This window comes from Carassius carassius, chromosome 37 (assembly GCF_963082965.1).
Source record: "Carassius carassius chromosome 37, fCarCar2.1, whole genome shotgun sequence".
Classification (NCBI taxonomy): domain Eukaryota; kingdom Metazoa; phylum Chordata; class Actinopteri; order Cypriniformes; family Cyprinidae; genus Carassius; species Carassius carassius.
Window position 1 is genome coordinate 476,645 of NC_081791.1, and position 59,264 is coordinate 535,908.

Consider the following 59,264-nt stretch of genomic DNA (forward strand, 5'->3'; position numbering starts at 1 on the left):
GCCGAACGAGATGCAGGTCTCAGATTGGCTCGTCGCTCTGATGAAATTTTCGGGTATTTGGGATTTGTTCGAAAACCTTCTTTTGCAAACTAGCGGCAGGTATTTGGCCCAGTCCCACCCAGATCAGCACAGAATGCTTCTCTGGAGTCTGACTGTCAATAATCATCCAAAAAAAGTGGAAATTTCCATTCACCTTGGCGAGGGGACCTCAAAACTTGCCAAGGTGGTGTGGCCGAGGTGGCTCAAATGGCTATAACTCCAGGAAGGAGTGAGATCCCTTCACCCAAATCGGCACACCTGTGCAGGGGCTCAGTCAGCGGTCAGGTGTAAAAGGGCGCTGCGACAGGCCACTAGGTGGCGCTGTAAGCGGAAAAATAAGAAAATTGAAATGTAAAAGGACCATCAAACAAAGATGGAAACACCTGAAACGCTGTGTGATGGTAGTACCCTCCCCCGTCTGCAACGTCACCGGGCCTCGCCCCGATCGGCCTGACGCTGGCTCTGCGGCGACAGAGAGTACGGCATCGCTCGTAACTCCCAAACGGTTCGTCGCAGAGCCACGTGCCTTATGTCATCGGAATCCTTGGCTCGAGCCGAACGAGATGCAGGTCTCAGATTGGCTCGTCGCTCTGACGAAATTTTCGGGTATTTGGGATTTTGTCGAAAACCTTCTTTTGCAAACTAGCGGCAGGTATTTGGCCCAGTCCCACCCAGATCAGCACAGAATGCTTCTCTGGAGTCTGACTGTCAATAATCATCCAAAAAAAGTGGAAATTTCCATTCACCTTGGCGAGGGGACCTCAAAACGTGCCAAGGTGGTGTGGCCGAGGTGGCTCAAATGGCTATAACTCCAGGAAGGAGTGAGATCCCTTCACCCAAATCGGCACACCTGTGCAGGGGCTCAGTCAGCGGTCAGGTGTAAAAGGGCGCTGCGACAGGCCACTAGGTGGCGCTGTAAGCGGAAAAATAAGAAAATTGAAATGTAAAAGGACCATCAAACAAAGATGGAAACACCTGAAACGCTGTGTGATGGTAGTACCCTCCCCCGTCTGCAACGTCACCGGGCCTCGCCCCGATCGGCCTGACGCTGGCTCTGCGGCGACAGAGAGTACGGCATCGCTCGTAACTCCCAAACGGTTCGTCGCAGAGCCACGTGCCTTATGTCATCGGAATCCTTGGCTCGAGCCGAACGAGATGCAGGTCTCAGATTGGCTCGTCGCTCTGACGAAATTTTCGGGTATTTGGGATTTTGTCGAAAACCTTCTTTTGCAAACTAGCGGCAGGTATTTGGCCCAGTCCCACCCAGATCAGCACAGAATGCTTCTCTGGAGTCTGACTGTCAATAATCATCCAAAAAAAGTGGAAATTTCCATTCACCTTGGCGAGGGGACCTCAAAACGTGCCAAGGTGGTGTGGCCGAGGTGGCTCAAATGGCTATAACTCCAGGAAGGAGTGAGATCCCTTCACCCAAATCGGCACACCTGTGCAGGGGCTCAGTCAGCGGTCAGGTGTAAAAGGGCGCTGCGACAGGCCACTAGGTGGCGCTGTAAGCGGAAAAATAAGAAAATTGAAATGTAAAAGGACCATCAAACAAAGATGGAAACACCTGAAACGCTGTGTGATGGTAGTACCCTCCCCCGTCTGCAACGTCACCGGGCCTCGCCCCGATCGGCCTGACGCTGGCTCTGCGGCGACAGAGAGTACGGCATCGCTCGTAACTCCCAAACGGTTCGTCGCAGAGCCACGTGCCTTATGTCATCGGAATCCTTGGGTCGAGCCGAACGAGATGCAGGTCTCAGATTGGCTCGTCGCTCTGACGAAATTTTCGGGTATTTGGGATTTGTTCGAAAACCTTCTTTTGCAAACTAGCGGCAGGTATTTGGCCCAGTCCCACCCAGATCAGCACAGAATGCTTCTCTGGAGTCTGACTGTCAATAATCATCCAAAAAAAGTGGAAATTTCCATTCACCTTGGCGAGGGGACCTCAAAACGTGCCAAGGTGGTGTGGCCGAGGTGGCTCAAATGGCTATAACTCCAGGAAGGAGTGAGATCCCTTCACCCAAATCGGCACACCTGTGCAGGGGCTCAGTCAGCGGTCAGGTGTAAAAGGGCGCTGCGACAGGCCACTAGGTGGCGCTGTAAGCGGAAAAATAAGAAAATTGAAATGTAAAAGGACCATCAAACAAAGATGGAAACACCTGAAACGCTGTGTGATGGTAGTACCCTCCCCCGTCTGCAACGTCACCGGGCCTCGCCCCGATCGGCCTGACGCTGGCTCTGCGGCGACAGAGAGTACGGCATCGCTCGTAACTCCCAAACGGTTCGTCGCAGAGCCACGTGCCTTATGTCATCGGAATCCTTGGGTCGAGCCGAACGAGATGCAGGTCTCAGATTGCCTCGTCGCTCTGACGAAATTTTCGGGTATTTGGGATTTGTTCGAAAACCTTCTTTTGCAAACTAGCGGCAGGTATTTGGCCCAGTCCCACCCAGATCAGCACAGAATGCTTCTCTGGAGTCTGACTGTCAATAATCATCCAAAAAAAGTGGAAATTTCCATTCACCTTGGCGAGGGGACCTCAAAACGTGCCAAGGTGGTGTGGCCGAGGTGGCTCAAATGGCTATAACTCCAGGAAGGAGTGAGATCCCTTCACCCAAATCGGCACACCTGTGCAGGGGCTCAGTCAGCGGTCAGGTGTAAAAGGGCGCTGCGACAGGCCACTAGGTGGCGCTGTAAGCGGAAAAATAAGAAAATTGAAATGTAAAAGGACCATCAAACAAAGATGGAAACACCTGAAACGCTGTGTGATGGTAGTACCCTCCCCCGTCTGCAACGTCACCGGGCCTCGCCCCGATCGGCCTGACGCTGGCTCTGCGGCGACAGAGAGTACGGCATCGCTCGTAACTCCCAAACGGTTCGTCGCAGAGCCACGTGCCTTATGTCATCGGAATCCTTGGCTCGAGCCGAACGAGATGCAGGTCTCAGATTGGCTCGTCGCTCTGACGAAATTTTCGGGTATTTGGGATTTGTTCGAAAACCTTCTTTTGCAAACTAGCGGCAGGTATTTGGCCCAGTCCCACCCAGATCAGCACAGAATGCTTCTCTGGAGTCTGACTGTCAATAATCATCCAAAAAAAGTGGAAATTTCCATTCACCTTGGCGAGGGGACCTCAAAACGTGCCAAGGTGGTGTGGCCGAGGTGGCTCAAATGGCTATAACTCCAGGAAGGAGTGAGATCCCTTCACCCAAAACGGCACACCTGTGCAGGGGCTCAGTCAGCGGTCAGGTGTAAAAGGGCGCTGCGACAGGCCACTAGGTGGCGCTGTAAGCGGAAAAATAAGAAAATTGAAATGTAAAAGGACCATCAAACAAAGATGGAAACACCTGAAACGCTGTGTGATGGTAGTACCCTCCCCCGTCTGCAACGTCACCGGGCCTCGCCCCGATCGGCCTGACGCTGGCTCTGCGGCGACAGAGAGTACGGCATCGCTCGTAACTCCCAAACGGTTCGTCGCAGAGCCACGTGCCTTATGTCATCGGAATCCTTGGGTCGAGCCGAACGAGATGCAGGTCTCAGATTGGCTCGTCGCTCTGACGAAATTTTCGGGTATTTGGGATTTGTTCGAAAACCTTCTTTTGCAAACTAGCGGCAGGTATTTGGCCCAGTCCCACCCAGATCAGCACAGAATGCTTCTCTGGAGTCTGACTGTCAATAATCATCCAAAAAAAGTGGAAATTTCCATTCACCTTGGCGAGGGGACCTCAAAACGTGCCAAGGTGGTGTGGCCGAGGTGGCTCAAATGGCTATAACTCCAGGAAGGAGTGAGATCCCTTCACCCAAATCGGCACACCTGTGCAGGGGCTCAGTCAGCGGTCAGGTGTAAAAGGGCGCTGCGACAGGCCACTAGGTGGCGCTGTAAGCGGAAAAATAAGAAAATTGAAATGTAAAAGGACCATCAAACAAAGATGGAAACACCTGAAACGCTGTGTGATGGTAGTACCCTCCCCCGTCTGCAACGTCACCGGGCCTCGCCCCGATCGGCCTGACGCTGGCTCTGCGGCGACAGAGAGTACGGCATCGCTCGTAACTCCCAAACGGTTCGTCGCAGAGCCACGTGCCTTATGTCATCGGAATCCTTGGCTCGAGCCGAACGAGATGCAGGTCTCAGATTGGCTCGTCGCTCTGACGAAATTTTCGGGTATTTGGGATTTTGTCGAAAACCTTCTTTTGCAAACTAGCGGCAGGTATTTGGCCCAGTCCCACCCAGATCAGCACAGAATGCTTCTCTGGAGTCTGACTGTCAATAATCATCCAAAAAAAGTGGAAATTTCCATTCACCTTGGCGAGGGGACCTCAAAACGTGCCAAGGTGGTGTGGCCGAGGTGGCTCAAATGGCTATAACTCCAGGAAGGAGTGAGATCCCTTCACCCAAATCGGCACACCTGTGCAGGGGCTCAGTCAGCGGTCAGGTGTAAAAGGGCGCTGCGACAGGCCACTAGGTGGCGCTGTAAGCGGAAAAATAAGAAAATTGAAATGTAAAAGGACCATCAAACAAAGATGGAAACACCTGAAACGCTGTGTGATGGTAGTACCCTCCCCCGTCTGCAACGTCACCGGGCCTCGCCCCGATCGGCCTGACGCTGGCTCTGCGGCGACAGAGAGTACGGCATCGCTCGTAACTCCCAAACGGTTCGTCGCAGAGCCACGTGCCTTATGTCATCGGAATCCTTGGCTCGAGCCGAACGAGATGCAGGTCTCAGATTGGCTCGTCGCTCTGACGAAATTTTCGGGTATTTGGGATTTTGTCGAAAACCTTCTTTTGCAAACTAGCGGCAGGTATTTGGCCCAGTCCCACCCAGATCAGCACAGAATGCTTCTCTGGAGTCTGACTGTCAATAATCATCCAAAAAAAGTGGAAATTTCCATTCACCTTGGCGAGGGGACCTCAAAACGTGCCAAGGTGGTGTGGCCGAGGTGGCTCAAATGGCTATAACTCCAGGAAGGAGTGAGATCCCTTCACCCAAATCGGCACACCTGTGCAGGGGCTCAGTCAGCGGTCAGGTGTAAAAGGGCGCTGCGACAGGCCACTAGGTGGCGCTGTAAGCGGAAAAATAAGAAAATTGAAATGTAAAAGGACCATCAAACAAAGATGGAAACACCTGAAACGCTGTGTGATGGTAGTACCCTCCCCCGTCTGCAACGTCACCGGGCCTCGCCCCGATCGGCCTGACGCTGGCTCTGCGGCGACAGAGAGTACGGCATCGCTCGTAACTCCCAAACGGTTCGTCGCAGAGCCACGTGCCTTATGTCATCGGAATCCTTGGCTCGAGCCGAACGAGATGCAGGTCTCAGATTGGCTCGTCGCTCTGACGAAATTTTCGGGTATTTGGGATTTTGTCGAAAACCTTCTTTTGCAAACTAGCGGCAGGTATTTGGCCCAGTCCCACCCAGATCAGCACAGAATGCTTCTCTGGAGTCTGACTGTCAATAATCATCCAAAAAAAGTGGAAATTTCCATTCACCTTGGCGAGGGGACCTCAAAACGTGCCAAGGTGGTGTGGCCGAGGTGGCTCAAATGGCTATAACTCCAGGAAGGAGTGAGATCCCTTCACCCAAATCGGCACACCTGTGCAGGGGCTCAGTCAGCGGTCAGGTGTAAAAGGGCGCTGCGACAGGCCACTAGGTGGCGCTGTAAGCGGAAAAATAAGAAAATTGAAATGTAAAAGGACCATCAAACAAAGATGGAAACACCTGAAACGCTGTGTGATGGTAGTACCCTCCCCCGTCTGCAACGTCACCGGGCCTCGCCCCGATCGGCCTGACGCTGGCTCTGCGGCGACAGAGAGTACGGCATCGCTCGTAACTCCCAAACGGTTCGTCGCAGAGCCACGTGCCTTATGTCATCGGAATCCTTGGGTCGAGCCGAACGAGATGCAGGTCTCAGATTGGCTCGTCGCTCTGACGAAATTTTCGGGTATTTGGGATTTGTTCGAAAACCTTCTTTTGCAAACTAGCGGCAGGTATTTGGCCCAGTCCCACCCAGATCAGCACAGAATGCTTCTCTGGAGTCTGACTGTCAATAATCATCCAAAAAAAGTGGAAATTTCCATTCACCTTGGCGAGGGGACCTCAAAACGTGCCAAGGTGGTGTGGCCGAGGTGGCTCAAATGGCTATAACTCCAGGAAGGAGTGAGATCCCTTCACCCAAATCGGCACACCTGTGCAGGGGCTCAGTCAGCGGTCAGGTGTAAAAGGGCGCTGCGACAGGCCACTAGGTGGCGCTGTAAGCGGAAAAATAAGAAAATTGAAATGTAAAAGGACCATCAAACAAAGATGGAAACACCTGAAACGCTGTGTGATGGTAGTACCCTCCCCCGTCTGCAACGTCACCGGGCCTCGCCCCGATCGGCCTGACGCTGGCTCTGCGGCGACAGAGAGTACGGCATCGCTCGTAACTCCCAAACGGTTCGTCGCAGAGCCACGTGCCTTATGTCATCGGAATCCTTGGCTCGAGCCGAACGAGATGCAGGTCTCAGATTGGCTCGTCGCTCTGACGAAATTTTCGGGTATTTGGGATTTTGTCGAAAACCTTCTTTTGCAAACTAGCGGCAGGTATTTGGCCCAGTCCCACCCAGATCAGCACAGAATGCTTCTCTGGAGTCTGACTGTCAATAATCATCCAAAAAAAGTGGAAATTTCCATTCACCTTGGCGAGGGGACCTCAAAACGTGCCAAGGTGGTGTGGCCGAGGTGGCTCAAATGGCTATAACTCCAGGAAGGAGTGAGATCCCTTCACCCAAATCGGCACACCTGTGCAGGGGCTCAGTCAGCGGTCAGGTGTAAAAGGGCGCTGCGACAGGCCACTAGGTGGCGCTGTAAGCGGAAAAATAAGAAAATTGAAATGTAAAAGGACCATCAAACAAAGATGGAAACACCTGAAACGCTGTGTGATGGTAGTACCCTCCCCCGTCTGCAACGTCACCGGGCCTCGCCCCGATCGGCCTGACGCTGGCTCTGCGGCGACAGAGAGTACGGCATCGCTCGTAACTCCCAAACGGTTCGTCGCAGAGCCACGTGCCTTATGTCATCGGAATCCTTGGCTCGAGCCGAACGAGATGCAGGTCTCAGATTGGCTCGTCGCTCTGACGAAATTTTCGGGTATTTGGGATTTTGTCGAAAACCTTCTTTTGCAAACTAGCGGCAGGTATTTGGCCCAGTCCCACCCAGATCAGCACAGAATGCTTCTCTGGAGTCTGACTGTCAATAATCATCCAAAAAAAGTGGAAATTTCCATTCACCTTGGCGAGGGGACCTCAAAACGTGCCAAGGTGGTGTGGCCGAGGTGGCTCAAATGGCTATAACTCCAGGAAGGAGTGAGATCCCTTCACCCAAATCGGCACACCTGTGCAGGGGCTCAGTCAGCGGTCAGGTGTAAAAGGGCGCTGCGACAGGCCACTAGGTGGCGCTGTAAGCGGAAAAATAAGAAAATTGAAATGTAAAAGGACCATCAAACAAAGATGGAAACACCTGAAACGCTGTGTGATGGTAGTACCCTCCCCCGTCTGCAACGTCACCGGGCCTCGCCCCGATCGGCCTGACGCTGGCTCTGCGGCGACAGAGAGTACGGCATCGCTCGTAACTCCCAAACGGTTCGTCGCAGAGCCACGTGCCTTATGTCATCGGAATCCTTGGCTCGAGCCGAACGAGATGCAGGTCTCAGATTGGCTCGTCGCTCTGACGAAATTTTCGGGTATTTGGGATTTTGTCGAAAACCTTCTTTTGCAAACTAGCGGCAGGTATTTGGCCCAGTCCCACCCAGATCAGCACAGAATGCTTCTCTGGAGTCTGACTGTCAATAATCATCCAAAAAAAGTGGAAATTTCCATTCACCTTGGCGAGGGGACCTCAAAACGTGCCAAGGTGGTGTGGCCGAGGTGGCTCAAATGGCTATAACTCCAGGAAGGAGTGAGATCCCTTCACCCAAATCGGCACACCTGTGCAGGGGCTCAGTCAGCGGTCAGGTGTAAAAGGGCGCTGCGACAGGCCACTAGGTGGCGCTGTAAGCGGAAAAATAAGAAAATTGAAATGTAAAAGGACCATCAAACAAAGATGGAAACACCTGAAACGCTGTGTGATGGTAGTACCCTCCCCCGTCTGCAACGTCACCGGGCCTCGCCCCGATCGGCTTGACGCTGGCTCTGCGGCGACAGAGAGTACGGCATCGCTCGTAACTCCCAAACGGTTCGTCGCAGAGCCACGTGCCTTATGTCATCGGAATCCTTGGCTCGAGCCGAACGAGATGCAGGTCTCAGATTGGCTCGTCGCTATGACGAAATTTTCGGGTATTTGGGATTTGTTCGAAAACCTTCTTTTGCAAACTAGCGGCAGGTATTTGGCCCAGTCCCACCCAGATCAGCACAGAATGCTTCTCTGGAGTCTGACTGTCAATAATCATCCAAAAAAAGTGGAAATTTCCATTCACCTTGGCGAGGGGACCTCAAAACGTGCCAAGGTGGTGTGGCCGAGGTGGCTCAAATGGCTATAACTCCAGGAAGGAGTGAGATCCCTTCACCCAAATCGGCACACCTGTGCAGGGGCTCAGTCAGCGGTCAGGTGTAAAAGGGCGCTGCGACAGGCCACTAGGTGGCGCTGTAAGCGGAAAAATAAGAAAATTGAAATGTAAAAGGACCATCAAACAAAGATGGAAACACCTGAAACGCTGTGTGATGGTAGTACCCTCCCCCGTCTGCAACGTCACCGGGCCTCGCCCCGATCGGCCTGACGCTGGCTCTGCGGCGACAGAGAGTACGGCATCGCTCGTAACTCCCAAACGGTTCGTCGCAGAGCCACGTGCCTTATGTCATCGGAATCCTTGGCTCGAGCCGAACGAGATGCAGGTCTCAGATTGGCTCGTCGCTCTGACGAAATTTTCGGGTATTTGGGATTTTGTCGAAAACCTTCTTTTGCAAACTAGCGGCAGGTATTTGGCCCAGTCCCACCCAGATCAGCACAGAATGCTTCTCTGGAGTCTGACTGTCAATAATCATCCAAAAAAAGTGGAAATTTCCATTCACCTTGGCGAGGGGACCTCAAAACGTGCCAAGGTGGTGTGGCCGAGGTGGCTCAAATGGCTATAACTCCAGGAAGGAGTGAGATCCCTTCACCCAAATCGGCACACCTGTGCAGGGGCTCAGTCAGCGGTCAGGTGTAAAAGGGCGCTGCGACAGGCCACTAGGTGGCGCTGTAAGCGGAAAAATAAGAAAATTGAAATGTAAAAGGACCATCAAACAAAGATGGAAACACCTGAAACGCTGTGTGATGGTAGTACCCTCCCCCGTCTGCAACGTCACCGGGCCTCGCCCCGATCGGCCTGACGCTGGCTCTGCGGCGACAGAGAGTACGGCATCGCTCGTAACTCCCAAACGGTTCGTCGCAGAGCCACGTGCCTTATGTCATCGGAATCCTTGGCTCGAGCCAAACGAGATGCAGGTCTCAGATTGGCTCGTCGCTCTGACGAAATTTTCGGGTATTTGGGATTTTGTCGAAAACCTTCTTTTGCAAACTAGCGGCAGGTATTTGGCCCAGTCCCACCCAGATCAGCACAGAATGCTTCTCTGGAGTCTGACTGTCAATAATCATCCAAAAAAAGTGGAAATTTCCATTCACCTTGGCGAGGGGACCTCAAAACGTGCCAAGGTGGTGTGGCCGAGGTGGCTCAAATGGCTATAACTCCAGGAAGGAGTGAGATCCCTTCACCCAAATCGGCACACCTGTGCAGGGGCTCAGTCAGCGGTCAGGTGTAAAAGGGCGCTGCGACAGGCCACTAGGTGGCGCTGTAAGCGGAAAAGAACTAATATGATTTGAAAAAGCACAACGAAAAACATAGATACATCTTTCTGCTTTGTTTCACCAGTTAATTCAGGGGAGAGCGCGAACGCAGTCCCCCACTACCATAAATTATGCAGTCGAGATTCCCACATTTGGGGAATTCGCAGGGGTCAGCATGGCCGTAGTGCAATGGACAAGCCTCGCCCTGGGTGAACCGCGTTCTTGATCATGGTGTCTCCCCTGCCAGGTAAGTATGAAGACCCAGGCGGCCAGCCAGAGGTACAATTTGCGTCTCTACCATCCTCACCAACGGTTAGCCCTCCGTAAACCCCAACAAAGGAAGGATGGGCGACTTCCATTACTGGCCTGGAAACTGCTTCCCAACGCTGGTTTTAGTTGACTCCCTTTAACCAAACACACCGAATTCGATACATCACCTCGTCAGTGAAAGACTCCGAGACCTCAGGTGGGAGCATCGTTAGTGGAAGAGTCCAACACCTCAGGGGGGTGCCTCAGAAGAGAGTCCGCAATAAACCACAGGACCTGCAAAGGCAGACCTCATTACTTGCTCTGCTATTCGTCACAATAAATGGCATTCCCGAAAAAGGGAAAGCACACCGTTCCTGGAGACACTGCAATACCAGGCCGATGCGTGGAATGGACGGAGCAAGCCCCGGCTCCAGCTCCGTGATCTAAAAATCCATTTAATATGTAGTCCCCGGATGGGGGACGTATCAGATATTAAACTGATAAGAACAGATTTTTTTTTTTTTTTGACTGGTTTTATTGATATTTAATCAAAAGTGGTACAACAGTACGTCAAGTAATAGATAAAATACAACATATATGTTCACATGCAGGTATGAGTAAAAAAAAATAAAATTAAAAATTAAAAAACAATCGTTCCAATGACGGTTAACACACCACTAAAATCCTGGATCTCCAAGACATGCCTTATGTTAAGATACAGACAAAGTACTTGAAATGACCATAAGGGAAGAAAAAAAAAAAAAAAAAAAAAAGGGGGGGTTATAAGGTTACACATTGATGAATTGTTCTTTTACATACATTTTTATTTCCCTTTAAAGTGCTTTCAGTGTGTTTTAAAAGCCAAAATAAAACTATGTAAAAAAAAAAAAAAAAAAAAAAAAAAAAAAAGGGTTCTCTATTGTGCTTGATCGGGGAGGTAATCTTTCAATTTGGGCCTCTCCCACTCTTCGGTCCCAGGCAATCAAACCCAGCTTCAGTGACCCAGAGGAGATCCGTACTCTCTGGCCCGCTGCTCCCGTAGCCGGAAGTGGTGAAGGTACATCTACGGGCAACCAGGGTCGGTGGTGGCCGGGACTCTCTCAGTGGCAACCCCGGCCCCCGCTCTGAATGATTGGGCGCGGTGCCCCTGCAGCATGTTCTCCACCATCCTTACAGTGGCTTGGAGGGGCACCATCACCCGTTTCCCCACCAGCAGGTTTCTGGCAGTCCAGATTGCATGCTTTATAGCATTCAGGGTGAACCAGAGTGTTGTGAACTGTTTTGATGTTAAATCCTTTATCCTCCGGCCCACCCCTAGGACGGCGAGATTATAGTCCATCTGGACCCCACCCGCTGGCAGGCATGGGAAAACCAGGGGGCCGGTCGCGGTCCACCGGTCCCGTGCAGCACCGCACTCCCAGAGGACGTGCCGCACGGTCTCTTCCTGATTACACCCGAGCCGTGGGCACTGTGCGTTGGCGGCCATGCCGCGGGAGTGCATAACCGCCCTGGTTGGTAGGATCTCATGGGCCACCATCCACATCAGGTCTTTTTGCCGGTTCCAAAGAGCGGGGTGGGCTGCGTTTCTCCACACTGTTTTGGATTCGCTCTCAGTTAGCCCTGGAACTGGGCTCACCTTCTCCCGGTCCTGCACAACAGAGATAATCTTTTTATGGTCTTTTAAAATGTCCACATTTTCTCGTTCTAGGTCATGTTTCTTTAAAAAAAAATTAATAAATGCATATTCTTTTGGCAAGTTAAAAGACACTGGGGTTCTAAGATCTACGGTTAAAATTTTTAGGTAGCGTAAGTACGACCCCATCCAAAACTTCACTATTGCTGCGGTCTTATCACTGGATGGGGCCGTGGCATACTTAAAATGTAATCCTGTAAAATGACTCCCTAAAAAAAGGCTTAGGTCTGGCAGTCCTTTGCCTCCGTTTTCCTTTCTTTTCTTGACTGTTTCTCTCTTTATTCTCTCCCACCTGGATCCCCAGAGAAAATAAAAGACAGCACGTTCCACTGCTAAAATGAAGGACCTGGGGGGGGTAAAAACAGAGCACAACAATAAAAACAGAGGTAAAATCACAGCTTTAAAAACTAAAATCTTTCCCTCCATCGTCAAAGTCCTTAGTCCCCACAAACCCAGTCGCTGTCTTACTTTCCCTAAAGCATTGGTCCAATTACCTTGTCCACCCCCCTCCCTATCAAATTTTATGCCTAGAATTTTTATATTATCATTTCTTAGAGTCACTTCCAGTCCTCCCACGTCTATGTCGCCCCACTGTCCGAAGAGCTGGGCCTCTGACTTGTTTCTGTTTAATTTGGAGCCAGAGGCCCGTCCATAAGAATCTGTAAGTTCCAAAGCTCTTCGGACAGATAAAAAGTCAGTCGTTAAAATTGTCACATCGTCCATGTATAAAACACATTTTGCTATCAAACCTCCTGGTAGCTTAAATCCTGCGATCCGTTGGTCCCTTCTCAAAAGCTGTGCCAATGGCTCAATGCATGCCACATACAAGAGCGGGGATAACGGGCACCCTTGACGGACGCCGCTGTGAATGTTAACAGCTTTTGTTAAATGCCCATTTACAAGAATTTTGCTGGTTATATCATTATACAGCAATCCCACCCATGCTAAAAACTTCCCTGGGAAGCCCATTTTCTCCAGTACCTGCAATAGGTACTGGTGCGAGACCCGATCAAAAGCTTTTTCAAAATCTAAATTTACCACTATTAGGCCAATGTTTCTGTCTCTCGCAAAACAGATGGTGTCTCGGATCAATATCAGACTGTCCGTGATCCTCTTCCCGGGCACAGCACATGCTTGATCCGGGTGGATCACATCCTTTAAAAACAGGGACATGCGTTTAGCTAAAAGCTTGCTAAAAAGTTTGCAATCCAAATTTAAAAGGCTGATTGGTCTCCACGTTTTTAAATCTGTCCTATCTCCTTTTTTATGCAAAAGTGAAACAATTCCTAGTCTAAAACTGTCAGGGAGTCGGTCCAGTCTATCAAAGTCCTTAAAAACCATTAAAAGTTCTGGTGCTAAAATGTCCCAAAATTTTGAATAAAATTCCACGGGAAGGCCATCACTTCCCGGCGACTTACCAGTTTTAAAATCCTTCATACATTTTGTAAGCTCTAAAAGAGTAAAATCTTGGGTTAAAATAGCACACTCATTATCAATTTTCTTTTCTAAATTTCCCAAAATATTTTCTATGGCTTCCTCTGTTATCTCTTTTTTGTTGTATAAATCTGTATAAAATCTTTCTACTTCTTCTAATATCTCTTCTGTATTTCTGGCTTCCTTCTCCCCCTTTTTTAATTCAGTAATTACCCCTTTATTTGTTAAAATCCTCTTAAAAAAGTATCTTGTGCATTTTTCACCTTCCTCCAGATCTTGTTCCTTACTTCTTAAAATCAACCCTTTGTTTCTTTGTTTTTCCAAATCAGCCATTTCTTTTTTAACCTCCTTTAATTCTTCATTAAAATCAAACCCTCCATTAACAAACTTGAAATACCTTTGTAATCTTTTTGGCAGTCCCAACATGCGTCTCTTTTCTTTGTTCTTTTTTCCAATCCCTTTCTTTCTAAAAAACAGTCTCGTCCGGTGTTTCACCATCTCCCACCACTGTGCACGTGAATCGAAAAAGTCTTGGAGGGTCTGCCACTGACTGAATTGCTCCCTGTAGTCACTAACTATCTCCTCATCCTGCAAAAGGGAGCAATTCAGTTTCCAGATCCCTCCCCCTACCGTCAATTTTGTGGTGAAGGAAATAGTGCAAGACAGCATGACGTGATCGGAAAAGAATAGGGGTGTTAATATAGCATCAGTCGGCGGGCAATCGCGTACGAAAATGTAGTCAATGCGAGAGGCGTTGGTGCCATCACCACTGACCCAGGTGTAGCCCACCTCTCTTGGATGCAAAGTCTTAAAACAGTCAGTTAATTTAAAATCCTTAACTAAACTTTGCATTAAAACTGATGTCTTATCAAACCTAAAGTCTGCCCCCACCCTCTTCCTATCAGTTTTGGCTAAAACACAGTTAAAATCTCCCCCTACCACTAATGGTACCCTCCCCAGCATGTGGGACTGCAGTTCCTCTAAAAGCTCATACCTATCGTTTTTACCTGTAAAACCGTACACATTTAACACCTTAAAATCTCTATCTAAAAAAGTCATATTCGCTAAAATAGCCCGCCCATCTCTTACCACCGTGCTCCCCTTCACCAGGATGTGAGGGTTATTTATTAAAATCGCCACTCCATCATTTTTGTTAAAGTTGGACCCGCTCCATATGGAGGGTCCCGGCGTCCATAGCTCCTCCCACCTCCTGTAACTAGATAAAAAGGGTAAGGCACACTCTTGTAGTAAAAAGACATCTGACTTTTGAGATTTTAAAAAGGATAAAATAGTATGTGCTCTGACCATGGACCTCACACTTCTTACATTTAATGTTGAAATTGTGAGGGCCATGGTGAATAAATTAGGTAAAAAGGCATGAGCTTAAAAAGGAACTAAAACATTTTATTTAAAAGACTACAAAGTTCATTTTAATCACAAAAACTCTTGTGACACCCGCTCCTCTTTACTAGTGATAGTATTGGGTTCAGGAACGGAGGTGTCCACCGCCTTAGGATCCGCAGAGAAAATCTCTTGCGGCTCCTTTGGCGATGATGTTCTTAGCTGTATTTGCAGAAACGAAACCTCATTCGGGGAGGCTGAGGGCCACACCCTGTCTCCTTCCTCATTACTTGAGCTGGTGGACCTCAACTTTTTCTCCTCTGTTTGACACAAAGGAGACCCCGCAGGTCTTTTCTGCAGCTGAGCATTAGGTAACCAATCTAGAGTTATTCCGCCTATACTGCTTGAAGTGTTTTGCTCGGTGTCTAGATCGGGTACAGTTTCCAAAGAGGAGGGGGTCAATTCATCTGACTCTTTCTCCTCTTCACTTTCTTTATCCATTTCCATACTCACATTTTGCTTTCCTAATTGGATGGGCGGAGTCTCCTCCTCCCGACCGTTACCCGCGTCTGACTCCACCCCTTGCCCCGCCCCTTCCGCTCCGTCTCGACCAGTCCCTGGGCTTGGTTGGGTATTCAAAATTCCCTCCAAAACCTCAGGGACTGCCTCTTTTTCACTCGTTTGGTTTTTGGTGGCAGCCATTTTTGCTTTTAATATGTTGGCAAAGGATTTAGGGCAGTCTCTGTAGAGATGGTTGGATTCACCACAAAGATTGCACTTTCTGCCATTGGTACATTCTTCATAGATGTGCCCAATTTCTTTGCACTTACCACAAACTGTTTCCTGACATGCCTCTATGAGGTGCCCAAACCGACTGCATTTACGGCACAGTTTGGGCATCCCCTGATAATGAATGTAGCCTCTGTTTTCTCCCAGCACAATCATAGAAGGAATCTGACTTAAGCCCTGGAAGCCGTGTGGATCCTCCCATTGTTTAATGGGAACTCTCCACGCGCCATTCCAGATGCCGTCCTCGTCTAAAACCTTAACAGGCTGGCCCCGAACAGAGCAAAATCTCGCCAACCATATCGCTATGTCATCTCCACTCACAGTTTCATTAAACATTCGAACAATTACCACTTTCAGGGAATTGTCTGTCAGTTTTTCAACTGTGAACATGGAAAGACTGGCTTTTGCCGCTTCAAAACGAGACCAGAAAACATTTAGCAGTGCAGCGCTTTTAAAGCTCAAATCAAAACCACGGTTCTGGGGAAGAGTCAATAAGCAATTTACATCATTTGCTGAAAATCCTAAAACCTTTTGTACGAGTTTCCGTGAGAAATCAAGTCTGGACATCCCCATTAACGTTCCATCATCATTTTTTTTAAACATAAAACGCACGCTGTGGTGCCTCCGCATGCCGGCACGAGCAGCCGACATGGTGGAGGCACCAACAGCCCTTTAAAAATACGTACAACAACCAATAAATGTCTAAAAGACTGATAGAATAAATAACTAAACTTTTAAAAGGACACTAAATAATAATACAGCAAAATAAATAAATAAAAGGGCACTTCACCTGTGAACGCTAGTGTTTTTCTCCTTCCTAGGCGAGCTGGAAAAAGAACCTGAAGAAAGAAGAAAAACAAGAAAAAAAAATGCTGTTCACAGGTGAAGTCCAAGATATATCCCTGTCCGGAGAGACTACAACCACCGCCCGGTAATAGTCTATTTCCTTCCAGAGAAGATGATCGCGACCACGTCCCTTTGATCTTAGCCAAAAGGCCGAGAAGCGATGTTGATTTGATGCAGCGGGGAAGAAGCCGGACACGACGATGCCCATCTCGGCTTTGGTAAGACTGGGAGACCTGAAACGCTGTGTGATGGTAGTACCCTCCCCCGTCTGCAACGTCACCGGGCCTCGCCCCGATCGGCCTGACGCTGGCTCTGCGGCGACAGAGAGTACGGCATCGCTCGTAACTCCCAAACGGTTCGTCGCAGAGCCACGTGCCTTATGTCATCGGAATCCTTGGCTCGAGCCGAACGAGATGCAGGTCTCAGATTGGCTCGTCGCTCTGACGAAATTTTCGGGTATTTGGGATTTTGTCGAAAACCTTCTTTTGCAAACTAGCGGCAGGTATTTGGCCCAGTCCCACCCAGATCAGCACAGAATGCTTCTCTGGAGTCTGACTGTCAATAATCATCCAAAAAAAGTGGAAATTTCCATTCACCTTGGCGAGGGGACCTCAAAACGTGCCAAGGTGGTGTGGCCGAGGTGGCTCAAATGGCTATAACTCCAGGAAGGAGTGAGATCCCTTCACCCAAATCGGCACACTTGTGCAGGGGCTCAGTCAGCGGTCAGGTGTAAAAGGGCGCTGCGACAGGCCACTAGGTGGCGCTGTAAGCGGAAAAGAACTAATATGATTTGAAAAAGCACAACGAAAAACAAACATGGAGACAGCTACAGCTAGGCTGCAGTCAATCCAATCGACTTGCAAAGTGAGGTCTGTGCAAAATTCGAACTAAACCACACACCAGGGACCGATATTTCAAGAGCGTAAGTGATTTTGTTTCATGAGCTCAAAACACATACCCAGCATGTGGCAGGACTCATCATTCTGAAACTAAAAAGTAACTGAGATACATCTTTCTGCTTTGTTTCACCAGTTAATTCAGGGGAGAGCGCGAACGCAGTCCCCCACTACCATAAATTATGCAGTCGAGATTCCCACATTTGGGGAATTCGCAGGGGTCAGCATGGCCGTAGTGCAATGGACAAGCCTCGCCCTGGGTGAACCGCGTTCTTGATCATGGTGTCTCCCCTGCCAGGTAAGTATGAAGACCCAGGCGGCCAGCCAGAGGTACAATTTGCGTCTCTACCATCCTCACCAACGGTTAGCCCTCCGTAAACCCCAACAAAGGAAGGATGGGCGACTTCCATTACTGGCCTGGAAACTGCTTCCCAACGCTGGTTTTAGTTGACTCCCTTTAACCAAACACAGCGAATTCGATACATCACCTCGTCAGTGAAAGACTCCGAGACCTCAGGTGGGAGCATCGTTAGTGGAAGAGTCCAACACCTCAGGGGGGTGCCTCAGAAGAGAGTCCGCAATAAACCACAGGACCTGCAAAGGCAGACCTCATTACTTGCTCTGCTATTCGTCACAATAAATGGCATTCCCGAAAAAGGGAAAGCACACCGTTCCTGGAGACACTGCAATACCAGGCCGATGCGTGGAATGGACGGAGCAAGCCCCGGCTCCAGCTCCGTGATCTAAAAATCCATTTAATATGTAGTTCCCTGGATGGGGGACGTATCAGATATTAAACTGATAAGAACAGATACTACACTTGATCTTAGCCAAAAGGCCGAGAAGCGATGTTGATTTGATGCAGCGGGGAAGAAGCCGGACACGACGATGCCCATCTCGGCTTTGGTAAGTCTGGGAGACCTGAAACGCTGTGTGATGGTAGTACCCTCCCCCGTCTGCAACGTCACCGGGCCTCGCCCCGATCGGCCTGACGCTGGCTCTGCGGCGACAGAGAGTACGGCATCGCTCGTAACTCCCAAACGGTTCGTCGCAGAGCCACGTGCCTTATGTCATCGGAATCCTTGGCTCGAGCCGAACGAGATGCAGGTCTCAGATTGGCTCGTCGCTCTGACGAAATTTTCGGGTATTTGGGATTTTGTCGAAAACCTTCTTTTGCAAACTAGCGGCAGGTATTTGGCCCAGTCCCACCCAGATCAGCACAGAATGCTTCTCTGGAGTCTGACTGTCAATAATCATCCAAAAAAAGTGGAAATTTCCATTCACCTTGGCGAGGGGACCTCAAAACGTGCCAAGGTGGTGTGGCCGAGGTGGCTCAAATGGCTATAACTCCAGGAAGGAGTGAGATCCCTTCACCCAAATCGGCAAACCAGTGCAGGGGCTCAGTCAGCGGTCAGGTGTAAAAGGGCGCTGCGACAGGCCACTAGGTGGCGCTGTAAGCGGAAAAATAAGAAAATTGAAATGTAAAAGGACCATCAAACAAAGATGGAAACACCTGAAACGCTGTGTGATGGTAGTACCCTCCCCCGTCTGCAACGTCACCGGGCCTCGCCCCGATCGGCCTGACGCTGGCTCTGCGGCGACAGAGAGTACGGCATCGCTCGTAACTCCCAAACGGTTCGTCGCAGAGCCACGTGCCTTATGTCATCGGAATCCTTGGCTCGAGCCGAACGAGATGCAGGTCTCAGATTGGCTCGTCGCTCTGACGAAATTTTCGGGTATTTGGGATTTTGTCGAAAACCTTCTTTTGCAAACTAGCGGCAGGTATTTGGCCCAGTCCCACCCAGATCAGCACAGAATGCTTCTCTGGAGTCTGACTGTCAATAATCATCCAAAAAAAGTGGAAATTTCCATTCACCTTGGCGAGGGGACCTCAAAACGTGCCAAGGTGGTGTGGCCGAGGTGGCTCAAATGGCTATAACTCCAGGAAGGAGTGAGATCCCTTCACCCAAATCGGCACACTTGTGCAGGGGCTCAGTCAGCGGTCAGGTGTAAAAGGGCGCTGCGACAGGCCACTAGGTGGCGCTGTAAGCGGAAAAGAACTAATATGATTTGAAAAAGCACAACGAAAAACAAACATGGAGACAGCTACAGCTAGGCTGCAGTCAATCCAATCGACTTGCAAAGTGAGGTCTGTGCAAAATTCGAACTAAACCACACACCAGGGACCGATATTTCAAGAGCGTAAGTGATTTTGTTTCATGAGGCTCAAAACACATACCCAGCATGTGGCAGGACTCATCATTCTGAAACTAAAAAGTAACTGAGATAGATCTTTCTGCTTTGTTTCACCAGTTAATTCAGGGGAGAGCGCGAACGCAGTCCCCCACTACCATAAATTATGCAGTCGAGATTCCCACATTTGGGGAATTCGCAGGGGTCAGCATGGCCGTAGTGCAATGGACAAGCCTCGCCCTGGGTGAACCGCCTTCTTGATCATGGTGCCTCCCCTGCCAGGTAAGTATGAAGACCCAGGCGGCCAGCCAGAGGTACAATTTGCGTCTCTACCATCCTCACCAACGGTTAGCCCTCCGTAAACCCCAACAAAGGAAGGATGGGCGACTTCCATTACTGGCCTGGAAACTGCTTCCCAACGCTGGTTTTAGTTGACTCCCTTTAACCAAACACACCGAATTCGATACATCACCTCGTCAGTGAAAGACTCCGAGACCTCAGGTGGGAGCATCGTTAGTGGAAGAGTCCAACACCTCAGGGGGGTGCCTCAGAAGAGAGTCCGCAATAAACCACAGGACCTGCAAAGGCAGACCTCATTACTTGCTCTGCTATTCGTCACAATAAATGGCATTCCCGAAAAAGGGAAAGCACACCGTTCCTGGAGACACTGCAATACCAGGCCGATGCGTGGAATGGACGGAGCAAGCCCCGGCTCCAGCTCCGTGATCTAAAAATCCATTTAATATGTGGTCCCCGGATGGGGGACGTATCAGATATTAAACTGATAAGAACAGATTTTTTTCTTTCGAAAAAGTTTTATTGTCACTATTTACATTTTTTTCATTTGCATTTTTACTTTCACACACATTTTTTTCTTCAAGCACACATTAAAACAAGCCATATAATATATAATAAATACACATGGTAAAATGAAAGAAACAATCATTGTTAAAAAAAAATTTGATTAAACCACAGTGTTTTGCTTGTTTTTAAAAGTCCATATTTGAGGTGTGTTTACAAGGTGCGATCGGATTCAAAAGTAAAATACAAATTTAAAAAGCAAACAAGCCTCATATGCATGTTAATAAAACCAATTTCATTGATAAAACACAATAAAAACCAATTTATTGGATAAAAACCAATAAAAAAAAAAAAACATCTGTTGTGCAAGACCGGGGATGAGTCCTTATCAAGTCGGTCTTCACCCCACTCTCCAGAACAGGGACATGAGATGCTGCTTTACAGGCTCAGCGGAGATCCCCTCTCCTCCGGCCCGCTGTTCCCGTAGCCAGAATGGTGAGGGTGCATCTACGGGCAGCCAGGGTCGGTGCCTGCCGGGACCCTCTCTGTGCGGCCCCGGCCCCCCCGTCCGAATATCGTCGTCCGGTACCCCTGCAGCATTGATGTTACCTTTAGCTCGCATGCATGGAGGGTTACCGTAACGCGTTTCCCCACCAGCAGGTTTCTGGTGGCCCAGATGGCATCCTTGATGACGTTGAGGGTGAGCCAGAGCGAGGTGAATTCCTGTGCTGTCATGTCGTTCAAGCCCCGGCCCACCCCAAGGATGGCGAGCTGGTACCCGAACTGGGCCCCACCTGCTGGTAGGCACGGGAAATACAAGGGGCCGGTCTTGGCCCACAGGTCCCGCGCAGCGCCGCACTCCCAGAGTAGGTGGTGGACGGTCTCCGGGGAATTGCAGCCGGACCGAGGGCAGGTGGGGTTTTTGGCCATGCCTCTGGAGTGCATAACCGCCCTGACCGGGAGGATCTCATGAGCCACCATCCATGATAAATCCTTGTGCCTGTTCTGGAGAGCGGGGTGAGCAGCGTTCCTCCAAACTTGTTTGGCCTCACCTAGTGTGAGGCCTGGAACTGGACTCACCGGTTCCCGGTCCTGCACAACAGAAATGAGAGACTTGTGTTTAGTTAAAATGGTGACATCTTCACTCTCTAAAAGATATTTCTTTAAAAAATTTTTTATAAAACTGTACTCTTTAGGCAAGTTAAAAGACACTGGGGTTTTCAAGTCTACTGGTAAAATTTTCAATGTTCTTAGGTAAGACCCCATCCAAAATCGCACCATTGCAGCCGTCTTGTTTTCTTTGGATGGGGTCATGGCATAACTAATGTGCAGGGCGGTGAAGCGGCTGCCTAAAAACAGGTGGGGGTCTGGGAGGCCTTTTCCACCATTCTCTGGCCTTTTCTTGATGGTCTCCCTCTTCAGGCGCTCCCACTTGGACCCCCACAGGAAATAAAACACCGCCCTCTCCAGTCTCACCAGGAACCGCCGAGGGGGGCTAAAAACAGAACAGACAAGTAAAATCAGAAGTAAAATCACAGATTTAAAAATTAAAATTTTACCTTCAATTGTCAACTGTCTTAGTCCCCAAAACCCCAGTCTTTTCCTAGCTTTCCCTAGCAAGTCAGTCCAGTTGTCTCGTCCACCTCCGTCTTTATCAAATTTAACGCCTAAAATCTTAAAATCATTGTCTTTAAAAACCAAATCAAGTCCTCCTGTGTCCACGTCTCCCCACGGCCCGAAGAGCTGGGCCTCGGACTTGTTTCTATTGAGTTTGGCGCCCGAGGCCCGACCGTACCAGTCAGTCAAGTCCAGTGCTCTTCGTATGGATAAAAAGTCTGTGGCTAAAAGAGTTACGTCGTCCATGTATAAAGCACAGGTCGCCGTCAGTCCACCCGTCCCAGGAACGTCCAGTCCTTTGATCCATTTGTCCCTTCTCAAGATCTGTGCCAGTGGCTCGATGCAAGCCACATACAGAAGAGGAGATAAAGGACATCCCTGACGGACACCACTGTGTATGTTCACAGCTTTGGAAAGATGCCCATTTATTAGAATTTTGCTGACTATTCCCTTGTACAGCAGTCCCACCCAGGCTATAAACCTCTCTGGAAACCCCATTTTATCCAGTACCTGGAAGAGGTACTGGTGCGAGACTCGATCAAATGCTTTTTCAAAATCTAAATTTAGGACTACTAGCCGAATATTTCTGTCTCTCGCGTAACAGATGGCGTCTCTAATCAGCACTAGGTTGTCTGTTATCTTTCTTCCGGGCACAGCACAAGCTTGATCCGGGTGGATCACGTCCTCTAAAACAGTCGACATGCGTGTCTCTAAAATCTTACTAAAAAGTTTACCATCGAAATTTAAAAGCGTGATTGGTCTCCAATTTTTTAAGTCAGTCCTGTCCCCTTTTTTGTACAGTAAAGACACTATCCCTATCCTAAAACTGTCGGGTAGTCTGTCAAGAGTCTCAAAGTTGTTAAAAACAGCCAATAATTCATGTGCTAAAATATCCCAAAAAGTAAGATAAAACTCTAGGGGAAGTCCATCTGCTCCTGGGGACTTCCCCTTTTTAAAACCTTTAAGAGCTTTATGTAATTCTAAAATAGTAAAATCTTGGGATAAAAACTTATTTTGGCCATTAACATTCTTGACTAAAAAATTTAAAACTTCCCTTGCCGTATCGTCGTGTACATCTTTTTTACAATACAAATCCTCATAAAATCCCTCTACATTTTTTAAAATCTCTTCTGTTGTGTTTGCATCCCTCCCTCCTACCTTAACCCTGGTTATTGCCCCTCCCCTTGTTATTATCTTTTTAAAAAAGTAACTTGTACACTTTTCACCTTCCTCTATTTCTCTTTCTTTGCTTCTTAAAATAACACCTTTACTTTGGATACTAGATAAAACTGACATTTCTTTTTTTACATCTGTTATTTCTTGGCTAAAATCAAAACCATTATTTAAAAGATTAAAATATCTTTGTAATCTTTTTTGCAACCCCATCATGCATCTCTTTTCCCTATTCTTTTTATCTTTCCCTACCTTCCTAAAAAACTGTCTTGTCCGGTCCTTTACCATTTCCCACCACTGTGCACGTGTCTCATAAAAGTCTTGGAGGGTCTGCCATTGGCTGAACTGCTCCCTATATTCTCTAACCACTTCTTCATCCACCAATAGGGAACAGTTCAGCTTCCACATCCCTCCTCCTACCGTCACACCCGGGGAAAGTGAAAGGGTGCAAGACAGCATCATGTGATCAGAAAAAAAGAGAGGGGTCAATGTTGCATCGGTTGGCGGGCAGTCCCTTGCAAAAACATAGTCAATTTGAGAGGCTCTGGCGCCATCACCACTGAACCAGGTGAAGCCCTCCTCTCTTTGATGTAGTTGTTTAAAACAGTCAACTAACTTAAAATCCTTGACTAAATTTTGTAATAAAACCGATGTCTTATCGACCTTAAAATCTTCTCCTACTCTCTTCCTATCTGTTTTTGATAAAACACAGTTAAAATCCCCTGCTACTATTAGGGGAGCCCTGCCTAACATGTGGGGCTGCAGGTCTTCTAAAAGCTCATACCTGTCATTTTTTTCTGTAAAACCATACACGTTAAGAACCTTAAAATCTCTCCCTAAAAAAGTCAGGTTTGCTAAAAGAGCCCGCCCTTCCCTCACCACAGTGCTATCCTTCACCGTGATGTTTGAATTTTTTATTAAAATAGCGACACCATCATTCTTGTTGAAGTTGGAGCCACTCCATATTGAGGGCCCCATGGTCCACATCTCCTCCAACTTCCTGTGGTTACTTAAAAAGGGCAGAGCACACTCTTGCAGTAAAAACAAATCTGACTTAAAAGACTTTAAAAGGGATAAAATCCTCTGTGCTCGCAAGGTGGACCTCACACTTCTTACATTTATGGTAGAGATAGTGAGGGCCATGAGCAGTATGGTTAAAACAGTATGAGACATTTAAACAGAAGACTAAAAGACTACAAAAATATGCTTAAAATCATGTTTTATCTTGTTTCACCTGCTCTTCCTTTCTCCCAGATGAACTGGGGCCCGGAGAGCAGGTGCTCGACACATCGGGTGCTACAGAGAAGCCCTCTTGTAACTCCCTAGGCGACGATGTTCTTAGCTTGATGTGCAAAAAGGAAACCTCATTTGGGGATTCTAGGGGCCACATACGTTCTTGATCTTCCAAATCGGAACTATCAAGCCGCTGTGCTGCCCTAGCTTTTTTCTCCTCTGTTTCCACCAGAGGAGATCCCGCAGGTCTTTTTTGCACTTGAGCATTTGGGAGTGAACACTCAAATTCACTCCCACTGGATTCCTGCACCAAATCTGACACCGTTTCTAGGGAAGAGCTTGTTTCTTCCTCGCTCACTTCTCCTTCCGTGACTTTTTCCAGTTCAATATCTGACTCCGCCCCTGTGGCCGCCCCACTTCCTCCTTCCTGCCCAATCCCTGAGGCCGGCTGGGGATTTGAAATTCCCGCCAAAACCTCAGGGACCGCCTCCTCTTTCCTTTGTTCATTCGTTTGTTGCCCATGTGGGGCGGCCATTTTGAGCTTGTTGGCAAAACTTTTAGGGCAGTCTCTGTAGAGATGGTTTGTTTCTCCACAAAGATTACACCGTCTGCCATTGGTACAATCATCAAAACTGTGACCAATTTCTCTACACTTCCCACATATTAACTCTTGGCATGCTTCAGCGAGATGACCAAACCTGCAACACTTCCTGCAGAGTTTGGGCATTCCTTGATAATGTATGTAGCCTCTGTTCTCTCCGAGCACAATCATGGAAGGCAGATGTTTCAGGCCCTGGTAGCCCCCAGCGTCTTCCCATTGTTTAATGGGAATTCGCCAGGAGCATGTCCAAATGCCATCTTCATCCAACACTTTGACAGGCTGGCCTCGAACAGTGCAAAATCTACCCAACCAAACACAAATATCATCTCCAGTCACTGTTTCATTGAACATCCTGACAATCACAGTTTTAAGTGTGTTATCCGAAAGTTTCTCGACAGTAAACATGGAGAACTGGGCTTTAACTGAATCAAACCTTTGCCAAAAGTCATTAAGCAGGGAAGCGGTTTTAAAACTGACATCAAATCCTTTGTTCAAGGGCAGAGTCATCAAACAATTCAGGTCGTCAGATCTAAAAGCTAAGGTCTTTTGGATCAGCTTCCTTGAAAAGTCCATACGGGACATTCCAAGGAGCTTCCCCTCAACCTGCCTGAATAAAAAACGCACGCTGTGGTGCCTCCGCACGCCGGCACGAGCAGCCGACATGATGGAGGCACCAACAGCCTAAAAACTTAAAACAACAATAAATACAACAATAAATAACCAAATAAATAATTAAAAGACCTTACCTTAAAACTTGTTGGAGCCCGAAGCAGCAGAATTCAATGTACCTCTCGAAGTTGTGTGACTCAAGATATAAAAAGATCTCAAGTCAGGAAACCTCCAAGAGGCGATCGCAGTCTCAACCGTCCGACAAGATACGTGATCTTTGCCAAAAGGCCGAGAAGCGATAAGAACAGATACTACACTTGATCTTAGCCAAAAGGCCGAGAAGCGATGTTGATTTGATGCAGCGGGGAAGAAGCCGGACACGACGATGCCCATCTCGGCTTTGGTAAGTCTGGGAGACCTGAAACGCTGTGTGATGGTAGTACCCTCCCCCGTCTGCAACGTCACCGGGCCTCGCCCCGATCGGCCTGACGCTGGCTCTGCGGCGACAGAGAGTACGGCATCGCTCGTAACTCCCAAACGGTTCGTCGCAGAGCCACGTGCCTTATGTCATCGGAATCCTTGGCTCGAGCCGAACGAGATGTATGTCTCAGATTGGCTCGTCGCTCTGATGAAATTTTCGGGTATTTGGGATTTTGTCGAAAACCTTCTTTTGCAAACTAGCGGCAGGTATTTGGCCCAGTCCCACCCAGATCAGCACAGAATGCTTCTCTGGAGTCTGACTGTCAATAATCATCCAAAAAAAGTGGAAATTTCCATTCACCTTGGCGAGGGGACCTCAAAACGTGCCAAGGTGGTGTGGCCGAGGTGGCTCAAATGGCTATAACTCCAGGAAGGAGTGAGATCCCTTCACCCAAATCGGCACACCTGTGCAGGGGCTCAGTCAGCGGTTAGGTGTAAAAGGGCGCTGCGACAGGCCACTAGTTGGCGCTGTAAGCGGAAAAATAAGAAAATTGAAATGTAAAAGGACCATCAAACAAAGATGGAAACACCTGAAACGCTGTGTGATGGTAGTACCCTCCCCCGTCTGCAACGTCACCGGGCCTCGCCCCGATCGGCCTGACGCTGGCTCTGCGGCGACAGAGAGTACGGCATCGCTCGTAACTCCCAAACGGTTCGTCGCAGAGCCACGTGCCTTATGTCATCGGAATCCTTGGCTCGAGCCGAACGAGATGCAGGTCTCAGATTGGCTCGTCGCTCTGACGAAATTTTCGGGTATTTGGGATTTTGTCGAAAACCTTCTTTTGCAAACTAGCGGCAGGTATTTGGCCCAGTCCCACCCAGATCAGCACAGAATGCTTCTCTGGAGTCTGACTGTCAATAATCATCCAAAAAAAGTGGAAATTTCCATTCACCTTGGCGAGGGGACCTCAAAACGTGCCAAGGTGGTGTGGCCGAGGTGGCTCAAATGGCTATAACTCCAGGAAGGAGTGAGATCCCTTCACCCAAATCGGCACACCTGTGCAGGGGCTCAGTCAGCGGTCAGGTGTAAAAGGGCGCTGCGACAGGCCACTAGGTGGCGCTGTAAGCGGAAAAATAAGAAAATTGAAATGTAAAAGGACCATCAAACAAAGATGGAAACACCTGAAACGCTGTGTGATGGTAGTACCCTCCCCCGTCTGCAACGTCACCGGGCCTCGCCCCGATCGGCCTGACGCTGGCTCTGCGGCGACAGAGAGTACGGCATCGCTCGTAACTCCCAAACGGTTCGTCGCAGAGCCACGTGCCTTATGTCATCGGAATCCTTGGCTCGAGCCGAACGAGATGCAGGTCTCAGATTGGCTCGTCGCTCTGACGAAATTTTCGGGTATTTTGGATTTTGTCGAAAACCTTCTTTTGCAAACTAGCGGCAGGTATTTGGCCCAGTCCCACCCAGATCAGCACAGAATGCTTCTCTGGAGTCTGACTGTCAATAATCATCCAAAAAAAGTGGAAATTTCCATTCACCTTGGCGAGGGGACCTCAAAACGTGCCAAGGTGGTGTGGCCGAGGTGGCTCAAATGGCTATAACTCCAGGAAGGAGTGAGATCCCTTCACCCAAATCGGCACACCTGTGCAGGGGCTCAGTCAGCGGTCAGGTGTAAAAGGGCGCTGCGACAGGCCACTAGGTGGCGCTGTAAGCGGAAAAATAAGAAAATTGAAATGTAAAAGGACCATCAAACAAAGATGGAAACACCTGAAACGCTGTGTGATGGTAGTACCCTCCCCCGTCTGCAACGTCACCGGGCCTCGCCCCGATCGGCCTGACGCTGGCTCTGCGGCGACAGAGAGTACGGCATCGCTCGTAACTCCCAAACGGTTCGTCGCAGAGCCACGTGCCTTATGTCATCGGAATCCTTGGCTCGAGCCGAACGAGATGCAGGTCTCAGATTGGCTCGTCGCTCTGACGAAATTTTCGGGTATTTGGGATTTTGTCGAAAACCTTCTTTTGCAAACTAGCGGCAGGTATTTGGCCCAGTCCCACCCAGATCAGCACAGAATGCTTCTCTGGAGTCTGACTGTCAATAATCATCCAAAAAAAGTGGAAATTTCCATTCACCTTGGCGAGGGGACCTCAAAACGTGCCAAGGTGGTGTGGCCGAGGTGGCTCAAATGGCTATAACTCCAGGAAGGAGTGAGATCCCTTCACCCAAATCGGCACACCTGTGCAGGGGCTCAGTCAGCGGTCAGGTGTAAAAGGGCGCTGCGACAGGCCACTAGTTGGCGCTGTAAGCGGAAAAATAAGAAAATTGAAATGTAAAAGGACCATCAAACAAAGATGGAAACACCTGAAACGCTGTGTGATGGTAGTACCCTCCCCCGTCTGCAACGTCACCGGGCCTCGCCCCGATCGGCCTGACGCTGGCTCTGCGGCGACAGAGAGTACGGCATCGCTCGTAACTCCCAAACGGTTCGTCGCAGAGCCACGTGCCTTATGTCATCGGAATCCTTGGCTCGAGCCGAACGAGATGCAGGTCTCAGATTGGCTCGTCGCTCTGACGAAATTTTCGGGTATTTGGGATTTTGTCGAAAACCTTCTTTTGCAAACTAGCGGCAGGTATTTGGCCCAGTCCCACCCAGATCAGCACAGAATGCTTCTCTGGAGTCTGACTGTCAATAATCATCCAAAAAAAGTGGAAATTTCCATTCACCTTGGCGAGGGGACCTCAAAACGTGCCAAGGTGGTGTGGCCGAGGTGGCTCAAATGGCTATAACTCCAGGAAGGAGTGAGATCCCTTCACCCAAATCGGCACACCTGTGCAGGGGCTCAGTCAGCGGTCAGGTGTAAAAGGGCGCTGCGACAGGCCACTAGGTGGCGCTGTAAGCGGAAAAATAAGAAAATTGAAATGTAAAAGGACCATCAAACAAAGATGGAAACACCTGAAACGCTGTGTGATGGTAGTACCCTCCCCCGTCTGCAACGTCACCGGGCCTCGCCCCGATCGGCCTGACGCTGGCTCTGCGGCGACAGAGAGTACGGCATCGCTCGTAACTCCCAAACGGTTCGTCGCAGAGCCACGTGCCTTATGTCATCGGAATCCTTGGCTCGAGCCGAACGAGATGCAGGTCTCAGATTGGCTCGTCGCTCTGACGAAATTTTCGGGTATTTGGGATTTTGTCGAAAACCTTCTTTTGCAAACTAGCGGCAGGTATTTGGCCCAGTCCCACCCAGATCAGCACAGAATGCTTCTCTGGAGTCTGACTGTCAATAATCATCCAAAAAAAGTGGAAATTTCCATTCACCTTGGCGAGGGGACCTCAAAACGTGCCAAGGTGGTGTGGCCGAGGTGGCTCAAATGGCTATAACTCCAGGAAGGAGTGAGATCCCTTCACCCAAATCGGCACACCTGTGCAGGGGCTCAGTCAGCGGTCAGGTGTAAAAGGGCGCTGCGACAGGCCACTAGGTGGCGCTGTAAGCGGAAAAATAAGAAAATTGAAATGTAAAAGGACCATCAAACAAAGATGGAAACACCTGAAACGCTGTGTGATGGTAGTACCCTCCCCCGTCTGCAACGTCACCGGGCCTCGCCCCGATCGGCCTGACGCTGGCTCTGCGGCGACAGAGAGTACGGCATCGCTCGTAACTCCCAAACGGTTCGTCGCAGAGCCACGTGCCTTATGTCATCGGAATCCTTGGCTCGAGCCGAACGAGATGCAGGTCTCAGATTGGCTCGTCGCTCTGACGAAATTTTCGGGTATTTGGGATTTTGTCGAAAACCTTCTTTTGCAAACTAGCGGCAGGTATTTGGCCCAGTCCCACCCAGATCAGCACAGAATGCTTCTCTGGAGTCTGACTGTCAATAATCATCCAAAAAAAGTGGAAATTTCCATTCACCTTGGCGAGGGGACCTCAAAACGTGCCAAGGTGGTGTGGCCGAGGTGGCTCAAATGGCTATAACTCCAGGAAGGAGTGAGATCCCTTCACCCAAATCGGCACACCTGTGCAGGGGCTCAGTCAGCGGTCAGGTGTAAAAGGGCGCTGCGACAGGCCACTAGTTGGCGCTGTAAGCGGAAAAATAAGAAAATTGAAATGTAAAAGGACCATCAAACAAAGATGGAAACACCTGAAACGCTGTGTGATGGTAGTACCCTCCCCCGTCTGCAACGTCACCGGGCCTCGCCCCGATCGGCCTGACGCTGGCTCTGCGGCGACAGAGAGTACGGCATCGCTCGTAACTCCCAAACGGTTCGTCGCAGAGCCACGTGCCTTATGTCATCGGAATCCTTGGCTCGAGCCGAACGAGATGCAGGTCTCAGATTGGCTCGTCGCTCTGACGAAATTTTCGGGTATTTGGGATTTTGTCGAAAACCTTCTTTTGCAAACTAGCGGCAGGTATTTGGCCCAGTCCCACCCAGATCAGCACAGAATGCTTCTCTGGAGTCTGACTGTCAATAATCATCCAAAAAAAGTGGAAATTTCCATTCACCTTGGCGAGGGGACCTCAAAACGTGCCAAGGTGGTGTGGCCGAGGTGGCTCAAATGGCTATAACTCCAGGAAGGAGTGAGATCCCTTCACCCAAATCGGCACACCTGTGCAGGGGCTCAGTCAGCGGTCAGGTGTAAAAGGGCGCTGCGACAGGCCACTAGGTGGCGCTGTAAGCGGAAAAATAAGAAAATTGAAATGTAAAAGGACCATCAAACAAAGATGGAAACACCTGAAACGCTGTGTGATGGTAGTACCCTCCCCCGTCTGCAACGTCACCGGGCCTCGCCCCGATCGGCCTGACGCTGGCTCTGCGGCGACAGAGAGTACGGCATCGCTCGTAACTCCCAAACGGTTCGTCGCAGAGCCACGTGCCTTATGTCATCGGAATCCTTGGCTCGAGCCGAACGAGATGCACGTCTCAGATTGGCTCGTCGCTCTGACGAAATTTTCGGGTATTTGGGATTTTGTCGAAAACCTTCTTTTGCAAACTAGCGGCAGGTATTTGGCCCAGTCCCACCCAGATCAGCACAGAATGCTTCTCTGGAGTCTGACTGTCAATAATCATCCAAAAAAAGTGGAAATTTCCATTCACCTTGGCGAGGGGACCTCAAAACGTGCCAAGGTGGTGTGGCCGAGGTGGCTCAAATGGCTATAACTCCAGGAAGGAGTGAGATCCCTTCACCCAAATCGGCACACCTGTGCAGGGGCTCAGTCAGCGGTCAGGTGTAAAAGCGCGCTGCGACAGGCCACTAGGTGGCGCTGTAAGCGGAAAAATAAGAAAATTGAAATGTAAAAGGACCATCAAACAAAGATGGAAACACCTGAAACGCTGTGTGATGGTAGTACCCTCCCCCGTCTGCAACGTCACCGGGCCTCGCCCCGATCGGCCTGACGCTGGCTCTGCGGCGACAGAGAGTACGGCATCGCTCGTAACTCCCAAACGGTTCGTCGCAGAGCCACGTGCCTTATGTCATCGGAATCCTTGGCTCGAGCCGAACGAGATGCAGGTCTCAGATTGGCTCGTCGCTCTGACGAAATTTTCGGGTATTTGGGATTTTGTCGAAAACCTTCTTTTGCAAACTAGCGGCAGGTATTTGGCCCAGTCCCACCCAGATCAGCACAGAATGCTTCTCTGGAGTCTGACTGTCAATAATCATCCAAAAAAAGTGGAAATTTCCATTCACCTTGGCGAGGGGACCTCAAAACGTGCCAAGGTGGTGTGGCCGAGGTGGCTCAAATGGCTATAACTCCAGGAAGGAGTGAGATCCCTTCACCCAAATCGGCACACCTGTGCAGGGGCTCAGTCAGCGGTCAGGTGTAAAAGGGCGCTGCGACAGGCCACTAGGTGGCGCTGTAAGCGGAAAAATAAGAAAATTGAAATGTAAAAGGACCATCAAACAAAGATGGAAACACCTGAAACGCTGTGTGATGGTAGTACCCTCCCCCGTCTGCAACGTCACCGGGCCTCGCCCCGATCGGCCTGACGCTGGCTCTGCGGCGACAGAGAGTACGGCATCGCTCGTAACTCCCAAACGGTTCGTCGCAGAGCCACGTGCCTTATGTCATCGGAATCCTTGGCTCGAGCCGAACGAGATGCACGTCTCAGATTGGCTCGTCGCTCTGACGAAATTTTCGGGTATTTGGGATTTTGTCGAAAACCTTCTTTTGCAAACTAGCGGCAGGTATTTGGCCCAGTCCCACCCAGATCAGCACAGAATGCTTCTCTGGAGTCTGACTGTCAATAATCATCCAAAAAAAGTGGAAATTTCCATTCACCTTGGCGAGGGGACCTCAAAACGTGCCAAGGTGGTGTGGCCGAGGTGGCTCAAATGGCTATAACTCCAGGAAGGAGTGAGATCCCTTCACCCAAATCGGCACACCTGTGCAGGGGCTCAGTCAGCGGTCAGGTGTAAAAGGGCGCTGCGACAGGCCACTAGGTGGCGCTGTAAGCGGAAAAATAAGAAAATTGAAATGTAAAAGGACCATCAAACAAAGATGGAAACACCTGAAACGCTGTGTGATGGTAGTACCCTCCCCCGTCTGCAACGTCACCGGGCCTCGCCCCGATCGGCCTGACGCTGGCTCTGCGGCGACAGAGAGTACGGCATCGCTCGTAACTCCCAAACGGTTCGTCGCAGAGCCACGTGCCTTATGTCATCGGAATCCTTGGCTCGAGCCGAACGAGATGCAGGTCTCAGATTGGCTCGTCGCTCTGACGAAATTTTCGGGTATTTGGGATTTTGTCGAAAACCTTCTTTTGCAAACTAGCGGCAGGTATTTGGCCCAGTCCCACCCAGATCAGCACAGAATGCTTCTCTGGAGTCTGACTGTCAATAATCATCCAAAAAAAGTGGAAATTTCCATTCACCTTGGCGAGGGGACCTCAAAACGTGCCAAGGTGGTGTGGCCGAGGTGGCTCAAATGGCTATAACTCCAGGAAGGAGTGAGATCCCTTCACCCAAATCGGCACACCTGTGCAGGGGCTCAGTCAGCGGTCAGGTGTAAAAGGGCGCTGCGACAGGCCACTAGGTGGCGCTGTAAGCGGAAAAATAAGAAAATTGAAATGTAAAAGGACCATCAAACAAAGATGGAAACACCTGAAACGCTGTGTGATGGTAGTACCCTCCCCCGTCTGCAACGTCACCGGGCCTCGCCCCGATCGGCCTGACGCTGGCTCTGCGGCGACAGAGAGTACGGCATCGCTCGTAACTCCCAAACGGTTCGTCGCAGAGCCACGTGCCTTATGTCATCGGAATCCTTGGCTCACCGGGCCTCGCCCCGATCGGCCTGACGCTGGCTCTGCGGCGACAGAGAGTACGGCATCGCTCGTAACTCCCAAACGGTTCGTCGCAGAGCCACGTGCCTTATGTCATCGGAATCCTTGGCTCGAGCCTAACGAGATGCAGGTCTCAGATTGGCTCGTCGCTCTGACGAAATTTTCGGGTATTTGGGATTTTGTCGAAAACCTTCTTTTGCAAACTAGCGGCAGGTATTTGGCCCAGTCCCACTCAGATCAGCACAGAATGCTTCTCTGGAGTCTGACTGTCAATAATCATCCAAAAAAAGTGGAAATTTCCATTCACCTTGGCGAGGGGACCTCAAAACGTGCCAAGGTGATGTGGCCGAGGTGGCTCAAATGGCTATAACTCCAGGAAGGAGTGTGATCCCTTCACCCAAATCGGCACACCTGTGCAGGGGCTCAGTCAGCGGTCAGGTGTAAAAGGGCGCTGCGACAGGCCACTAGGTGGCGCTGTAAGCGGAAAAGAACTAATATGATTTGAAAAAGCACAACGAAAAACAAACATGGAGACAGCTACAGCTAGGCTGCAGTCAATCCAATCGACTTGCAAAGTGAGGTCTGTGCAAAATTCGAACTAAACCACACACCAGGGACCGATATTTCAAGAGCGTAAGTGATTTTGTTTCATGAGCTCAAAACACATACCCAGCATGTGGCAGGACTCATCATTCTGAAACTAAAAAGTAACTGAGATAGATCTTTCTGCTTTGTTTCACCAGTTAATTCAGGGGAGAGCGCGAACGCAGTCCCCCACTACCATAAATTATGCAGTCGAGATTCCCACATTTGGAGAATTCGCAGGAGTCAGCATGGCCGTAGTGCAATGGACAAGCCTCGCCCAAACCGCCTTCTTGATCATGGTGTCTCCCCTGCCAGGTAAGCCCCAACAAAGGAAGGATGGGCGACTTCCATTACTGGCCTGGAAACTGCTTCCCAACGCTGGTTTTAGTTGACTCCCTTTAACCAAACACACCGAATTCGATACATCACCTTGTCAGTGAAAGACTCCGAGACCTCAGGTGGGAGCATCGTTAGTGGAAGAGTCCAACACCTCAGGGGGGTGCCTCAGAAGAGAGTCCGCAATAAACCACAGGACCTGCAAAGGCAGACCTCTTTACTTGCTCTGCTATTCGTCACAATAAATGGCATTCCCGAAAAAGGGAAAGCACACCGTTCCTGGAGACACTGCAATACCAGGCCGATGCGTGGAATGGACGGAGCAAGCCCCGGCTCCAGCTCCGTGATCTAAAAATCCATTTAATATGTAGTCCCCGGATGGGGGACGTATCAGATATTAAACTGATAAGAACAGATACTACACTTGATCTTAGCCAAAAGGCCGAGAAGCGATGTTGATTTGATGCAGCGGGGAAGAAGCCGGACACGACGATGCCCATCTCGGCTTTGGTAAGTCTGGGAGACCTGAAACGCTGTGTGATGGTAGTACCCTCCCCCGTCTGCAACGTCACCGGGCCTCGCCCCGATCGGCCTGACGCTGGCTCTGCGGCGACAGAGTACGGCATCGCTCGTAACTCCCAAACGGTTCGTCGCAAAGCCACGTGCTTTATGTCATCGGAATCCTTGGCTCGAGCCGAACGAGATGCAGGTCTCAGATTGGCTCGTCGCTCTGACGAAATTTTCGGGTATTTGGGATTTTGTCGAAAACATTCTTTTGCAAACTAGCGGCAGGTATTTGGCCCAGTCCCGCCCAGATCAGCACAGAATGCTTCTCTGGAGTCTGACTGTCAATAATCATCCAAAAAAAGTGGAAATTCCATTCACCTTGGCGAGGGGACCTCAAAACGTGCCAAGGTGGTGTGGCCGAGGTGGCTCAAATGGCTATAACTCCAGGAAGGAGTGAGATCCCTTCACCCAAATCGGCACACCTGTGCAGGGGCTCGGTCAGCGGTCAGGTGTAAAAGGGCGCTGCGACAGGCCACTAGGTGGCGCTGTAAGCGGAAAAATAAGAAAAATGAAATGTAAAAGGACAATCAAACAAAGATGGAAACACCTGAAACGCTGTGTGATGGTAGTACCCTCCCCCGTCTGCAACGTCACTGGGCCTCGCCCCGATCGGCCTGACGCTGGCTCTGCAGCGACAGAGAGTACGGCATCGCTCGTAACTCCCAAACGGTTCGTCGCAAAGCCACGTGCCTTATGTCATCGGAATCCTTGGCTCGAGCCGAACGAGATGCAAGTCTCAGATTGGCTCGTCGCTCTGACGAAACTTTCGGGTATTTGGGATTTTGTCGAAAACCTTCTTTTGCAAACTAGCGGCAGGTATTTGGCCCAGTCCCACCCAGATCAGCACAGAATGCTTCTCTGGAGTCCGACTGTCAATAATCATCCAAAAAAAGTAGAAATTTCCATTCACCTTGGCGAGGGGACCTCAAAACGTGCCAAGGTGGTGTGGCCGAGGTGGCTCAAATGGCTATAACTCCAGGAAGGAGTGAGATCCCTTCACCCAAATCGGCACACCTGTGCAGGGGCTCAGTCAGCGGTCAGGTGTAAAAGGGCGCTGCGACAGGCCACTAGGTGGCGCTGTAAGCGGAAAAATAAGAAAAATGAAATGTAAAAGGACCATCAAACAAAGATGGAAACACCTGAAACGCTGTGTGATGGTAGTACCCTCCCCCGTCTGCAACGTCACCGGGCCTCGCCCCGATCGGCCTGACGCTGGCTCTGCGGCGACAGAGAGTACGGCATCGCTCGTAACTCCCAAACGGTTCGTCGCAAAGCCACGTGCTTTATGTCATCGGAATCCTTGGCTCGAGCCGAACGAGATATAGGTCTCAGATTGGCTCGTCGCTCTGACGAAATTTTCGGGTATTTGGGATTTTGTCGAAAACCTTCTTTTGCAAACTAGCGGCAGGTATTTGGCCCAGTCCCGCCCAGATCAGCACAGAATGCTTCTCTGGAGTCTGACTGTCAATAATCATCCAAAAAAAGTGGAAATTCCATTCACCTTGGCGAGGGGACCTCAAAACGTGCCAAGGTGGTGTGGCCGAGTTGGCTCAAATGGCTATAACTCCAGGAAGGAGTGAGATCCCTTCACCCAAATCGGCACACCTGTGCAGGGGCTCAGTCAGCGGTCAGGTGTAAAAGGGCGCTGCGACAGGCCACTAGGTGGCGCTGTAAGCGGAAAAATAAGAAAAATGAAATGTAAAAGGACCATCAAACAAAGATGGAAACACCTGAAACGCTGTGTGATGGTAGTACCCTCCCCCGTCTGCAACGTCACCGGGCCTCGCCCCGATCGGCCTGACGCTGGCTCTGCAGCGACAGAGAGTACGGCATCGCTCGTAACTCCCAAACGGTTCGTCGCAAAGCCACGTGCCTTATGTCATCGGAATCCTTGGCTCGAGCCGAACGAGATGCAGGTCTCAGATTGGCTCGTCGCTCTGACGAAATTTTCGGGTATTTGGGATTTTGTCGAAAACCTTCTTTTGCAAACTAGTGGCAGGTATTTGGCCCAGTCCCACCCAGATCAGCACAGAATGCTTCTCTGGAGTCTGACTGTCAATAATCATCCAAAAAAAGTGGAAATTTCCATTCACCTTGGCGAGGGGACCTCAAAACGTGCCAAGGTGGTGTGGCCGAGGTGGCTCAAATGGCTATAACTCCAGGAAGGAGTGAGATCCCTTCACCCAAATCGGCACACCTGTGCAGGGGCTCAGTCAGCAGTCAGGTGTAAAAGGGCGCTGCGACAGGCCACTAGGTGGCGCTGTAAGCGGAAAAATAAGAAAAATGAAATGTAAAAGGACCATCAAACAAAGATGGAAACACCTGAAACGCTGTGTGATGGTAGTACCCTCCCCCGTCTGCAACGTCACCGGGCCTCGCCCCGATCGGCCTGACGCTGGCTCTGCGGCGACAGAGAGTACGGCATCGCTCGTAACTCCCAAACGGTTCGTCGCAGAGCCACGTGCCTTATGTCATCGGAATCCTTGGCTCGAGCCGAACGAGATGCAGGTCTCAGATTGGCTCGTCGCTCTGACGAAATTTTCGGGTATTTGGGATTTTGTCGAAAACCTTCTTTTGCAAACTAGCGGCAGGTATTTGGCCCAGTCCCACCCAGATCAGCACAGAATGCTTCTCTGGAGTCTGACTGTCAATAATCATCCAAAAAAAGTGGAAATTTCCATTCACCTTGGCGAGGGGACCTCAAAACGTGCCAAGGTGGTGGGGCTGAGGTGGCTCAAATGGCTATAACTCCAGGAAGGAGTGAGATCCCTTCACCCAAATCGGCACACCTGTGCAGGGGCTCAGTCAGCGGTCAGGTGTAAAAGGGCGCTGCGACAGGCCACTAGGTGGCGCTGTAAGCGGAAAAGAACTAATATGATTTGAAAAAGCACAACGAAAAACAAACATGGAGACAGCTACAGCTAGGCTGCAGTCAATCCAATCGACTTGCAAAGTGAGGTCTGTGCAAAATTCGAACTAAACCACACACCAGGGACCGATATTTCAAGAGCGTAAGTGATTTTGTTTCATGAGCTCAAAACACATACCCAGCATGTGGCAGGACTCATCATTCTGAAACTAAAAAGTAACTGAGATAGATCTTTCTGCTTTGATTCACCAGTTAATTCAGGGGAGAGCGCGAACGCAGTCCCCCACTACCATAAATTATGCAGTCGAGATTCCCACATTTGGGGAATTCGCAGGGGTCAGCATGGCCGTAGTGCAATGGACAAGCCTCGCCCTGGGTGAACCACCTTCTTGATCATGGTGTCTCCCCTGCCAGGTAAGTATGAAGACCCAGGCGGCCAGCCAGAGGTACAATTTGCGTCTCTACCATCCTCACCAACGGTTAGCCCTCCGTAAACCCCAACAAAGGAAGGATGGGCGACTTCCATTACTGGCCTGGAAACTGCTTCCCAACGCTGGTTTTAGTTGACTCCCTTTAACCAAACACACCGAATTCGATACATCACCTCGTCAGTGAAAGACTCCGAGACCTCAGGTGGGAGCATCGTTAGTGGAAGAGTCCAACACCTCAGGGGGGAGCCTCAGAAGAGAGTCCGCAATAAACCACAGGACCTGCAAAGGCAGACTTCATTACTTGCTCTGCTATTCGTCACAATAAATGGCATTCCCAAAAAAGGGAAAGCACACCGTTCCTGGAGACACTGCAATACCAGGCCGATGCGTGGAATGGACGGAGCAAGCCCCGGCTCCAGCTCCGTGATCTAAAAATCCATTTAATATGTAGTCCCCGGATGGGGGACGTATCAGATATTAAACTGATAAGAACAGATACTACACTTGATCTTAGCCAAAAGGCCGAGAAGCGATGTTGATTTGATGCAGCGGGGAAGAAGCCGGACACGACGATGCCCATCTCGGCTTTGGTAAGTCTGGGAGACCTGAAACGCTGTGTGATGGTAGTACCCTCCCCCGTCTGCAACGTCACCGGGCCTCGCCCCGATCGGCCTGACGCTGGCTCTGCGGCGACAGAGAGTACGGCATCGCTCGTAACTCCCAAACGGTTCGTCGCAGAGCCACGTGCCTTATGTCATCGGAATCCTTGGCTCGAGCCGAACGAGATGCAGGTCTCAGATTGGCTCGTCGCTCTGACGAAATTTTCGGGTATTTGGGATTTTGTCGAAAACCTTCTTTTGCAAACTAGCGGCAGGTATTTGGCCCAGTCCCACCCAGATCAGCACAGAATGCTTCTCTGGTGTCTGACTGTCAATAATCATCCAAAAAAAGTGGAAATTTCCATTCACCTTGGCGAGGGGACCTCAAAACGTGCCAAGGTGGTGTGGCCGAGGTGGCTCAAATGGCTATAACTCCAGGAAGGAGTGAGATCCCTTCACCCAAATCGGCACACCTGTGCAGGGGCTCAGTCAGCGGTCAGGTGTAAAAGGGCGCTGCGACAGGCCACTAGGTGGCGCTGTAAGCGGAAAAATAAGAAAATTGAAATGTAAAAGGACCATCAAACAAAGATGGAAACACCTGAAACGCTGTGTGATGGTAGTACCCTCCCCCGTCTGCAACGTCACCGGGCCTCGCCCCGATCGGCCTGACGCTGGCTCTGCGGCGACAGAGAGTACGGCATCGCTCGTAACTCCCAAACGGTTCGTCGCAGAGCCACGTGCCTTATGTCATCGGAATCCTTGGCTCACCGGGCCTCGCCCCGATCGGCCTGACGCTGGCTCTGCGGCGACAGAGAGTACGGCATCGCTCGTAACTCCCAAACGGTTCGTCGCAGAGCCACGTGCCTTATGTCATCGGAATCCTTGGCTCGAGCCTAACGAGATGCAGGTCTCAGATTGGCTCGTCGCTCTGACGAAATTTTCGGGTATTTGGGATTTTGTCGAAAACCTTCTTTTGCAAACTAGCGGCAGGTATTTGGCCCAGTCCCACTCAGATCAGCACAGAATGCTTCTCTGGAGTCTGACTGTCAATAATCATCCAAAAAAAGTGGAAATTTCCATTCACCTTGGCGAGGGGACCTCAAAACGTGCCAAGGTGATGTGGCCGAGGTGGCTCAAATGGCTATAACTCCAGGAAGGAGTGTGATCCCTTCACCCAAATCGGCACACCTGTGCAGGGGCTCAGTCAGCGGTCAGGTGTAAAAGGGCGCTGCGACAGGCCACTAGGTGGCGCTGTAAGCGGAAAAGAACTAATATGATTTGAAAAAGCACAACGAAAAACAAACATGGAGACAGCTACAGCTAGGCTGCAGTCAATCCAATAGACTTGCAAAGTGAGGTCTGTGCAAAATTCGAACTAAACCACACACCAGGGACCGATATTTCAAGAGCGTAAGTGATTTTGTTTCATGAGCTCAAAACACATACCCAGCATGTGGCAGGACTCATCATTCTGAAACTAAAAAGTAACTGAGATAGATCTTTCTGCTTTGTTTCACCAGTTAATTCAGGGGAGAGCGCGAACGCAGTCCCCCACTACCATAAATTATGCAGTCGAGATTCCCACATTTGGAGAATTCGCAGGAGTCAGCATGGCCGTAGTGCAATGGACAAGCCTCGCCCAAACCGCCTTCTTGATCATGGTGTCTCCCCTGCCAGGTAAGCCCCAACAAAGGAAGGATGGGCGACTTCCATTACTGGCCTGGAAACTGCTTCCCAACGCTGGTTTTAGTTGACTCCCTTTAACCAAACACACCGAATTCGATACATCACCTCGTCAGTGAAAGACTCCGAGACCTCAGGTGGGAGCATCGTTAGTGGAAGAGTCCAACACCTCAGGGGGGTGCCTCAGAAGAGAGTCCGCAATAAACCACAGGACCTGCAAAGGCAGACCTCATTACTTGCTCTGCTATTCGTCACAATAAATGGCATTCCCGAAAAAGGGAAAGCACACCGTTCCTGGAGACACTGCAATACCAGGCCGATGCGTGGAATGGACGGAGCAAGCCCCGGCTCCAGCTCCGTGATCTAAAAATCCATTTAATATGTAGTCCCCGGATGGGGGACGTATCAGATATTAAACTGATAAGAACAGATTTTTTCTTTCGAAAAAGTTTTATTGTCACCATTTACATTTTTTCCATTTGCATTTTTACTTTCACACACATTTTTTTTTTTTTTCAAGCACACATTAAAACAAGCCATATAATATATAATAAATACACATGGTAAAATGAAAGAAACAATCATTGTTAAAAAAAATTGATTAAACCACAGTGTTTTGCTTGTTTTTAAAAGTCCATATTTGAGGTGTGTTTAAAAGGTGCGATCGGTTTCAAAAGTAAAATACAAATTTAAAAAAGCAAACAAGCCTCATATGCATGTTAATAAAACCAATTTCATTAATAAAACACAATAAAAACCAATTTATAGGATAAAAACCAAATAAAAAAAAAAACATCTGTTGTGCAAGACCGGGGGTGAGTCCTTATCAAGTCGGTCTTCACCCCACTCTCCAGAACAGGGACATGAGATGCTGCTTTACAGGCTCAGCGGAGATCCCCTCTCCTCCGGCCCGCTGGCCCGCTGTTCCCGTAGCCAGAATGGTGAGGGTGCATCTACGGGCAGCCAGGGTCGGTGCCTGCCGGGACCCTCTCTGTGCGGCCCCGGCCCCCCCGTCCGAATTTCGTCGTCCGGTACCCCTGCAGCATTGATGTTACCTTTAGCTCGCATGCATGGAGGGTTACCGTAACGCGTTTCCCCACCAGCAGGTTTCTGGTGGCCCAGATGGCATCCTTGATGACGTTGAGGGTGAGCCAGAGCGAGGTGAATTCCTGTGCTGTCATGTCCTTCAAGCCCCGGCCCACCCCAAGGATGGCGAGCTGGTACCCGAACTGGGCCCCACCTGCTGGTAGGCACGGGAAATACAAGGGGCCGGTCTTGGCCCACAGGTCCCGCGCAGCACCGCACTCCCAGAGTAGGTGGTGGACGGTCTCCGGGGAATTGCAGCCGGACCGAGGGCAGATGGGGTTTTTGGCCATGCCTCTGGAGTGCATAACCGCCCTGACCGGGAGGATCTCATGAGCCACCATCCATGATAAATCCTTGTGCCTGTTCTGGAGAGCGGGGTGAGCAGCGTTCCTCCAAACTTGTTTGGCCTCACCTAGTGTGAGGCCTGGAACTGGACTCACCGGTTCCCGGTCCTGCACAACAGAAATGAGAGACTTGTGTTTAGTTAAAATGGTGACATCTTCACTCTCTAAAAGATATTTCTTTAAAAAATTTTTTATAAAACTGTACTCTTTAGGCAAGTTAAAAGACACTGGGGTTTTCAAGTCTACTGGTAAAATTTTCAATGTTCTTAGGTAAGACCCCATCCAAAATCGCACCATTGCAGCCGTCTTGTTTTCTTTGGATGGGGTCATGGCATAACTAATGTGCAGGGCGGTGAAGCGGCTGCCTAAAAACAGATGGGGGTCTGGGAGGCCTTTTCCACCGTTCTCTGGCCTTTTCTTGATGGTCTCCCTCTTCAGGCGCTCCCACTTGGACCCCCACAGGAAATAAAACACCGCCCTCTCCAGTCTCACCAGGAACCGCCGAGGGGGGCTAAAAACAGAACAGACAAGTAAAATCAGAGGTAAAATCACAGATTTAAAAATTAAAATTTTACCTTCAATTGTCAACTGTCTTAGTCCCCAAAACCCCAGTCTTTTCCTAGCTTTCCCTAGCAAGTCAGTCCAGTTGTCTCGTCCACCTCCGTCTTTATCAAATTTAACGCCTAAAATCTTAAAATCATTGTCTTTAAAAACCAAATCAAGTCCTCCTGTGTCCGCGTCTCCCCACGGCCCGAAGAGCTGGGCCTCGGACTTGTTTCTATTGAGTTTGGCGCCCGAGGCCCGACCGTACCAGTCAGTCAAGTCCAGTGCTCTTCGTATGGATAAAAGGTCCGTGGCTAAAAGAGTTACGTCGTCCATGTATAAAGCACAGGTCGCCGTCAGTCCACCCGTCCCAGGAACGTCCAGTCCTTTGATCCATTTGTCCCTTCTCAAGATCTGTGCCAGTGGCTCAATGCAAGCCACATACAGAAGAGGAGATAAAGGACATCCCTGACGGACACCACTGTGTATGTTCACAGCTTTGGAAAGATGCCCATTTATTAGAATTTTGCTGACTATTCCCTTGTACAGCAGTCCCACCCAGGCTATAAACCTCTCTGGAAACCCCATTTTATCCAGTACCTGGAAGAGGTACTGGTGCGAGACTCGATCAAATGCTTTTTCAAAATCTAAATTTAGGACTACTAGCCGAATATTTCTGTCTCTCGCGTAACAGATGGCGTCTCTAATCAGCACTAGGTTGTCTGTTATCTTTCTTCCGGGCACAGCAGAAGCTTGATCCGGGTGGATCACGTCCTCTAAAACAGTCGACATGCGTGTCGCTAAAATCTTACTAAAAAGTTTACCATCGAAATTTAAAAGCGTGATTGGTCTCCAATTTTTTAAGTCAGTCCTGTCCCCTTTTTTGTACAGTAAAGACACTATCCCTATCCTAAAACTGTCGGGTAGTCTGTCAAGAGTCTCAAAGTTGTTAAAAACAGCCAATAATTCATGTGCTAAAATATCCCAAAAAGTAAGATAAAACTCTAGGGGAAGTCCATCTGCTCCTGGGGACTTCCCCTTTTTAAAACCTTTAAGAGCTTTATGTAATTCTAAAATATTAAAATCTTGGGATAAAAACTTATTTTGGCCATTAACATTCTTGACTAAAAAATTTAAAACTTCCCTTGCCGTATCGTCGTGTACATCTTTTTTACAATACAAATCCTCATAAAATCCCTCTACATTTTTTAAAATCTCTTCTGTTGTGTTTGCATCCCTCCCTCCTACCTTAACACTGGTTATTGCCCCTCCCCTTGTTATTATCTTTTTAAAAAAGTAACTTGTACACTTTTCACCTTCCTCTATTTCTCTTTCTTTGCTTCTTAAAATAACACCTTTACTTTGGATACGAGATAAAACTGACATTTCTTTTTTTACATCTGTTATTTCTTGGCTAAAATCAAAACCATTATTTAAAAGATTAAAATATCTTTGTAATCTTTTTTGCAACCCCATCATGCATCTCTTTTCCCTATTCTTTTTATCTTTCCCTACCTTCCTAAAAAACTGTCTTGTCCGGTCCTTTACCATTTCCCACCACTGTGCACGTGTCTCATAAAAGTCTTGGAGGGTCTGCCATTGGCTGAACTGCTCCCTATATTCTCTAACCACTTCTTCATCCACCAATAGGGAACAGTTCAGCTTCCACATCCCTCCTCCTACCGTCACACCCGGGGAAAGTGAAAGGGTGCAAGACAGCATCATGTGATCAGAAAAAAAGAGAGGGGTCAATGTTGCATCGGTTGGCGGGCAGTCCCTTGTAAAAACATAGTCAATTCGAGAGGCTCTGGCGCCATCACCACTGAACCAGGTGAAGCCCTCCTCTCTTTGATGCAGTTGTTTAAAACAGTCAACTAACTTAAAATCCTTGACTAAATTTTGTAATAAAACCGATGTCTTATCGACCTTAAAATCTTCTCCTACTCTCTTCCTATCTGTTTTTGATAAAACACAGTTAAAATCCCCTGCTACTATTAGGGGAGCCCTGCCTAACATGTGGGGCTGCAGGTCTTCTAAAAGCTCATACCTGTCATTTTTTTCTGTAAAACCATACACGTTAAGAACCTTAAAATCTCTCCCTAAAAAAGTCAGGTTTGCTAAAAGAGCCCGCCCTTCCCTCACCACAGTGCTATCCTTCACCGTGATGTTTGAATTTTTTATTAAAATAGCGACACCATCATTCTTGTTGAAGTTAGAGCCACTCCATATTGAGGGCCCCATGGTCCACATCTCCTCCAACTTCCTGTGGTTACTTAAAAAGGGCAGAGCACACTCTTGCAGTAAAAACAAATCTGACTTAAAAGACTTTAAAAGGGATAAAATGCTCTGTGCTCGCAAGGTGGACCTCACACTTCTTACATTTATGGTAGAGATAGTGAGGGCCATGAGCAGTATGGTTAAAACAGTATGAGACATTTAAACAGAAGACTAAAAGACTACAAAAATATGCTTAAAATCATGTTTTATCTTGTTTCACCTGCTCTTCCTTTCTCCCAGATGAACTGGGGCCCGGAGAGCAGGTGCTCGACACATCGGGTGCTACAGAGAAACCCTCTTGTAACTCCCTAGGCGACGATGTTCTTAGCTTGATGTGCAAAAAGGAAACCTCATTTGGGGATTCTAGGGGCCACATACGTTCTTGATCTTCCAAATCGGAACTATCAAGCCGCTGTGCTGCCCTAGCTTTTTTCTCCTCTGTTTCCACCAGAGGAGATCCCGCAGGTCTTTTTTGCACTTGAGCATTTGGGAGTGAACACTCAAATTCACTCCCACTGGATTCCTGCACCAAATCTGACACCGTTTCTAGGGAAGAGCTTGTTTCTTCCTCGCTCACTTCTCCTTCCGTGACTTTTTCCAGTTCAATATCTGACTCCGCCCCTGTGGCCGCCCCACTTCCTCCTTCCTGCCCAATCCCTGAGGCCGGCAGGGGATTTGAAATTCCCGCCAAAACCTCAGGGACCGCCTCCTCTTTCCTTTGTTCATTCGTTTGTTGCCCATGTGGGGCGGCCATTTTGAGCTTGTTGGCAAAACTTTTAGGGCAGTCTCTGTAGAGATGGTTTGTTTCTCCACAAAGATTACACCGTCTGCCATTGGTACAATCATCAAAACTGTGACCAATTTCTCTACACTTCCCACATATTAACTCTTGGCATGCTTCAGCGAGATGACCAAACCTGCAACACTTCCTGCAGAGTTTGGGCATTCCTTGATAATGTATGTAGCCTCTGTTCTCTCCGAGCACAATCATGGAAGGCAGATGTTTCAGGCCCTGGTAGCCCCCAGCGTCTTCCCATTGTTTAATGGGAATTCGCCAGGAGCATGTCCAAATGCCATCTTCATCCAACACTTTGACAGGCTGGCCTCGAACAGTGCAAAATCTACCCAACCAAACACAAATATCATCTCCAGTCACTGTTTCATTGAACATCCTGACAATCACAGTTTTAAGTGTGTTATCCGAAAGTTTCTCGACAGTGAACATGGAGAACTGGGCTTTAACTGAATCAAACCTTTGCCAAAAGTCATTAAGCAGGGAAGCGGTTTTAAAACTGACATCAAATCCTTTGTTCAAGGGCAGAGTCATCAAACAATTCAGGTCGTCAGATCTAAAAGCTAAGGTCTTTTGGATCAGCTTCCTTGAAAAGTCCATACGGGACATTCCAAGGAGCTTCCCCTCAACCTGCCTGAATAAAAAACGCACGCTGTGGTGCCTCCGCACGCCGGCACGGGCAGCCGACATGATGGAGGCACCAACAGCCTTAAAACTTAAAACAACAATAAATACAACAATAAAAAACCAAATAAATAATTAAAAGACCTTACCTTAAAACTTGTTGGAGCCCGAAGCAGCAGAATTCAATGTACCTCTCGAAGTTGTGTGACTCAAGATATAAAAAGATCTCAAGTCAGGAAACCTCCAAGAGGCGATCGCTGTCTCAACCGTCCGACAAGATACGTGATCTTAGCCAAAAGGCCGAGAAGCGATGTTGATTTGATGCAGCGGGGAAGAAGCCGGACACGACGATGCCCATCTCGGCTTTGGTAAGTCTGGGAGACCTGAAACGCTGTGTGATGGTAGTACCCTCCCCCGTCTGCAACGTCACCGGGCCTCGCCCCGATCGGCCTGACGCTGGCTCTGCGGCGACAGAGTACGGCATCGCTCGTAACTCCCAAACGGTTCGTCGCAAAGCCACGTGCTTTATGTCATCGGAATCCTTGGCTCGAGCCGAACGAGATGCAGGTCTCAGATTGGCTCGTCGCTCTGACGAAATTTTCGGGTATTTGGGATTTTGTCGAAAACATTCTTTTGCAAACTAGCGGCAGGTATTTGGCCCAGTCCCGCCCAGATCAGCACAGAATGCTTCTCTGGAGTCTGACTGTCAATAATCATCCAAAAAAAGTGGAAATTCCATTCACCTTGGCGAGGGGACCTCAAAACGTGCCAAGGTGGTGTGGCCGAGGTGGCTCAAATGGCTATAACTCCAGGAAGGAGTGAGATCCCTTCACCCAAATCGGCACACCTGTGCAGGGGCTCGGTCAGCGGTCAGGTGTAAAAGGGCGCTGCGACAGGCCACTAGGTGGCGCTGTAAGCGGAAAAATAAGAAAAATGAAATGTAAAAGGACAATCAAACAAAGATGGAAACACCTGAAACGCTGTGTGATGGTAGTACCCTCCCCCGTCTGCAACGTCACTGGGCCTCGCCCCGATCGGCCTGACGCTGGCTCTGCAGCGACAGAGAGTACGGCATCGCTCGTAACTCCCAAACGGTTCGTCGCAAAGCCACGTGCCTTATGTCATCGGAATCCTTGGCTCGAGCCGAACGAGATGCAAGTCTCAGATTGGCTCGTCGCTCTGACGAAACTTTCGGGTATTTGGGATTTTGTCGAAAACCTTCTTTTGCAAACTAGCGGCAGGTATTTGGCCCAGTCCCACCCAGATCAGCACAGAATGCTTCTCTGGAGTCCGACTGTCAATAATCATCCAAAAAAAGTGGAAATTTCCATTCACCTTGGCGAGGGGACCTCAAAACGTGCCAAGGTGGTGTGGCCGAGGTGGCTCAAATGGCTATAACTCCAGGAAGGAGTGAGATCCCTTCACCCAAATCGGCACACCTGTGCAGGGGCTCAGTCAGCGGTCAGGTGTAAAAGGGCGCTGCGACAGGCCACTAGGTGGCGCTGTAAGCGGAAAAATAAGAAAAATGAAATGTAAAAGGACCATCAAACAAAGATGGAAACACCTGAAACGCTGTGTGATGGTAGTACCCTCCCCCGTCTGCAACGTCACCGGGCCTCGCCCCGATCGGCCTGACGCTGGCTCTGCGGCGACAGAGAGTACGGCATCGCTCGTAACTCCCAAACGGTTCGTCGCAAAGCCACGTGCTTTATGTCATCGGAATCCTTGGCTCGAGCCGAACGAGATGCAGGTCTCAGATTGGCTCGTCGCTCTGACGAAATTTTCGGGTATTTGGGATTTTGTCGAAAACCTTCTTTTGCAAACTAGCGGCAGGTATTTGGCCCAGTCCCGCCCAGATCAGCACAGAATGCTTCTCTGGAGTCTGACTGTCAATAATCATCCAAAAAAAGTGGAAATTCCATTCACCTTGGCGAGGGGACCTCAAAACGTGCCAAGGTGGTGTGGCCGAGGTGGCTCAAATGGCTATAACTCCAGGAAGGAGTGAGATCCCTTCACCCAAATCGGCACACCTGTGCAGGGGCTCAGTCAGCGGTCAGGTGTAAAAGGGCGCTGCGACAGGCCACTAGGTGGCGCTGTAAGCGGAAAAATAAGAAAAATGAAATGTAAAAGGACCATCAAACAAAGATGGAAACACCTGAAACGCTGTGTGATGGTAGTACCCTCCCCCGTCTGCAACTTCACCGGGCCTCGCCCCGATCGGCCTGACGCTGGCTCTGCAGCGACAGAGAGTACGGCATCGCTCGTAACTCCCAAACGGTTCGTCGCAAAGCCACGTGCCTTATGTCATCGGAATCCTTGGCTCGAGCCGAACGAGATGCAGGTCTCAGATTGGCTCGTCGCTCTGACGAAATTTTCGGGTATTTGGGATTTTGTCGAAAACCTTCTTTTGCAAACTAGTGGCAGGTATTTGGCCCAGTCCCACCCAGATCAGCACAGAATGCTTCTCTGGAGTCTGACTGTCAATAATCATCCAAAAAAAGTGGAAATTTCCATTCACCTTGGCGAGGGGACCTCAAAACGTGCCAAGGTGGTGTGGCCGAGGTGGCTCAAATGGCTATAACTCCAGGAAGGAGTGAGATCCCTTCACCCAAATCGGCACACCTGTGCAGGGGCTCAGTCAGCAGTCAGGTGTAAAAGGGCGCTGCGACAGGCCACTAGGTGGCGCTGTAAGCGGAAAAATAAGAAAAATGAAATGTAAAAGGACCATCAAACAAAGATGGAAACACCTGAAACGCTGTGTGATGGTAGTACCCTCCCCCGTCTGCAACGTCACCGGGCCTCGCCCCGATCGGCCTGACGCTGGCTCTGCGGCGACAGAGAGTACGGCATCGCTCGTAACTCCCAAACGGTTCGTCGCAGAGCCACGTGCCTTATGTCATCGGAATCCTTGGCTCGAGCCGAACGAGATGCAGGTCTCAGATTGGCTCGTCGCTCTGACGAAATTTTCGGGTATTTGGGATTTTGTCGAAAACCTTCTTTTGCAAACTAGCGGCAGGTATTTGGCCCAGTCCCACCCAGATCAGCACAGAATGCTTCTCTGGAGTCTGACTGTCAATAATCATCCAAAAAAAGTGGAAATTTCCATTCACCTTGGCGAGGGGACCTCAAAACGTGCCAAGGTGGTGGGGCTGAGGTGGCTCAAATGGCTATAACTCCAGGAAGGAGTGAGATCCCTTCACCCAAATCGGCACACCTGTGCAGGGGCTCAGTCAGCGGTCAGGTGTAAAAGGGCGCTGCGACAGGCCACTAGGTGGCGCTGTAAGCGGAAAAGAACTAATATGATTTGAAAAAGCACAACGAAAAACAAACATGGAGACAGCTACAGCTAGGCTGCAGTCAATCCAATCGACTTGCAAAGTGAGGTCTGTGCAAAATTCGAACTAAACCACACACCACGGACCGATATTTCAAGAGCGTAAGTGATTTTGTTTCATGAGCTCAAAACACATACCCAGCATGTGGCAGGACTCATCATTCTGAAACTAAAAAGTAACTGAGATAGATCTTTCTGCTTTGTTTCACCAGTTAATTCAGGGGAGAGCGCGAACGCAGTCCCCCACTACTATAAATTATGCAGTCGAGATTCCCACATTTGGGGAATTCGCAGGGGTCAGCATGGCCGTAGTGCAATGGACAAGCCTCGCCCTGGGTGAACCGCCTTCTTGATCATGGTGTCTCCCCTGCCAGGTAAGTATGAAGACCCAGGCGGCCAGCCAGAGGTACAATTTGCGTCTCTACCATCCTCACCAACGGTTAGCCCTCCGTAAACCCCAACAAAGGAAGGATGGGCGACTTCCATTACTGGCCTGGAAACTGCTTCCCAACGCTGGTTTTAGTTGACTCCTTTTAACCAAACACACCGAATTCGATACATCACCTCGTCAGTGAAAGACTCCGAGACCTCAGGTGGGAGCATCGTTAGTGGAAGAATCCAACACCTCAGGGGGGTGCCTCAGAAGAGAGTCCGCAATAAACCACAGGACCTGCAAAGGCAGACCTCATTACTTGCTCTGCTATTCGTCACAATAAATGGCATTCCCGAAAAAGGGAAAGCACACCGTTCCTGGAGACATTGCAATACCAGGCCGATGCGTGGAATGGACGGAGCAAGCCCCGGCTCCAGCTCCGTGATCTAAAAATCCATTTAATATGTAGTCCCCGGATGGGGGACGTATCAGATATTAAACTGATAAGAACAGATACTACACTTGATCTTAGCCAAAAGGCCGAGAAGCGATGTTGATTTGATGCAGCGGGGAAGAAGCCGGACACGACGATGCCCATCTCGGCTTTGGTAAGTCTGGGAGACCTGAAACGCTGTGTGATGGTAGTACCCTCCCCCGTCTGCAACGTCACCGGGCCTCGCCCCGATCGGCCTGACGCTGGCTCTGCGGCGACAGAGAGTACGGCATCGCTCGTAACTCCCAAACGGTTCGTCGCAAAGTCACGTGCTTTATGTCATCGGAATCCTTGGCTCGAGCCGAACGAGATGCAGGTCTCAGATTGGCTCGTCTCTCTGACGAAATTTTCGGGTATTTGGGATTTTGTCGAAAACCTTCTTTTGCAAACTAGCGGCAGGTATTTGGCCCAGTCCCGCCCAGATCAGCACAGAATGCTTCTCTGGAGTCTGACTGTCAATAATCATCCAAAAAAAGTGGAAATTCCATTCACCTTGGCGAGGGGACCTCAAAACGTGCCAAGGTGGTGTGGCCGAGGTGGCTCAAATGGCTATAACTCCAGGAAGGAGTGAGATCCCTTCACCCAAATCGGCACACCTGTGCAGGGGCTCAGTCAGCGGTCAGGTGTAAAAGGGCGCTGCGACAGGCCACTAGGTGGCGCTGTAAGCGGAAAAATAAGGAAAATGAAATGTAAAAGGACCATCAAACAAAGATGGAAACACCTGAAACGCTGTGTGATGGTAGTACCCTCCCCCGTCTGCAACGTCACCGGGCCTCGCCCCGATCGGCCTGACGCTGGCTCTGCAGCGACAGAGAGTACGGCATCGCTCGTAACTCCCAAACGGTTCGTCGCAAAGCCACGTGCCTTATGTCATCGGAATCCTTGGCTCGAGCCGAACGAGATGCAGGTCTCAGATTGGCTCGTCGCTCTGACGAAATTTTCGGGTATTTGGGATTTTTTTCGAAAACCTTCTTTTGCAAACTAGCGGCAGGTATTTGGCCCAGTCCCACCCAGATCAGCACAGAATGCTTCTCTGGAGTCTGACTGTCAATAATCATCCAAAAAAAGTGGAAATTTCCATTCACCTTGGCGAGGGGACCTCAAAACGTGCCAAGGTGGTGTGTCCGAGGTGGCTCAAATGGCTATAACTCCAGGAAGGAGTGAGATCCCTTCACCCAAATCGGCACACCTGTGCAGGGGCTCAGTCAGCGGTCAGGTGTAAAAGGGCGCTGCGACAGGCCACTAGGTGGCGCTGTAAGCGGAAAAATAAAAAAATGAAATGTAAAAGGACCATCAAACAAAGATGGAAACACCTGAAACGCTGTGTGATGGTAGTACCCTCCCCCGTCTGCAACGTCACCGGGCCTCGCCCCGATCGGCCTGACGCTGGCTCTGCTGCGACAGAGAGTACGGCATCGCTCGTAACTCCCAAACGGTTCGTCGCAGAGCCACGTGCCTTATGTCATCGGAATCCTTGGCTCGAGCCGAACGAGATGCAGGTCTCAGATTGGCTCGTCGCTCTGACGAAATTTTCGGGTATTTGGGATTTTGTCGAAAACCTTCTTTTGCAAACTAGCGGCAGGTATTTGGCCCAGTCCCACCCAGATCAGCACAGAATGCTTCTCTGGAGTCTGACTGTCAATAATCATCCAAAAAAAGTGGAAATTTCCATTCACCTTGGCGAGGGGACCTCAAAACGTGCCAAGGTGGTGTGGCCGAGGTGGCTCAAATTCTATAACTCCAGGAAGGAGTGAGATCCCTTCACCCAAATCGGCACACCTGTGCAGGGGCTCAGTCAGCGGTCAGGTGTAAAAGGGCGCTGCGACAGGCCACTAGGTGGCGCTGTAAGCGGAAAAATAAGAAAATTGAAATGTAAAAGGACCATCAAACAAAGATGGAAACACCTGAAACGCTGTGTGATGGTAGTACCCTCCCCCGTCTGCAACGTCACCGGGCCTCGCCCCGATCGGCCTGACGCTGGCTCTGCGGCGACAGAGAGTACGGCATCGCTCGTAACTCCCAAACGGTTCGTCGCAAAGCCACGTGCCTTATGTCATCGGAATCCTTGGCTCGAGCCGAACGAGATGCAGGTCTCAGATTGGCTCGTCGCTCTGACGAAATTTTCGGGTATTTGGGATTTTGTCGAAAACCTTCTTTTGCAAACTAGCGGCAGGTATTTGGCCCAGTCCCACCCAGATCAGCACAGAATGCTTCTCTGGAGTCTGACTGTCAATAATCATCCAAAAAAAGTGGAAATTTCCATTCACCTTGGCGAGGGGACCTCAAAACGTGCCAAGGTGGTGTGGCCGAGGTGGCTCAAATTCTATAACTCCAGGAAGGAGTGAGATCCCTTCACCCAAATCGGCACACCTGTGCAGGGGCTCAGTCAGCGGTCAGGTGTAAAAGGGCGCTGCGACAGGCCACTAGGTGGCGCTGTAAGCGGAAAAATAAGAAAATTGAAATGTAAAAGGACCATCAAACAAAGATGGAAACACCTGAAACGCTGTGTGATGGTAGTACCCTCCCCCGTCTGCAACGTCACCGGGCCTCGCCCCGATCGGCCTGACGCTGGCTCTGCGGCGACAGAGAGTACGGCATCGCTCGTAACTCCCAAACGGTTCGTCGCAAAGCCACGTGCCTTATGTCATCGGAATCCTTGGCTCGAGCCGAACGAGATGCAGGTCTCAGATTGGCTCGTCGCTCTGACGAAATTTTCGGGTATTTGGGATTTTGTCGAAAACCTTCTTTTGCAAACTAGCGGCAGGTATTTGGCCCAGTCCCACCCAGATCAGCACAGAATGCTTCTCTGGAGTCTGACTGTCAATAATCATCCAAAAAAAGTGGAAATTTCCATTCACCTTGGCGAGGGGACCTCAAAACGTGCCAAGGTGGTGTGGCCGAGGTGGCTCAAATGGCTATAACTCCAGGAAGGAGTGAGATCCCTTCACCCAAATCGGCACACCTGTGCAGGGGCTCAGTCAGCGGTCAGGTGTAAAAGGGCGCTGCGACAGGCCACTAGGTGGCGCTGTAAGCGGAAAAATAAGAAAATTGAAATGTAAAAGGACCATCAAACAAAGATGGAAACACCTGAAACGCTGTGTGATGGTAGTACCCTCCCCCGTCTGCAACGTCACCGGGCCTCGCCCCGATCGGCCTGACGCTGGCTCTGCGGCGACAGAGAGTACGGCATCGCTCATAACTCCCAAACGGTTCGTCGCAGAGCCATGTGCCTTATGTCATCGGAATCCTTGGCTCGAGCCGAACGAGATGCAGGTCTCAGATTGGCTCGTCGGTCTGACGAAATTTTCGGGTATTTGGGATTTTGTCGAAAACCTTCTTTTGCAAACTAGTGGCAGGTATTTGGCCCAGTCCCACCCAGATCAGCACAGAATGCTTCTCTGGAGTCTGACTGTCAATAATCATCCAAAAAAAGTGGAAATTTCCATTCACCTTGGCGAGGGGACCTCAAAACGTGCCAAGGTGGTGTGGCCGAGGTGGCTCAAATGGCTATAACTCCAGGAAGGAGTGAGATCCCTTCACCCAAATCGGCACACCTGTGCAGGGGCTCAGTCAGCGGTCAGGTGTAAAAGGGCGCTGCGACAGGCCACTAGGTGGCGCTGTAAGCGGAAAAGAACTAATATGATTTGAAAAAGCACAACGAAAAACAAACATGGAGACAGCTACAGCTAGGCTGCTGTCAATCCAATCGACTTGCAAAGTGAGGTCTGTGCAAAATTCGAACTAAACCACACACCAGGGACCGGTATTTCAAGAGCGTAAATGATTTTGTTTCATGAGCTCAAAACACATACCCAGCATGTGGCAGGACTCATCATTCTGAAACTAAAAAGTAACTGAGATAGATCTTTCTGCTTTGTTTCACCAGTTAATTCAGGGGAGAGCGCGAACGCAGTCTCCCACTACCATAAATTATGCAGTCGAGATTCCCACATTTGGGGAATTCGCAGGGGTCAGCATGGCCATAGTGCAATGTACAAGCCTCGCTCTGGGTGAACCGCCTTCTTGATCATGGTGTCTCCCCTGCCAGGTAAGTATGAAGACCCAGGCGGCCAGCCAGAGGTACAATTTGCGTCTCTACCATCCTCACCAACGGTTAGCCCTCCGTAAACCCCAACAAAGGAAGGATGGGCGACTTCCATTACTGGCCTGGAAACTGCTTCCCAACGCTGGTTTTAGTTGACTCCCTTTAACCAAACACACCGAATTCGATATATCACCTCGTCAGTGAAAGACTCCGAGACCTCAGGTGGGAGCATCGTTAGTGGAAGAGTCCAACACCTCAGGGGGGTGCCTCAGAAGAGAGTCCGCTATAAACCACAGGACCTGCAAAGGCAGACCTCATTACTTGCACTGCTATTCGTCACAATAAATGGCATTCCCGAAAAAGGGAAAGCACACCGTTCCTGGAGACACTGCAATACCAGGCCGATGCATGGAATGGACGGAGCAAGCCCCGGCTCCAGCTCCGTGATCTAAAAATCCATTTAATATGTAGTCCCCGGATGGGGGACGTATCAGATATTAAACTGATAAGAACAGATTTTTTTTTTTTTTTTTTTTTTTGACTGGTTTTATTGATATTTAATCAAAAGTGGTACAACAGTACGTCAAGTAATAGATAAAATACAACATATATGTTCACATGCAGGTATGAGTAAAAAAAAATAAAATAAAAAATTAAAAAACAATCGTTCCAATGACGGTTAACACACCACTAAAATCCTGGATCTCCAAGACATGCCTTATGTTAAGATACAGACAAAGTAATTGAAATGACCATAAGGGAAGAAAAAAAAAAAAAAGAGGGGTTATAAGGTTACACATTGATGAATTGTTCTTTTACATACATTTTTATTTTCCTTTAAAGTGCTTTCAGTGTGTTTTAAAAGCCAAAATAAAACTATGTAAAAAAAAAAAAAAAAAAGGGGGGCTCTATTGTGCTTGATCGGGGAGGTAATCTTTCAATTTGGGCCTCTCCCACTCTTCGGTCCCAGGCAATCAAACCCAGCTTCAGTGACCCAGAGGAGATCCGTACTCTCTGGCCCGCTGCTCCCGTAGCCGGAAGTGGTGAAGGTACATCTACGGGCAACCAGGGTCGGTGGTGGCCGGGACTCTCTCAGTGGCAACCCCGGCCCCCGCTCTGAATGATTGGGCGCGGTGCCCCTGCAGCATGTTCTCCACCATCCTTACAGTGGCTTGGAGGGGCACCATCACCCGTTTCCCCACCAGCAGGTTTCTGGCAGTCCAGATTGCATGCTTTATAGCATTCAGGGTGAACCAGAGTGTTGTGAACTGTTTTGATGTTAAATCCTTTATCCTCCGGCCCACCCCTAGGACGGCGAGATTATAGTCCATCTGGACCCCACCCGCTGGCAGGCATGGGAAAACCAGGGGGCCGGTCGCGGTCCACCGGTCCCGTGCAGCACCGCACTCCCAGAGGACGTGCCGCACGGTCTCTTCCTGATTACACCCGAGCCGTGGGCACTTTGCGTTGGCGGCCATGCCGCGGGAGTGCATAACCGCCCTGGTTGGTAGGATCTCATGGGCCACCATCCACATCAGGTCTTTTTGCCGGTTCCAAAGAGCGGGGTGGGCTGCGTTTCTCCACACTGTTTTGGATTCGCTCTCAGTTAGCCCTGGAACTCGGCTCACCTTCTCCCGGTCCTGCACAACAGAGATAATCTTTTTATGGTCTTTTAAAATGTCCACATTTTCTCGTTCTAGGTCATGTTTCTTTAAAAAAAAATTAATAAATGCATATTCTTTTGGCAAGTTAAAAGACACTGGGGTTCTAAGATCTACGGTTAAAATTTTTAGGTAGCGTAAGTACGACCCCATCCAAAACTTCACTATTGCTGCGGTCTTATCACTGGATGGGGCCGTGGCATACTTAAAATGTAATCCTGTAAAATGACTCCCTAAAAAAAGGCTTAGGTCTGGCAGTCCTTTGCCTCCGTTTTCCTTTCTTTTCTTGACTGTTTCTCTCTTTATTCTCTCCCACCTGGATCCCCAGAGAAAATAAAAGACAGCACGTTCCACTGCTAAAATGAAGGACCTGGGGGGGGTAAAAACAGAGCACAACAATAAAAACAGAGGTAAAATCACAGCTTTAAAAACTAAAATCTTTCCCTCCATCGTCAAAGTCCTTAGTCCCCACAAACCCAGTCGCTGTCTTACTTTCCCTAAAGCATTGGTCCAATTACCTTGTCCACCCCCCTCCTTATCAAATTTTATGCCTAGAATTTTTATATTATCATTTCTTAGAGTCACTTCCAGTCCTCCCACGTCTATGTCGCCCCACTGTCCGAAGAGCTGGGCCTCTGACTTGTTTCTGTTTAATTTGGAGCCAGAGGCCCGTCCATAAGAATCTGTAAGTTCCAAAGCTCTTCGGACAGATAAAAAGTCAGTCGTTAAAATTGTCACATCGTCCATGTATAAAACACATTTTGCTATCAAACCTCCTGGTAGCTTAAATCCTGCGATCCGTTGGTCCCTTCTCAAAAGCTGTGCCAATGGCTCAATGCATGCCACATACAAGAGCGGGGATAACGGGCACCCTTGACGGACGCCGCTGTGAATGTTAACAGCTTTTGTTAAATGCCCATTTACAAGAATTTTGCTGGTTATATCATTATACAGCAATCCCACCCATGCTAAAAACCTCCCTGGGAAGCCCATTTTCTCCAGTACCTGCAATAGGTACTGGTGCGAGACCCGATCAAAAGCTTTTTCAAAATCTAAATTTACCACTATTAGGCCAATGTTTCTGTCTCTCGCAAAACAGATGGTGTCTCGGATCAATATCAGACTGTCCGTGATCCTCTTCCCGGGCACAGCACATGCTTGATCCGGGTGGATCACATCCTTTAAAAACAGGGACATGCGTTTAGCTAAAAGCTTGCTAAAAAGTTTGCAATCCCAATTTAAAAGGCTGATTGGTCTCCACGTTTTTAAATCTGTCCTATCTCCTTTTTTATGCAAAAGTGAAACAATTCCTAGTCTAAAACTGTCAGGGAGTCGGTCCAGTCTATCAAAGTCCTTAAAAACCATTAAAAGTTCTGGTGCTAAAATGTCCCAAAATTTTGAATAAAATTCCACGGGAAGGCCATCACTTCCCGGCGACTTACCAGTTTTAAAATCCTTCATACATTTTGTAAGCTCTAAAAGAGTAAAATCTTGGGTTAAAATAGCACACTCATTATCAATTTTCTTTTCTAAATTTCCCAAAATATTTTCTATGGCTTCCTCTGTTATCTCTTTTTTGTTGTATAAATCTGTATAAAATCTTTCTACTTCTTCTAATATCTCTTCTGTATTTCTGGCTTCCTTCTCCCCCTTTTTTAATTCAGTAATTACCCCTTTATTTGTTAAAATCCTCTTAAAAAAGTATCTTGTGCATTTTTCACCTTCCTCCAGATCTTGTTCCTTACTTCTTAAAATCAACCCTTTGTTTCTTTGTTTTTCCAAATCAGCCATTTCTTTTTTAACCTCATTTAATTCTTCATTAAAATCAAACCCTCCATTAACAAACTTGAAATACCTTTGTAATCTTTTTTGCAGTCCCAACATGCGTCTCTTTTCTTTGTTCTTTTTTCCAATCCCTTTCTTTCTAAAAAACAGTCTCGTCCGGTGTTTCACCATCTCCCACCACTGTGCACGTGAATCGAAAAAGTCTTGGAGGGTCTGCCACTGACTGAATTGCTCCCTGTAGTCACTAACTATCTCCTCATCCTGCAAAAGGGAGCAATTCAGTTTCCAGATCCCTCCCCCTACCGTCAATTTTGTGGTGAAGGAAATAGTGCAAGACAGCATAACGTGATCGGAAAAGAATAGGGGTGTTAATATAGCATCAGTCGGCGGGCAATCGCGTACGAAAATGTAGTCAATGCGAGAGGCGTTGGTGCCATCACCACTGACCCAGGTGTAGCCCACCTCTCTTGGATGCAAAGTCTTAAAACAGTCAGTTAATTTAAAATCCTTAACTAAACTTTGCATTAAAACTGATGTCTTATCAAACCTAAAGTCTGCCCCCACCCTCTTCCTATCAGTTTTGGCTAAAACACAGTTAAAATCTCCCCCTACCACTAATGGTACCCTCCCCAGCATGTGGGACTGCAGTTCCTCTAAAAGCTCATACCTATCGTTTTTACCTGTAAAACCGTACACATTTAACACCTTAAAATCTCTATCTAAAAAAGTCATATTCGCTAAAATAGCCCGCCCATCTCTTACCACCGTGCTCCCCTTCACCAGGATGTGAGGGTTATTTATTAAAATCGCCACTCCATCATTTTTGTTAAAGTTGGACCCGCTCCATATGGAGGGTCCCGGCGTCCATAGCTCCTCCCACCTCCTGTAACTAGATAAAAAGGGTAAGGCACACTCTTGTAGTAAAAAGACATCTGACTTTTGAGATTTTAAAAAGGATAAAATAGTATGTGCTCTGACCATGGACCTCACACTTCTTACATTTATTGTTGAAATTGTGAGGGCCATGGTGAATAAATTAGGTAAAAAGGCATGAGCTTAAAAAGGAACTAAAACATTTTATTTAAAAGACTACAAAGTTCATTTTAATCACAAAAACTCTTGTGACACCCGCTCCTCTTTACTAGTGATAGTATTGGGTTCAGGAACGGAGGTGTCCACCGCCTTAGGATCCGCAGAGAAAATCTCTTGCGGCTCCTTTGGCGATGATGTTCTTAGCTGTATTTGCAGAAACGAAACCTCATTCGGGGAGGCTGAGGGCCACACCCTGTCTCCTTCCTCATTACTTGAGCTGGTGGACCTCAACTTTTTCTCCTCTGTTTGACACAAAGGAGACCCCGCAGGTCTTTTCTGCAGCTGAGCATTAGGTAACCAATCTAGAGTTATTCCGCCTATACTGCTTGAAGTGTTTTGCTCGGTGTCTAGATCGGGTACAGTTTCCAAAGAGGAGGGGGTCAATTCATCTGACTCTTTCTCCTCTTCACTTTCTTTATTCATTTCCATACTCACATTTTGCTTTCCTAATTGGATGGGCGGAGTCTCCTCCTCCCGACCGTTACCCGCGTCTGACTCCACCCCTTGACCCGCCCCTTCCGCTCCGTCTCGACCAGTCCCTGGGCTTGGTTGGGTATTCAAAATTCCCTCCAAAACCTCAGGGACTGCCTCTTTTTCACTCGTTTGGTTTTTGGTGGCAGCCATTTTTGCTTTTAATATGTTGGCAAAGGATTTAGGGCAGTCTCTGTAGAGATGGTTGGATTCACCACAAAGATTGCACTTTCTGCCATTGGTACATTCTTCATAGATGTGCCCAATTTC

The 59,264-nt window shown here is 49.2% G+C and overlaps 12 non-coding genes and 5 pseudogenes across 12 annotated transcripts; all 17 read right to left on the reverse strand.

The window, feature by feature from the left end:
- Positions 1-9,918: 9,918 nt before the first annotated feature.
- Positions 9,919-10,082, reverse strand: LOC132118730 (U1 spliceosomal RNA). The gene has a single exon (XR_009425958.1). It is a non-coding gene; the product is annotated as a U1 spliceosomal RNA (small nuclear RNA).
- A 352-nt stretch (positions 10,083-10,434) lies between these two features.
- LOC132118835 (U2 spliceosomal RNA) lies at positions 10,435-10,635 on the reverse strand (annotated as a pseudogene).
- A 6,582-nt stretch (positions 10,636-17,217) lies between these two features.
- On the reverse strand, positions 17,218-17,381 carry LOC132118731 (U1 spliceosomal RNA). The gene has a single exon (XR_009425959.1). It is a non-coding gene; the product is annotated as a U1 spliceosomal RNA (small nuclear RNA).
- A 352-nt stretch (positions 17,382-17,733) lies between these two features.
- On the reverse strand, positions 17,734-17,925 carry LOC132118809 (U2 spliceosomal RNA). The gene has a single exon (XR_009426028.1). It is a non-coding gene; the product is annotated as a U2 spliceosomal RNA (small nuclear RNA).
- Positions 17,926-19,394: 1,469 nt separating this feature from the next.
- Positions 19,395-19,558, reverse strand: LOC132118722 (U1 spliceosomal RNA). The gene has a single exon (XR_009425950.1). It is a non-coding gene; the product is annotated as a U1 spliceosomal RNA (small nuclear RNA).
- A 352-nt stretch (positions 19,559-19,910) lies between these two features.
- Positions 19,911-20,086, reverse strand: LOC132118833 (U2 spliceosomal RNA; annotated as a pseudogene).
- Positions 20,087-25,489: 5,403 nt separating this feature from the next.
- On the reverse strand, positions 25,490-25,649 carry LOC132118866 (U2 spliceosomal RNA; annotated as a pseudogene).
- An 8,103-nt stretch (positions 25,650-33,752) lies between these two features.
- Positions 33,753-33,911, reverse strand: LOC132118752 (U1 spliceosomal RNA). The gene has a single exon (XR_009425979.1). It is a non-coding gene; the product is annotated as a U1 spliceosomal RNA (small nuclear RNA).
- A 276-nt stretch (positions 33,912-34,187) lies between these two features.
- LOC132118790 (U2 spliceosomal RNA) lies at positions 34,188-34,378 on the reverse strand. The gene has a single exon (XR_009426010.1). It is a non-coding gene; the product is annotated as a U2 spliceosomal RNA (small nuclear RNA).
- Positions 34,379-37,618: 3,240 nt separating this feature from the next.
- On the reverse strand, positions 37,619-37,782 carry LOC132118852 (U1 spliceosomal RNA). Its single transcript, XR_009426035.1, has one exon. It is a non-coding gene; the product is annotated as a U1 spliceosomal RNA (small nuclear RNA).
- Positions 37,783-38,134: 352 nt separating this feature from the next.
- LOC132118791 (U2 spliceosomal RNA) lies at positions 38,135-38,325 on the reverse strand. Its single transcript, XR_009426011.1, has one exon. It is a non-coding gene; the product is annotated as a U2 spliceosomal RNA (small nuclear RNA).
- Positions 38,326-39,916: 1,591 nt separating this feature from the next.
- On the reverse strand, positions 39,917-40,075 carry LOC132118753 (U1 spliceosomal RNA). Its single transcript, XR_009425980.1, has one exon. It is a non-coding gene; the product is annotated as a U1 spliceosomal RNA (small nuclear RNA).
- A 276-nt stretch (positions 40,076-40,351) lies between these two features.
- LOC132118828 (U2 spliceosomal RNA) lies at positions 40,352-40,526 on the reverse strand (annotated as a pseudogene).
- An 8,766-nt stretch (positions 40,527-49,292) lies between these two features.
- On the reverse strand, positions 49,293-49,456 carry LOC132118729 (U1 spliceosomal RNA). Its single transcript, XR_009425957.1, has one exon. It is a non-coding gene; the product is annotated as a U1 spliceosomal RNA (small nuclear RNA).
- Positions 49,457-49,808: 352 nt separating this feature from the next.
- LOC132118794 (U2 spliceosomal RNA) lies at positions 49,809-49,999 on the reverse strand. Its single transcript, XR_009426014.1, has one exon. It is a non-coding gene; the product is annotated as a U2 spliceosomal RNA (small nuclear RNA).
- A 3,833-nt stretch (positions 50,000-53,832) lies between these two features.
- Positions 53,833-53,996, reverse strand: LOC132118748 (U1 spliceosomal RNA). Its single transcript, XR_009425975.1, has one exon. It is a non-coding gene; the product is annotated as a U1 spliceosomal RNA (small nuclear RNA).
- A 352-nt stretch (positions 53,997-54,348) lies between these two features.
- LOC132118847 (U2 spliceosomal RNA) lies at positions 54,349-54,557 on the reverse strand (annotated as a pseudogene).
- Between the last annotated feature and the right edge of the window lie 4,707 nt (positions 54,558-59,264).